General features: G+C 42.8%; 2 protein-coding genes and 2 long non-coding RNA genes across 4 annotated transcripts in view; 3 read left to right on the forward strand and 1 right to left on the reverse strand.

Moving 5' to 3' along the window:
• LOC135296766 (uncharacterized) overlaps nt 1-2253 on the reverse strand; it is a 13551-nt gene extending 11298 nt beyond the window's left edge. Inside the window, exon 1 of the long non-coding RNA XR_010358771.1 lies at nt 1505-2253. This is a non-coding gene — a long non-coding RNA (uncharacterized LOC135296766). The remainder of the gene's footprint in view (nt 1-1504) is intronic.
• Nucleotides 2254-2724: 471 nt separating this feature from the next.
• Nucleotides 2725-5661, forward strand: CITED2 (Cbp/p300 interacting transactivator with Glu/Asp rich carboxy-terminal domain 2). The gene is made up of 2 exons (XM_064413511.1): nt 2725-3021; nt 3660-5661. Exon 2 carries the CDS (start codon nt 3667-3669, stop codon nt 4387-4389), a length of 723 nt encoding a protein of 240 aa, XP_064269581.1. The 5' UTR covers nt 2725-3021; nt 3660-3666; the 3' UTR covers nt 4390-5661.
• Nucleotides 5662-8116: 2455 nt separating this feature from the next.
• On the forward strand, nt 8117-9312 carry LOC135296765 (uncharacterized). Its single transcript, XR_010358770.1, has 2 exons — nt 8117-8211; nt 8480-9312. It is a non-coding gene; the product is annotated as an uncharacterized LOC135296765 (long non-coding RNA).
• A 13510-nt stretch (nt 9313-22822) lies between these two features.
• Nucleotides 22823-58113, forward strand: TXLNB (taxilin beta). Its single transcript, XM_064413512.1, has 10 exons — nt 22823-23170; nt 27950-28366; nt 30266-30357; nt 34150-34320; nt 39870-40064; nt 41615-41734; nt 46676-46750; nt 51598-51690; nt 52817-52912; nt 54009-58113. The coding sequence occupies exons 2-10, from the start codon at nt 27964-27966 to the stop codon at nt 54813-54815; spliced, it is 2052 nt and encodes a 683-aa protein (XP_064269582.1). The 5' UTR covers nt 22823-23170; nt 27950-27963; the 3' UTR covers nt 54816-58113.
• Nucleotides 58114-65217: the final 7104 nt, after the last annotated feature.

Below are 65217 nucleotides of genomic sequence, written 5' to 3' on the forward strand. Positions count from 1 at the left end.
GCAAGCCAGCCTTCCAATCCAAAATGTTAACATTCAACCAAGGATCCACTTTTGTCTTTATTTCCCATTGTCGTGTTTGATATTTCTCAGTGATTTGTCCTAGTTGAGCCCTTCAGTCACATTCTGCTTTCAACTCTACTCCGATTCTTCACTTGAGAAGCAACTCTGTGAATCCTGCTGGTTTCATTCCCACCCCTGGCCATCTCCAGCTCTCTCCTGACAGGCAGTGCCCTGCTTTCTTGCTGTCTGACTGAAGAACCAACTCATATGCAAAAGACTTTGAAGAGTACGAGTGAGAAGATTTCTTTAAATAGCCATGGCTTAGATCAGGAGTAGCAAAGAAATAAGATTCAGGGTTTCCTGAGAGCTCAGTGGTGATGGGCTCATGCTTTGTCCTGCATTCCCTTAGCTGCCAGTCACAAGCCTTCCAGCCAATTCCTGGAAAGCAACCAACTGACTGTGTTCCCACTTTGCAATGGCCATAAACAATGACAGACTTGCCTTGGTCTGGCACCGCTCTGCTAAGCCTTATCTGGATCCCACTGCAGCCCCTGATGGAGAAAGCACCATTCCACCTAATTCTTTGTATGTGGACTGTAAATACCTGAAGATATGTTTTGTATGAGTGAAGTGTCATGGAGGCTGTGACTTCCCTACTATTGTTTCTGGCAGTCTTGCACCAATTGCCCATAACTCACTTTGGCAAGCTGGCAGCTTCCAGCACCTGAAAGCTGAAAATAGGAAAGGGCATTTGCAGGGTAGCGATACGATGTGTGCTTGGCTTTAAAAAGGATCACAAATTTAAAGCAGCGGAGAGCAAAAAGGCATACCAGTATCACCATGGATATGTGACATTAAACAAACCACTTGTCATGATACACAGCTGACTACTTGCCAAATGGAACAGGATCTTCATATTATTCATTGTTTTGTCCTGCTAAACCTGCACACCAATGAGAAGATAAAAAACTCCAGAAAGGTATGTCACTTTTCTGACCATCTCTGGCTGTGCTGGAGATCCTTGTTGAGTGGCAATTCACCCATCCATCTACTGACATGCATTTGAAGACCAAAACGTGAAATCATGGCAGGCAACTTACTTAACTGCTGCAGGAAAGGGAGCTCCAGGATAAGGTAACTTCCTTGAAGTAACTAATACTTTTAAAGCTTCCAGTCCTCCCAGCACTTTGATTTCACCCCTTTTGTTCCTCACAGCTGAGACATCAGCCAGGTATTTTCCTGGTATCCCATGTCTACCCAACCACTGCCACCTGCCCATATGGCTTTGCCAAGGGATTTGTACCAGCCACACACAGACACTCATCCATCACACCTCAGTGCATTCAGGAGCCCAGTTCTGCCTTGTCCCTCCTTGAGATGGAGACAGGGCTACACATCCTTTAGGTTTTATAAGTCACTGCAGCCAAGTAAGAACCTGGCCCACACAAAAGGGGTCAAGACACTGCCACATGGAGAGCCTCTTGAAGCATCCCATTTGCCTCACCTGTGCCTCCCCAGGGAGGCCCTCTTGCACTTTGCTGCATCCTTGCAAAGCACGTGGAGGAGCAGAAACTCCATCTTAGTACTCTATGTGATGGCCGTCTTGACCTCATATTCACAATTCTTTGTGCCAGGGGAGTGTCCTGCCTATTACTGTCCTCTCTGTGTGCCCGTAGACGGCTCCAAGAAGAAAAACAAACACGGAAGCAGAAAGCCAGGCAAAAGCACTGTGGAAAAGTGGGCCACCATCCAGCATTTCCCTGTGGCACGCCTCCCCCAGCCCCCCAGCTCTTCCCTGCTACTTGAAGGACAGCATGGCTGCCCTTCAGAAAGGAGCTGGTGGATCTGGAGCAAAAGGCAGGAGAGACGGCCTCGGGGGTGGGGGGGCAGCTTGGGTACGCGTGGCCCTTGCCGGGGCTGTGCAGCGAGGCATGGCTCTGCCGGGCAGGGGGAGCGACAGGGGACGTGCCCAGCCAGGGCGATTGCCAGTGCAAAGCGTGTGCCCACCCGAAGCCCGCATGTTCTGGGGTTTTTTGCCATTTCAATGGAAACAATCGTAAATAACTGTAATAAACTCCACAACACCGGCCAAGGGCAAGAGTGGGTGGGCACTCGCCCTGCACAGCCCGGGTGGCAGCGGGCAGAAAACAGGAGATGGGGGGATGTGGGAAGTTGGGAGCGTGCCGGTATCCCCACATACACCTCCCGCATACGGCTCCCGTGTTTGTGGAAAAAGGTGGATTTCGGATCTCGGCTCCGGGGGAGGGGCCGGCCCCATGGACTCCCACGCGGGTTCTGGGGCCTCACGCCGGCGGATCCGGGCACCTGCACCACGGCGGTGCCGCAGGACGGACCTCGCCCAGCCCGGGCAGCGCTGCCGGAGAGCTCAGTCCCACGCGTGTCGGTGGCCGGCTGCAGCGACACGACCGGACGGGGCGCGGGGGGCAGCGGCGATGCCCGGGCGCGGGGCCGGACGGGGCCGTGGGCGGCGGGAGAGCGGCGGCGGGGTGCGCGGGGTGCCGCTCCTGCCGCCCCGCCGCGGAGCCCCGCTTTGTTCCCGCGGGAGGCGCTGAGCGCGGGGTGCGCGGGTGCATTCCCGGCCCCTTCCCGCGTGTCCCCGAACACGCGTGAGCCCCGCTGCCTGCGCGCGCGCGCTGGGTGTTGGGTGCTCGGGGCTTTTTTTTTTTTTCCCTTTTCTTCCCCCCCCTTTTCCCTCCCCCCCCCCCCCGCCCCGCTTGCTCCAGGTTTTACTTCTGGTTGCCTGTAAGGGTTTTGCTCCTCCCTTCTGAAATCCTATATTAGCCGCGGCCAAAGCCGTGTAAGGAACACAGCTCATTGTTGGCAAGTGCCGATGCGCCTCGCGGAGGGGCGAGAACCAGCTCCGGGGCTGCGGCAGCGATCGCGGCGCCGGTCACGTCAGCGCCGGGGAGAGGGAGCCGGAGAAGCCCTCTCTATGCTGGGTGACTCTCGCTGACTGATTCCACCGCCACCTTTGAAGGAGAAGAAGAAAGAAGCCGGGAGGTGAGTGCGGCGGTTCTCGTGGCTGGTGCCGGGTGTCCCTTTTGTGTGCAACAGGAAAAACGTGACTGTATAAACACGCGAGGAAAGGTGTTTTCAGCTGCTTGGCTTCACGTCCTTATCTGTTCATTACCGTATTTTCACCAAAATAATTGGGACTTAATTCCAAAAGTTGCTGACAGCGGCTAGGTGGGACTTGCCAATTCTTTGCTTGTTCCGCTCAAGTTAGCGAGAGTGCCGTGGGAATCCGCTGCCTTCGAGGGCGAAGCCGGGGGGCTTGGGCGGCTCCAGAGAGTGCGGGGAGGCGGCGGCGGTGGCCGAATGCGACGCTGCCCGCCGATAGGTATGCGCGACTTGGAGTGGGAATGCGTGCTGCCCGCCGGATTAGCGGAGGGGACCGGGATTTTCGTTCCGCGGGCTGTCCTTTTTGTTTTTTCCCTTTTGTACTCCATGGTGGAGCCAGTGTAGATTTTGGGGAGATTTTTTTAATTATTATTCCCTCCACCGCGAAGGAGAGAGGACTGCAGGACCAGCGAAGTAATTTCTACCAGGGCCAGGCAGATGCAGCTGGTCCGGGAGAGGGCGGCTGGATGTCCGAGGAGGGTGTATTTTCCTAATATATTCACCCGCTAACTTTCCAGGTGAGCCATGGCAGACCACATGATGGCCATGAACCACGGGCGATTCCCCGACGGATCCGGCGGGCTCCACCACCACCCTGCGCATCGGATGGGCATGGGGCAGTTTCCCACCCCCCATCACCACCACCAGCAGCAGCAGCCGCCGCAGCAGCACGCCTTCAGCGCCCTGATGGGCGACCATATACATTACGGAGCTGGGAGTATGAACGCGAGCAGCGGGGTGAGGCACGCCATGGGGCCGGGCAGCGTGAGCGGAGGGCACCCGGCCGGCAGCATGCCGCCCCCCGCCCGCTTCAGCGGCTCCCAGTTCATGGCCCCCCCCGTCGCCAGCCCGGGAGGACAGCTGAGCGCCAGCATGCAGCTCCAGAAGCTGAACAACCAGTACTTCAGCCACCACCCGTACCCCCACAGCCACTACATGCCGGACTTGCACCCCGGTAGCCACCAGCTGAACGGCGGCAGCCAGCAGCATTTCAGGGACTGCAACCCCAAGCACGGCGGCGGCGGCGGCAGCGGCTTGCCGCCCGCCGTCCCCCACGTCCCCGCGGCAATGCTGCCGCCCAATGTCATAGACACGGACTTCATCGACGAGGAGGTCCTCATGTCCTTAGTCATCGAAATGGGGCTGGATCGCATCAAGGAGCTTCCCGAGCTGTGGTTGGGACAGAACGAGTTTGACTTCATGACAGACTTCGTTTGCAAACAGCAGCCCAGCAGGGTGAGCTGCTGATTCATTTAAAACAAACAAAGGACTTTTATCGGTGCGAATGAAAACATTCCCCTAGACACGGTGTCTCACTTTTCAGGGCTTGAAAAGGTGAGAATCTGGAAAGCAGAGTCAACTATGCGCTTGTATAATTTTTTTTTTTTAATCGCTGCCACTTTTTTTTCTTTTTTTGTAGCTTTGTCACTCACCTCCCCTCCTGTAGTAATAATATCTAGCAAACTCTGCCTTTTTATGTTGGTTGCCCCCCTCCCGAGCCCCCTCTCTTAATTTCCTCACAGTAACATGCCCAGAATTCCCACAGTGCCGGACTGTTAGATATTAATCTTGGCAAATTGCTTAATCTTGTGGATTTTGTAAACTATGATTTCCAGTGACTTGAACTGCATTCAAATTCTGAGTGAACAGGGAAAAAATTGCATTAGTTGGTTGCATGAACTTTGAAGGGCAGATACTACTGCACAAAAGCTGCCATCTTGCTTAATTTTTAACTATGCATTGCAGTGCAGACTAATTTTTTTTTTTTTTTTCTGAATACGCTAAACTGGAAGCTTAACAGATGTGGGCCAAACCTTTCCAGATCAGGAAAAGTAATACTGTTACTTAAAAAGTCTGCTACCCATTCCCCCTCCCCCATATGTACAGACAATAATATGGTGTGGATGGAATGTTGACTAGTGGCAAACATTTCAGATTTTTTTTTTTTTTTAATTTTGTTTCTGTCTTCAGCGTTTTGACACTGTGCTAATATAGTTTATTCAGTACATGAAAAGATACTACTGTGTTGAAAGCTTTTCAGGAAATTTTGACAGTATTTTTGTACAAAACATTTTTTTGAGAAAATATTGTTAATTTATTCTATTTTAATTTGCCAATGTCAATAAAAAGTTAAGAAATGCTTTAGTTTTTCTAGAAGTCATTTACCAGTATTTTTCTTCAAAACTCTTCCCCACTGTCCCTGGTAAGTAGAACATAACATCTATCTGTACAACCGTGTTGGTGTGCAAAAAGACATTCCAAGATAGAAAGTACACTACACCCATATATATGTCATGGTGAACTCGATAGGTGAGCAGGATTTGAACATACTTACAGCATTACATTGCTCATGCGTTACATTGTAATATGCCTGTCAGTGTGGTTTTCTGAAAAATAAAGTTGCCGAGGGCGCAACTTTTTTTGTGACTTGCCAACATACTTGCTTTAAATGTAGTTGTCCAGAGTTATGATGCATAAAGTATTTATTATATTTATCTATTAAACTTGTAATTTTATAAATCTGCTTTCATTTATATAGTAGACTTTGTTCTTTTGTATATTCATTATCTCACCTGGAAGAGCTATGTAAAAAGAGTCTGTAATGTGGGAAGGGAGGGTGGTGGGTGTCACCCTCAGCCTCTCTTACCTCACAGGGTAACACAGGATATTGCTGCATCAATCCAGATCTGCGTGACTCTGGAACCAGTTTCATTTCATTTCCAGTGATTTAGGAGAAGTGGAATATATCACTGAAGTACTCCGCACCGGGACATCTCTGACCCCCCTCCCCCAGAAACTGCTACCAACTGAAGCCACTGACACAAATCCATACAGATCAACTTAAAATATTTTGGAGAAAAATGCCCATTATTTTAAGGCTGCCAGTCAGTGCCAACTGTTGCTGCCTTCTGCCCTCTCTCAGCCTTTGGCAAAGCTCCTGCACAAGTTATTAGTTTGGTGAGGGCTGTGGGATCAGGACCCTAATAATACATGTAATCCTGTTTAGCCATGCTTCCCAAGTTTGATAGAGGAGCACTACCACTGAGCCTTCTCTTTGCTTACTTTTTAATCCTTGTCTTCTGAATTAGGAAGAAAAACAGCATGGTGGATGTAGTTAAATTTTAAACCTGGTCACGTAAACAGGAGGATATCACCACACAATGGGAGTGTAAATAGCAGTGTTTTGAATCAAGCTGGGAAATTAAAGTGATTACTATTTCTAAGATTGCCCCAGCTGGTGAGAAAAGTGATACTTGTCCTTCTTTGCCTTACAGACACAAAGCAGCTAACACGTTTATGGACAAAAAAAAAAGTAAATATTAAAGTATTAGCAAAGGTAAAAAGAAGGAAGTGTATGCTTCTGGGAAAAACTGAGATGACAAAAACGCACTCTGCAGGCAGTGACAGTCCATTCCTAGAAAACTCAATACCAAGAATTTAAAATAAGCAGCCTTCTGGTCTCAGCCAGTGATTGCTAATGTTTTGTGACAGTAAATTTTACATCAAATGACAGTAAATCATAACTTACCAACTCACCAATAACGTAAAAGAGTGTTTAGAAGAATACAGCTGCAGTTTTAAGAGCCATTGCCCAATTTGCCACTATATAAATCCTTTTTCCATTTTAAAGCTGTTTGATCTGCGCACATTTCATTGCCCTCTTCTGCAGGAGTTAGGGAGGGTGATTTTTCTGATTCTAATCAACTTCTTGTAAAACAGACTATCAAATTATGTGCATACCAAATTGCATAGATGTTTAAAGCCTCAATGATCTTCTAAAACCAAAGGGAATACTCTCACTTTAATGATAGGCACTTTTCCTTCATAAAGTTGGTTAAACAACAGATTCTTCACAGTTGAGGCATCACTACTTAAGTCTGTCAACATTAAATCCTTCCACGCAAGACTTTCCAAGAGTGTGCAGTTCCATGGGCATGCTGGTAGAGTCTATTTGTGCACAACTCCGTGTAAAACTGAGAGCTGCTGCCTCTGAGTAACAGCAGCTATGGAGAGCACTGGCTTTGGGCAAGGCATCCTAAGGGGTTATATGATTTCTTAAAAGTAGACCCTGGGGAAATTTGCCAAACAATCATATTGTCTGCCTTGTCCCTTAATTTTTAATGAAGAGTCAGATCCCAGTGGATACCACAAGTGTGTATTTTTTTTATTCATTATATCATCTACTGAGCAATATTGGGGGCCTGACCCTCATCTTGCCGACATGAACCCCTTGGCAATGCTTCCACTGGCTCCCGTGGCTGAGGCAGTAACAGGCTGTCAAGTAGATTCTCTCTGTCCTCCACACTACTTCCAAATAGACTAAAGTAATTTATAATTGGAACCCAGCGATTAGTGAAGGATGCACAGTGACCCAGTTCTGCAGCTCCTCACGAAGGACACTGCATCCCGCTAAGTTGCTGTCAGTACAGGAAACTTGACCTCTGTACGTTGGCTGTTTTTCAAGAACTTCCAACATGGTACATGAGATCTGCTCCTCTTTAAGCCACGGCCATAAATAGACGCACTGCTTTATTTGGACGGGAGACCAGCTCTAAGCCGGCCCGCCACGCAGCGCGCGCTCGGTGGGAAATTAGGCACAGATTGACGCCCTCCTCGTCCTTGTTCCCCGGGAGTCAACAATTCACGGGTGGGCGCTGGGCTGGAGGCCGCAGCAGGGGCAGCTGCCCGAAGGGCTGAGGCAGGAGCCCCGGCCCGGCCCGGCCCGGCCCCTCAGCCACCTGCGCGGGGCGGCCGCGGCGCCAGCGCGCCCCCCGGCGGCGGCCGCGCGCTCCGCCGCCGGCCCGCTGAGGGCGGGGGGCCCAGAGCCGGCCCGGGCCGGGAACCTCCGTCCTCGCCGCGGCCAGGGGCCGTGCGGAGCCAGGGGCCCGCAGCCAGGCGTGCCGGGGCACAGGAGGGGCCTGGCTCCCAGCCGGGGCAGCCGGCCGAGTGCTCGCCACTGCCCTGCCCGAGGGACCCCTGGAGAGCCGTGGGGGGAGAGCCGTGCCCGCCGAAGGAGACCCTCCCCAGCACCCGGCCCGAGGCGGGTGCGGGCCCTCCCGAAATGGCTCGGTGCGGATTTGGAACAGAGGCACACAAACCTGGTGCAAACATTCCTGTTGGTCTCAGGTTTTATTAAAAAAAAAAAAAAAGAAAAAAAAAAAGAAAATATTTTAAAATTTAAAAAAAAACACCAGAAAAGTTATATAAACACGGATTATCCCCTGCTTATCTTGTCTTGCTAGGGGGATTGGAAAATTCCAACATCTGGATTTGCGGAGTTCCTTTCATTTGTTTCATTTTTTAGTCACTCTTTTTTTTTTTTTTTTTTTTTCCCCAGGGAGATGTTTTCCGCACTCAGTTGGATACAAAGCCCTGTGGATCGCTGGTGTCCAGCCAAAGGATTGTGTCTGTGGAGCCCCACAGAAGCAGTTTATCAGGGCATAGGTGACTTCTGCATCAACATCTGGCTGTAGGAGTCATCCTATTCCAACCTTGTTCCTGCCCTCTTCCTCCTGCCCTCTGCCTCTGTTTCCTCCTGACTGCGTGGCACACCAGGGCTTAACGTGTGAGCTGGTACCCAAGGGGACAATACACCCTTGTATCAGAAACCCCAGCAAAATCCTGGGTCACAAGCACTGAGCGGAGGGAAATGAAGTCAGAAAAAGCAGTTTTTGTCCCTGACCCTACAGCTGTGCCTCTTGAAGCCTTCATTTCTTCAAAAATACTTTGAGTTTACTGCAGACAGGAATAAGAAACGCCAATGTTATGGATCTTGGCTACGCAAACCGACCTTAGCCAGATCCATTTCTGTATCATCACTCATAGGGATAGCAGTGTGAACAAGGACTAGGTAACATTGACAGGAGCTGTTTAAATGAGAAGACAAAGTATTTTTTAAATAGTCTGGCAGATATATTTGTCAGATAACAGTGCATGTGCAATAAAACTCAGATGAGGAATCAGAGGAATTTGGAACCCAAGGCAGCAGCATTTTCTCAGGATTTCATGTATTCTAAGTGCATCATTTTGTCAGTAAAGAGGAGGTGTTTTACATAGTTTATGAAAATATATTTACACATTTCAATATGGTGTCACTATTGTGCTCACACGCAAGATAAAGCTGAGTCTCAGTAACTGCAACAATAAAGAGATACATCAAGTGACTGAACAGATGAGCTGCTGTTATGGTGGGTTCTCTGTTATTCTCTTTGCCTCATTTTAGAAAAAAATTGCAACACCAGGTTTTTAATAGAGTTGGTTCAGTCCCTCTCCATCTGCCGTGCCTTTCCCCCTCTTAAAAAATTACACAGGGCCAATTTGATCACAGGCCTGAAACAGATTTTGAAATACTCATTTACCATATTAAAACCAAGCAAAACATTTTCCACCTTATCAGGCTTCGTGAAATGCTAAGCACTTTTCACACCTTTTTCTTTCACTGGGCCATTTTGTTATCTCTCTCTAATTGGAGTGTTCATTTGGCAACATATTGCCTATTTTATAAGCAGTAAAGTAAAATAAAAGAAACTTTCAGAATTGTCAAGTTCCTAAAACTGTGGCTGAAGTTATTTGTGCTAGTACACAGCATTTCTTAAGCTCAAAAACTAATTATTCAGCAGATGCTCATTTCAATAAGATGCTGAGGGCTGTTTTGACCAAGAGTTCCTAAGAATTGCCCTGTGAGTTTTCTGCTGCAGGATGCTTTGGTAGCACTTGTGCACTGTGCAGGAGATGGGGACATTTCTGAAAGTATATAAAATGTCTTATCTGCTGCTATTCAAACACAAGTAACACAGAGTATTTCAGATTTCACTCTCTCTCTCTGCCAGGATACGTATTTAAAGGCTTGATACTCAAAATCTTTTCTATTTACTTCAAGTTACATTATTTGGTCTAATAAGTGATATTATCTCTGTCTACAAACCTCAAACAGTTATATGCCCTCCATCAACTTTATATGAAGTAGAGTATGTATTTGAAGACAGAAATGAATTCCTAGGATTTCCCAGTGATGGGGAAAGACACCAAGCTTCTTCACATGTCTGCTTTGTGCAGAAACTAAATACTTATATTTTAGGTTCCTTATAGGATTATAAGGGTTATATAGTTATATTCTGGGTTGCTTATCAGCAGGCTGCACTAAGGCTAGTGTGTGATCCAACAAAGAGATGAAGGGCAATGTTCAAATACAGGTATGAGGATGAATACAAAGTGTCTCTAAGTAGCAGGCAGAAAAAAATTAGTGACCATCACACAGAAAGTTTTAGAGAAAAGGTCTGAAGACCAGTGAAGACTTGAACTGGTGCCTATTAGTGGAGTGGTCAGGACAGGTTGGTTTTACTCATCATGTCTGATAGGGCATAACACTGTGTGCCAGAAAAGTGGAAAATTCGAGAAAACATGAGGTATTGACATGTTAACCTTCTTCACAAACCATTATTTACAAGGAAATCCTGAATTTTCTTAGGTGAACATAAGTGAGCAAAGCTGCTGCTGGATGGAGCCAATGAAGCCTGCAGTTTTGAGCACCAGCTTCTCTGCTCTTGAGGGTGAGCACAGGATGCATGTCCCTGCTCCTGGACTGCAAGTAGGGAGCAGTCCTATTCCTATCAGTTGTCTCATTCCCATCATTTGTCACACTGGAAACTATTGTAGCCAAAGGATGGGCTTAATGCTGCTTCTAAAAACTACCTTCTCTGTTCTTAAATCCCGTGTAATACACTATCTCAGCTTTGTCTGGTGGGACTCTTTCAGTGGCCAGGAAGCACCACAGGCCCTGTGCTTCCTCATGTCCTCACTCCGGTTTAATCAGGGCAAGTGTAACCATTGAAAGTGCTTAGGGCAGCAGCGTGTTTGCTTTGGGATGCACGGTCAGCCAGTGCGGTGCCTTATTGCAGCAGTGCCCTGGGATGGCGGGGTGGTGACAACTGGTCTGTCACAAGTCACCTTGTGGCTTTGCCCTACAAGGGAAAGAGCAACCTCTGACAGGCATCTTGCCCCGCCCCTGGCTCCGCAGAGAGGGACCTGCTGCAGGGCAGCCCGCCATCCCATCGCGTCGCTTCTTGGTCTCCGTCTGAGCTGTCGTCTTCTGAGACCTTGCCTGACATTTTTAATTAAGCGTTTTACGTGAAAGATGCCAATGCACAGATGATCAGACAGATTTTTTACAAGGAGCTGTTTAAATTGTTGATGCTTACTTGGAGGTGCTTCGTTTCAATTCACAGTTTCTGTATTGAAGCAGAGCAGTAGTCATTTACCACGACAGATAAAGCCTCGCTGTCAGAGCGCTGCGGAGAGGCTGCAGTACTGGTAGCTTGTAGCTAGGTGTAGCTGAAGCCCTGCCTTTCTTATTGATTAAAGTATTTAAAATAGCAGTCTTTTAATTTGATTTATCGTATACATTTTAACTGAATGAATGTAGTCAGAATGAGTCGTGATGGATGCTTATGGAGTAGAGCCTTTATCTAGTGCAAGAATTGCTTCTTGGCAATTCCACAATGCCTTCACAAAAATTAGATTAATGCACACAGTGACTCTAGTGGACAGATTCCTTTAGTCCAAACCCCCTAGTCCAGGTGTCTTTTTGACATGGTTTTACACGTAAATATTGCAAGCAATTAAGTCCTTTATTAAAGGACTGTGTTGTTTTCCCCCAAACTGTTACCAAGGTGTGTGTTTAAAGGGCAAGATTGGTTCCACAGGAATCAGTGAAGCAGAGCACTTCTAAATTCCAAAGCTGAGCTCTCAGTATTTTTGCCTGAGGAAGGAATGGAGACTACTTTTCTTCCTTGCCTCTCTTTCAGATCTCCCCAGCTCTTACTGTACATAACAACTTAGCCTTGAATGGCATTCTCAAAATTGTGACTGTAGATAAGGCGAAGTTCAGGAGTTACATTCTATTCTCCTTCTTTTGTTGGTTTGGTTTTTGGTGGTTTTTTGTTGTTGTTGTTGTTTTGTTTTGTTTGTTTGGGGGTTTTTATTGGTTTTGGTTGGTTTTTTTTTTTTTTTTTGGTTGGTTGGTTGGTTTTTGGGTTTTTTTTGTTTTTTAATGGGGTTTTTTGTTTGTAGTTAATTTTGGTTTTCAGTTTTTGGGTTTTTATGCCTAGCTTTCAAAAGACAGTGGTCTTGAATTGTAAAGATTAACAGGATTTAACTTCATTATTCACCTGTGATTTTTTTTTTCCAGACATGCTTTATAACCAAAATCTAGATCAGTGATCTTTGGGTCCAGTTCTGACCTAGGTAACTGCTTGGTCAGTGAAGTCCAAGTCAAAAATTAAGGCCTGACTGATGGCTTATCCAGTATAGAGCCATAGTTTAGGGATCCTTTTTGGAGAGCAGGTAGAACTTTATGCCAAAACTGCATAACATATTCTGAGTCTAATGCAGTAACTTCAGGCCCCCCCCCAAAGTCACCCCACCAGAATCAGTGGGCCTAAAAGTGCTCAGAACACATTCATTTTAGGAGGACGATATGTTGCTTGGTTAGGTTATACCATAGTGGTGTAATTTAGTCTTGGGTTTTTTCAGTCCTTCTTGAGAGTCTGGAGTGGTGTTGTTGGAGACACTGCTGGATCAAGTTGAAGTGTTGCATGAGTACAGCACTGCAGCTGCAGACATGAACTATCCTCTCTAACTCCAGCATCTCACGTAACAGTGGAAATTTCAGATTGGATTACGTCAGAATTTGCAATCACTGTGATGACTGAGAGTCTATCTGATGTTCTCATTAACATAATTCAAATATAGTGTCACATATTTGAGTATAATCTTAAAGTGTTGTTTGGGTCAAGAATGGATTAGAGTACATTCTGACCCATATTTTGCTCTGGCATTAACTTACTGGGGTTTATTACTGTTGAAATCATTCTGATAACTACTGTGACCTTCTGATTAGCTTTTCCCCCTCAGCCTAAAGTGAAATAACTTGAAAATGTCTTCTTTCTTAGTTTTGAGGGTTTTGTATCACCCTGGTAGCAGGTGGTCTTTAACTACTGAGAAGGAAAGGAAAATAGATGGAAATGTGATTGACTAACATTTTCCTAAATTTTTTTTTTCCTCCCCCACAAAAATGAGCAGCTACAAAGTGCTCGTCTGTGGCTTTGGTCAGCCTCTTTCATTGTGAGGAAATTGCATGTTGCTTTTTAAGGAAGCTTAAGTACATTCATGAATCACTTTCATGTATGCACATCTACGGGTTATAGACACTTCTGTTTTCTGATTGTTCTGCTAAAAAATTAAAGACATAGGTGTATATCATATATAACATCAAAACCAACTCACACTGCCAGTGAAGCATCCATTGTTATCAGGGAGATTTTGTACTTTCTTTTAGAAAGGCAAGTTGCCAGCTTACTCCTGCTTGTGCCAAGAGTTACCAGATTCATGACTCTTCAGTGCTTGTTGCCTGAGGTGGGTGATCATGCTGAAATGCTGAAAGACTTTCTTCTTCCACTTTGTTGATTAAGGGTTATATGGAAGATTGATGACCTGTGGGTATCCTTGACACTTGACAGTCTACAAAGGAACTGGGTCATGGAACAGGACTTTGAAATTGATACAGCCTCACAAAAACCCAGCTAGTTAAATGTTAGTTGGTGACATAAGAGGAAAGAGAATACAGAGAAAGCCAGACTCAAAAGAACTGTATTTTCTCCTTGCTTGGTTGTTGGGCTGGCACGTAGGAGATTTCTGGGGGCCTTACTCACTGGTGTGCCCTCCAAAAGCTTTTCCTCTTTTTGACTGGCAAATAAGTGAGAAAGAATAGGACTAAAGACTAGTTTTATTTTTTTTTTCTATTTTGTGGTTGGTAAAACAGTCCACAGTCATATGAATTGTAACTATCCTTCTTGCCTGCTCTGCTAGCTGATCTAGAGAGAAAAGATAATGGCACAGAAGCCAACACAGAGAAGCCTGGAGGTGCAACCAGACAGTAGGAGCCTGCTGCACCAGGAAAGCACAATCATATAACAGAATGCTGGCTCTGGATGATTTACTCACTGTCTATCTTACAAGACAGGGAAGATAGATGAAAGATCAAATGATGGGGGGAAGAAAAACAAACTGAGAAAAGGTAATATTTATTAGTCATTACAATAATGATATTACAGTCCTGTGATTTTATTTGCGTTCTCCTGTGTGGGTTGTCATAGTTACAACCTCTGAAATTTCTCCGAGATCTCACAGATTTTTTTTTTTAATTTAATGAAAATCAGAATTATTCATTTCCCTGGTCATGTGGACTACAGTTCCTTTGTAGGGAATAGATTTGATTGGTTAACATTTAGGACCTGCAGTCCTATATTTACCTAAGAGCCCTCCTTTGTTAAAAGCAATGTGGGTTTTAGACCATCTTTACTCAAGCTTTCTGGACAGGTTGCATGAATTTTTCAACCTATGTAAACCCTTTGCAGAAAGTGAAGGCATATAAAGCACACAAAGACACAGAACATTTTTGTGAGGTGGACTTCCCTTTCACTCTAAGTATGCAACTCTGGTCCTCCTCTATTAAGCAAGCATGCCACAATTAAAGTAGAAAAGAATCTGAGCACATCTTGTTCCCATCTGCATGACCTTGGGTAAGTCCTTATTTATTGTGCATTAGCATGTAACACTTTATGTCCCAGTTTACCCTTTCAAATAATGAGTGCAATGTGCTTTTTGCAGTTCACTGCTGCTTGATGTTGAAGTTACTTAATAGGTCATATTACAATCTTGCATGCAAGTTACTACACAACTGGAAAACACTGGAAGCCACAGAAGCAAACAGTAATTAGTGATATATCTTGCAATGCTCTAGAAACACAGACAATATTACAGATTGCCTGATGATGAGTTCCAAAGTGAGCTGGAATTGTTATCTCTGATTCCAGATGGGGGGCTAAATAGTTAATTTTCTTCCCTTAGTTCAGCAATTCCCCATACTCCAAATAGTTTGAGAGTCTCAAATTACATAACTGCTCTGAGGCTATTGAAAAGCACTGAGATCTGACCCATCCTCTCCTTTAGCGTGCTGTTAGAGGAAAAACACTGTTTAAATTCATAGTAATAGAGTTTTGGAGACACATCTGAAGATACCTAAGGCTAAATATTATGTATGTATCTCTCCGTATATTCCTATTCAAGTCCAGGATCTAAATTAGAGGCCAAATTGCCTTTCCCAATAAATATAACTTGCATAGGCTTTTTATGTACACAGAATGAAGATTTACTATATCCTAACAAGTTGGGGACGTAGGTGCCACCTCCTGTATTTGTCTTTCAGCTTAGTAAAATATGAAGCTAACTCTCACCTGATCTTTTCTTTATTCATCCTTTCATCTCTTGGGTTCTCTTTTCTTCTTTATTAATTTGGTCCCACAAATGTTATGTTTAATAAGGTGCTTCTGCATAGCTAGAAAACTCTTATAAAAAATCCAGTTGACACCATTTCACTCTTCTGGTCTTCCAGTGCCAATATACATCTTGCATCCTTTTGAGTTCTCCATGTAGTGATTCTCCTTTCATGCATGCCTTAAAATAGGTCATTGGTGTTTACATCAGCAGCAGTTTTAGACATCACAGGGTAGTGCTGCCAGTTCTGCTGATCACAAGGATCATTCCTTCTGAACTAATAGTTCATTGTCCACCCTGTCATTATCCTATAAAATAAGATCCTCATTAGGACTTATTTCGCCATCACTGTCTCTTATTTTCCCTGCTTCTTTCTACAGACCCTTTATCTTTCACCACAAATGTTCGCCTGATTTCCAAGCATCATTTATCTCAGTCTGTGTCATTTTCCTTGTGTCAAGCCCTAATCTTTCCTCCAGTATTCCTAGACAGGTTAGTCATAACCTCAGTGTTCTTCAGCCCCCTGCCCCCTCAGTTTCCTTATGATTATCAGCAGAATTTGGACCTTTCCCGAGAAAGATGCTTGGCTCCAATTATGAGATGCTCTCCTGCCCATGTACAGCTCATACAGCTGAGAGATTCATGCCTACAATTTCTAATTTGCTTTATTCTCTCTGCTGCTCACAAGCAGGTGCTGTTTGGGAAATCAATGACAGCTCCACATGCAAAGCAGTTGCAGGACTGAGCCTTTAATGAGTCTTTCCCATTCCTAATTTTTATAAGCCAGTTCTAGCAGCAATCTAAAATACATGATACATACTGATAATGAAACTGATGCAAGTGAACATTACTAGCAAATGGAAGGATTTAGGAAAGGGAGGAAAAGACAAAGGCAAGTACCTTTTACAAAATAATTCAGTCCACATTATCATGCCAGAATAAATAATTTCTTCTCTATAACTCACCTTTGACCAACATACAACTGGCATTTAAAAGACTTCCAAATTACATTTGAAATGTGATTTACAGCATGATCACATCTGAATTGGGCCCAGAGATTTCCCCTGGCAGGCTTAGAAAATGTCTGGGGTTGATGATTGACTTGGCCCAACTCTGTTTCCATTGTGTTGATAGAAGATGATTTCAAGCTGGAGGAGTATCATTTTAAAATGAAATTACATTACAAAAATAGATTGTTTCAGGATTCACTACCGTTTTGAAGTTTCATGCCAGATTTGTGCTCACTTATAATGGTGTAAATCAGCAGTAACTTTACTGCAGTACCAGAATAACTAGAAACAGCTAATACTGCTCTTTCCCTTCCCAATAAATTACCTTTATATATGGAGAAGAGTTATTTTCAAACTGCTGATATGCATTCAGGTGTGACTGCATGCCTCACCTGAGGGTTTTCTTTGCCTTTTGTGTGATTTTTCAAGTGGAGCTATTCTCGACTCTGCCAAATTCTCCAAGTAGCACATAGCATAATGTATTTATGTAGAGTCTGTCTCTTGGGCAAGCTGAAGCGATGGAAATTGCCTGGAGAAAATTGAAACCCTGATAATTGATTTTGCTAGCTCTTAAAGTTTCAAAAGACTTGAATCTTCCAAGAATAAATCAAAAACTGTTCAGTAGCAGACCATGGGGATTCCCTCCAGATTCTTAGAGTAGTTTCCTTGCTACACTGCAGAAATTATATTCTTAGTGATGTAGATTAAGAATTAAATTATTTGCTTAAAATAGTTAAGTCTGTTGCCCATTGGGGTTTTCTGTGTCAGCTAATTTGGCTGTGTTATTAAGTGCCATTGGTAGCCAGGATCTTTGAGCTCTGGAAGAAAAAATGTGGCAAACATTAGGTATAGGACAAACTCTTCAGGCCATAAAATCTTATTAGAAGGCAAATCACAACCTTCCAACCTTTTTGAGATTGATGTGGAGCTAGGAAATCTGTAGAAAATTGATACAGTGTGGAATGCAAATATATTATTCCCCCTCCCCTCCTTTTTTTTCACATTAACACAGGACTTACCAGGGGAGAAATGATTCCCAAGAGACTGCCATGGAAAATGTCCTATTGGTCCTGGTGTTTACAACCTTTCTATCCAAGTATATTAAACCCAGTGGAGATTGGTCTTGACAAACTTTTCATTGAAAAATCATAGGATTCTCCCTATACTGATTTAGTTGTCGGTGCCTGTCTTGTTTTCGAAAGAGGTATCTGCTAAGGAAGGCAGGAGCCTCCCCTGGAATGGAATATGTAAACCCCCTCCTTCCAAATTGCTATAAATATTAAATTAAGAGGCTCTCAGGCAAAAATATGGGAGCAGGAATAACAGTTCTTTATTAGGGAAGAAAATAAAATTATAAAATAAACAATGCAGTAAACTAAAACAACACTGACAGAGTCAGAACACAACCTGACGCCCTGTTGGTCAGGGTGTTTGTAGCAGTCCAATTGGAATTGTGGCTGCAATCCTCTTGGAGTGCCAGGTGTGGTTCTGTTGAGCAGGGATGCTGTAGAAAGGGTGTAGTCTTCCTCTGAAATCCAGTGGAAGAGGCAGCTGTTCCTCTGGGAAATCCAGTGGAGAAGCCATGCTGGTGTTCCAGAATCTCCAGATTATACCTGGGTAGAATGCTTGGCTTTTCCCTCTGGGTGGAGCATCTCACAATGGGATGCTATAGTTCTTATCAGTCATGCAGTGACATTCAACAGCCCATTATCAGCAGATGTCTTCCCAGAGGGAGGAGTGGTTGTGGAAGAGGTAAGGAAAACTGTCCACTTAATAAAGGACAACTGCCATACAGATGGCAAATAGAATACAATTTGCTTGGCAATCCAGGACAGTGCCAATGGCAGAAAACCACCACCAGATTCAGCAGCCTTCTGACTTCTAGACCACTCTTCACATGTCACTGTGCTTCTGTGTCTCAAGATCCATTATGAGGGCTCTTTCTAAATTTGAATTATATGCTTTATGTTTATAGGCATTTCTAAATTCTTCATCAACGCTATACTTTCATTATGTATTTTACATACCTGCTTGTTACTGTATATTATCATGTTATAAGTATATTATTAGGTAATGACATAAGTATATTATGGTCATATTTAAACATCACAGAATCGTAGAATGGTTCAGGTTGGAAGGGACCATCTAGTTCCAACCTCCCTGGCACAGGCAGGGATACCTTCCACTAGACTAGGTTGCTGAAAACCCCATCCAGACTGGCCTTGAACACTTCCAGGAATGGGGCATTTACAACTTCTCTGGGCAACCTGTTCCAATGCCTCACCAACCTCACAGTAAAGAATTTCTTCCTCGTATCTTATTTAAATCTACCATCTCTCAGTTCAAAGTAATTGCCCCTTGTCCTATTAATATCTGTCCATGAAAAAAGTCACTCTTTCTCATTTATAAGTTCCCTTTAAGTAGTGGAAGGTTGCTATAAGGTTTCCCCAGATCTTCCCTTCTCCAAACTGAACAATCCCAATTCTCTTAATATTTTTTCATAGGAGAGGTCCTCCCACTTTTTTGTGGTCCTGCTCTGGACTTGCTTCAACAGATCCACACCTTTTTTGTGCTGTGCTGGGCAGGTAGGGTCTCACAAGGACAAAATAGAGGAGAATCACCTTCCTTGACCTGCTGGCCATTCTGCTTTTGATGCAGTCCGGGACGTCTTTGGTCTTCTAATGATGTTTATAATATAATTGACTGAAATAGTGGTGTTACAGCAAGTGGTTCTGTCCCTGCACACTATAATTTGAGAAAACTCTCTCTGTCAAAAAATAAACCAAAAACTGTTCAGGAGGAAAGCCATGAAAAACTCATTCAGATTCTTAGAGAAGTTCCTGCACAAGAATAAAAAATGATACTCTCACTGATACAGAACTGGCACTGAAGTAGCAGACCATGGCAATCCACTGACGTCTGCATCCCTGTGTGTGACAGGACTGGGAATGCTAGTCTCCAAATTTCCTTCTGCTTCTGGCTAGCAGGGTCATGGAGGAGAGCAGCTACAAGTTGTAGAGGGGTGTAGACAGCCCTTTCCTTGCCAGACCTCTGCAGCCTCTTTGCCTTCTGCCAAAAGACCAGCCTGCAGGACAAATCAGTCAGTATGGCTTCCAAGGGATATTAGGTCTTCTGCAGAAACTAAGTGTTCATTTAGGTGGTAGAACAACAAAGGCTTGCCATTGTTTGTGGTGAAAAAGAAACCCTCAAAACTTTTTCAATTGGTTTTATCCAATGCAGTATTGCCTTCAGTGTCAGCATTTTTTAAAACCCTTGGGCATTTGAGAGAGAGACTCTAAACATGAACCATCAGTCTTTCACCTCAACTATCCCATGGGACACAGAAAGAACACACAAAACTCCCAGAAGCAACATTAGCGCAGGAGGGAGTGAGGAGAGGAGGGAGCAGGTGAGAGCTCAATGTTGCAGCTGTAGAAAATGGCCTAGGCAAAGGGAGAAGGTATGTCAGAGGAAGATAGGAAGGAAACCCAAAAGCTTCAATAGCGTTGACTTAATGATGAACTTGTCCTTCCATTTGGTAAGGCTTAACACATTCACTATTTTCTAGAGCAAATGACAAATGCAGGTAGAATTATTTTTCCTCTCCTGGGAAGTCTATCATTCAGTAGATTTATGTTGATGACGATTACATTTAATCCAGAAATAGATTGGTTTTTTGTGATATTCCCTATGACCTCCATGGAAATGCCACTGTGCAACAAAGAGAGCCTAGGGTTATTCATATGCAATCCAGCTCATAGCTGAACGCATCTGTAAAATAAACTCAGTTTTGTTCCTGCAAATTCTCAAGGAGTCATCTAGCTTTAATATGAGGAAGGTACATTTCTCCTCTTTTTCATGTATTAGGGAATGATTTCTTTCTCTTCCCCAAAACAGGGACATGAAATGCCTGAAACATTGCAAGAGATGAGACTTCAGACACTGTGCAGGCTCCACAGAAAGCAGTTTCAGCTCTCCTGAGCTAGCCGGATGTAACCATCCCAGCATGCATAGTCCAAATGCCAGTCAGTTGGTTGTCCTCAGCATGTAAATTTCATGGCAGTTTCAACACACTCTACATTTCTCTGTCTGAGTTTCCCTTTCCATTTCTAAGACAGTTATTTCAATTCACAGCCCAAAATCCAGCAGATCCCTTTTAATCTTCTGAAACAAAACCCAAATACTTCCCACAAACTTAGTAATACTGATTTTATCTATGCCTTTCTATTTCCTGACTCTACCACAGACTGCTTTATTTAGGAACATTGCATATTTAGGAACAACTCAGAATATGTGGCTTTGTGTTACTTGTAGCTGACTTTTATAATGATGACCCCCAACTCACTTCCCATTATCAGTGCACTCTGATGTCTCAGGGACATGACCAAGTTCCCAGTGCCCAGTTAATCCCATCATTTCATTTGAGCTGTGATAAGGGTTCCCATGCATGCTGTGAGGCTGTTGCAAAAATGAGCTGACACGTGATAGCTTTAACGCCAGTGAAAGAGAGCAAAGCTGAACCTGTCTTGCCTTGTGTTTGCCAAGGAGTGAGAATATGCCAGAGTAAGTTTCTGCAGCTCAGCTGTTACTTAGCTCCTTGGTAGCTCACCTGTGCATTTTGATCTCAGAGCTGATTTTATTTCAAAAGAAAAATGAACAGGGACTGGAACAGGAGAATTCCTCAGTCAAATCAGGAGGAGCACAAAGAGCCCATACAAACACTCTTATCTTCACTGGTATTCTGATCTCTTACACTACCCTGTCACAAATATCGCCAGAGTTTTATCTTCTCTCAAAACATATCCAGCCAGTTTCCAACCCTCTCCAAAAGATTTTCTACAGAAGCCCTTGACCTTGCAAGCTCACTCCTTTTTGTTACCCCTAAATCAGTAACTTCCTTGGGAATACTACCAAGCTACCACCATTGTCTGAAGAAAATTGGAAGAATTGATTCTCCCTGAAGCCACAGTGTCCATGCATCCCCAGATTATAGGAGCTGCCTTCTCCAAGCAGAGAAATAAGACTAATGATAAACCACCTCAAGTGTGCCCTTTTTGCCCCAACATTTCCACAAATATAGCAAGACCTTTAGTCCTCTCCAGTAAAACTCTGAGATGCTGCTAACATACAGACTATTTTTGAGCTGGAAGTTCTTGATACTGAGCTGCCCAGCACTTCTTTCTCTGGCATCCCTTTTAAATCAGGCACAAAGCATTTCTGGTTTTTCTGTTGCCATGGATTGTCTGACTGCTCCAAATCATTATAGTATACATTTGGTTTCGCCACCATTTGTTCTGAGCCTCTTTGTTTTTCACTGGAGACCAGTGAAAGTGCCATTTCTCTTCTCATAACCCTGGCTGCCACTTCCAGTGCCAGCCTATCATTTCTCCATTGTTTGCATATCTGTGCATTAAACTGACCTACATCTCCTTCTAGGGAGTGGGTAGCAGATGGTGCTTAGGTGATATGGCATCTCAAGATGGTGCTTGAGTGGCTTGTGGATCACAGAGGTGGGAAGTGCTGGTTGCTGCGAAAGCAGCATGCAGCTGAGCTCCCTGGGAAGTACTCTCCTTGCTTGTATCACCAATTTTGGGTCAACGTGAGCCAGCATGGTCACATGCAGAAAGTAGGTCAGGCAAGTTATCTTGGCTACAATATTTGTTTGGGAGCTGCTGGGATCAGGGGCAGCTACACCAGTCACCTCTTTTAGCATCACTGCCTTAATGGAAAAGTTGATCAATTCAACAGAGGATCACCATGGTGGCTGGCACTGGAGCACTTTTCCTGTCAGGAGGTATTGGATGTTCAGCCTGGAAAAGGGACAGCTTTGGAGGAGATTATCAAGAAGATAGAGACAGTCTTTATAGGAGTGTAAAGCAGGAAGACATAATAGGCACAAGCTGGAGCAAGGGAAGTTAAGGCTAGGTAGAAAGAGAAACTTTTTCAGTGCCATGACAGACAAGCCAGATAACAGGCTTCACAGGGAGGTCATGCAATCTCCATCCATGGAAGTTTTAAAGACCAGTTTAAAGCCCTGAGAGACCTAGTCTGAGATCACAGCTGAGCTTCCTTCAAGCAAGGTCTTAAACTAAAGACGTCCTGTGGTCTCTTCCAGCCAGTGAGTCTATGATTAAGAATCTGTCTGTTTTTAACAAATCCTGCCCAAATCTCAGGCTGCAAAGGGCAGTCACAGCTGGGAGTTCACGTTATGGAAATCCATCTGAGTCTTTGTGGCAGAAATAGAAAAATTCAACCAAGTTTGACCAATCCATTGTCAATACAGACAAATTTCACACAGCATAATGCCTCAAGTCATTGAGGGATTAAGACTTAAATTTGAAAGGTAGCAGCTGTGTAAGTATGCTTCCTTTCTTTTCTCTTTCTGAGGGCCCAAGTCTCTAATGTCTCGTGCTATCTCTGTCAGAGCAGGGAATAGCCAACATAGCTGGCTCATGCTGCCAGCCAGCAGGCAGCTTCCCCTGCGCCTATCAGAGACAGTCCCTGCACAGTGCGCGCTCAGTCCCTGCACTATTTGCTCCTCCTGTGTCACTCTGTCCTTCCCGCCTCACTTGGTCTTCCTGTCTCTCCTTCCTCAGTGGCAGGATTGCAGAACCTGTTGCTGGCGTGCCCTTGTCTGAGCTTTCTGCCTGGCTTTTTTCCTCTGCTCGGATCTTCTCTTTGCTCCGGTAAGTCTGATGAACAGCTTCCTTGCTGACACTGCTTTGTGACATGGCACAAGAGCTTTAATGTGAGTACTTCCTTTTGGGAGTGTCAACCTGCATTTTCTAGGAACAGCCCTAGGAAAGTCTGGGCACCATGTCACATCTGAGGAAAACAGGGTAATCCAAGGTTGTTAGTGAAAGTAAGGAATTCTTGTATCAAGAATAATCAGAAAAATTTAAGATTACTTTGGTAGCACTTGTTGAATTGAGACTGGGGGCCATGTGTGGTCTGCTACAACAATGGTCAAGGTTCAGGAGCAATATGAGACGTAAGGCAGGAGGCTTCAGAAAGCCTCCAAGTCTTGGAAAACTGCCATGAAACCTCCAAACTTTTGTTCAGTTTTGTACCAGAAAATTGCACATTAATCATAAAGCTATTCAAATGCTGTGAGTAGCTGATATAGCTGGGTTTATCTCTGCTTTCTAAGGTAACACATAGGGCACCATCTATCTAGACTGTAAGAAGGTACTTGTATTTTTCTGGAGGGTGGTCAGAGTTACGGTAGCAGGAGCAATTCCAGAGTTTAATGTTTGCTGCTTTGATGTGTCACTGCAGACCAATCTGGTCTTATATAAAGATTAAAAATCAGATTTTATCAGCATGTGTTGGCTGGTGCAAATATATGTAAAGCTTTGTTTTAGAGAAATGTGTGTGCATGTGAACTTTGAGCATAAAGTGCTAAATACCATCACCCATTTTAGAAGGGCTTAAAATAGCTCCTGGCTGCAGAGCAGGTGCCATGTGTCCTTCTGCTGAATACATGGGGATGCAAAAGCTAAATATAGACCGGTCTGTAAACCCTCTAGAAGTTCAAGCTGCAAGAAGGAAATCAGGAAGCAAATCCCATCAGAAGGAAGGGGAAGCACACTGTTTATAAAAGATAAACAAAACTCTGTAACCCTTTCCAAGGCAGCCTGCAAGCTAAGAAGAAGATGTTTAATTTGTGTTTTGGTCATGCCAGGAGGGTGCCTGGGCAGCAGTGCCAGCTCCCAGCAGTGTGAGAGGTGGGCTGGCACACCCCAGCACAGGAACAGTTTTCCCAGCAGCAGTGGGATGGCTATTGCAGCTCTGCTAAATGAGTCATTGGCCCTTGCTTACTGACCTTTTACATTGGAAATACTGGCTGTTGTCAAAGCACAGTGAAGGAAAATTGTGTTGTAAATGTGAAATATTGAGGGATATAATTGCAGACAAACAAACTCAGCATGTAACCAGACTGATCTGAGGCACACACCTTTTGCTGTTGCCTCTGGCTGCAGCTGTGGCTGTGCTGTGTGCTCAGCTATGCTGAAAGCTGCATTTCTGTCCTGAGTCTTCCCAAGTTCTTGACAGAGGAAAGAGAATGGAGAAAAGTCTTTCTCACAGTGGGGAGGCAGCAGCACCCTCTGGCTCTTGGGGGTGTTCCCCACTGAAGGAGAGGAGGACCACAGTGACTATTTGCAGGCAGCAACCACAGGTGTCAAGTTTCCATCCAAAACACCAGGGCCAAGAAAGGTGCTGATCTCACAGCTGTGGAACAGGTCCAGGATTTGGGAATGCAGGAGAAAAAGAGTAAACAAGATGCAATGCTCAGACTCCGACTGGGCAGTCCTCTCTCTCACTTGCCATCAAACAGGATAAGGCTGTGTTGGAAATTCAGATGCCTGGAGGCAACAGTAATACTAGTAGGAGTTGCAAAACTGAAGAGGTGGCCAGTCTAAAATTGGGCAAGTCTGAAAAACCGAGGAATTCCTCTTCTGGACTCTGTCACCTAATTTTTAGGCATCACTGTGTTTAAGATAGAGTATAATGTAAACATTTTGTGTCTTGCTGAAATTGGCACCAAAAGTCTTTTATGGCTTCATAAGGGAGAATTCCTTGTGTACATCAAGGTTAAGCAGGATGGAGTACAAGGGAGAACTGGGGCCAACTGCACTAAAAACTCCCAGCATCAAAGGCTGTAAACAGGCAACTCTCAGATGCTGTGACTCCCTCAACATGAACTGCAGTGCTGTGGAAGCTGTTGTTCAAAACAAGGTACAGAAGTCTTCACAGGCATTTTGTTTGTGCTGGGAAGCAGCTATCAGACCTCTGGTTTAGTCTGAAGAAGAGCAAAATAAAACATTAGGATATTTATTTGTGTGTGTAAATACAACTGCTAGTATGACCCAGTGGGTGGGCACCTTTGGGTTAGAAGTTCATTTCTGTGTATTTCTGTGGTTCCTGCTCACCATTCTGGGCTGGTGGACAGAAACTCAGCAGTTGTGAATTGCCATGGTTTCAGACTGATTATAACTAATCCCTTTCTAGCCAGGAATGTATGTTAGCAAAGATTTCCTGCAAGGCCTCCTTGTACACATCTTATGTCCTTGATTCAATAATCTAGTTTCTTTTTCATTTACCCATGTTTTTCTCTTGTTACTGAGGCACATCATGCACAGATCAATTGCCACTGTGGATTTAAAGCCTGCAGTATTTGGAGACATGCTTTGTGATTCACATAAGAGGAAACCTTTAGCCAGAGAATGCTACCACATGAGTGATGAAGTTGGGAGGCAGCCAAGGGAGAGAGTCGGGGTACAGAGAGAACATCAGCTTGAGCCTTCTTACGAAGAGGGGAAGATAGAAAATAAATTCATATTTGGAAATGGAGCATTTTGCAGTCCTGATCTCCCTTTGTGATAAACATATTACAAAAATAGCTATTTTGAATTCGGATATACTTTCTGAGAGTTTTATTCAGCCTAAACAAGAGCTGGTAGTCCTGGGTTTTCTAGCTGATTGATTGCCAACTGGCAATTAACTCAAATTAATGATTGCAACAGTAAACACTAGCCTGAACATATCAGAGATAAACACATATTTTGTGGAGTGTCTAGCTTAGCCTTTACAATACTCTTACTGACCTTGAATCAGTTGGAAGTCAATTAACTCTAGTTTAAAAAGATCACAAACAGGAGGCTAGCATTTGTACTATCTGGAATTATTTACTTAAATTGCACATACAGGGTTTAATTTTTCAATGTCAATTAAACTCGATATGATATCAAATCATATATAATTTTACAATCATTTTGCAGTGATATGATGACTATGCCACAAGGAGTGAGGAAAGAATGGGACGCGATTGTGTGACAGGTCTGTGCGACCAGGTCCAGATGAATTCCTGAGCCATTTCTGCTGGCAAGTTGTATCTATGGGTGGGCTGCAGGGGCATATATTTATAACTAATAGTTTTCAAGCCCCTCCTGAGCCTACTCAAAGCTTTCAATTATTTGCTTGAGAGATGATAACTCATTTGACCATCTTATCTGCAAACTTCATCATATAGCCAGAAAATCAAATCTTCAAAAATGTTGCTTATTGATGGCCATCACTGCACTTCCAAACATCACTTTGACTGGGGAGAATTTAAGAACACTGAGTTATTTATTACAGTAAATGACATCTCTCTTATCATATAATGCCCTTGGTCATGTTATTTACAGTTTTGGAAACTGTACTATAGAAAACATATGTTGCAGCCTGTTTGAAAAGGGAACAAAATGCTTCCCAGTTAACTCCATGTTTTCAAAATATTTCAAAAAATAAGAAAGCAACCACTTCAGATGCTGGAAAGAACCAATCAAGTAAGCTTCTTCCCGTCTTCCCCACTAGCACCTTTATAAATCTTGTTGTTAAAGAGAGGAACAAAATGTCAGTCTGGAAAAGAGAGAGAAAGGACTCATGGCTGGAAAGAGTACAGAATCTGCAATCAAGCAGTAGTGGGGGTTAGTTGCAGATCAAGGTCCAGATGTGCACCCCACACTTCTGCATTGTTTCATGAGGGCAACACCTCTCCCTCTAAGAGGGAAGGGGCCTTCTCTACTCTGAGTTTTCCTGTCGCCCAGGATGCTCTTGCTGACAACCTCATTACCAGGTCCTGGGTAAGCCAGAGCAGGAGCACAGATATGTTGGGGGCTCTGTAGATGCCCGGCTGAGCACAGCTGTGCAAAAACCTGAGAAAACAATCGCTTCCCTTTGCAAACTGGGAATAAATTAGCTGAAATTCGCCCCACAATACACCATGGACTATCAAACTGTTATGTGTGGTTGGGTTTATTTCATTGTGATTTATTCTGCAGTTTGTACTTTGTCAAAGAATCTGTCAGCAGCATGCAGCAAGTACAAGAGAAGGGTGGTTTATAGCTGTTAATCTTATTCTTTGCTGTTATTGTGACGGTACCAAAGCACGTCTCTTGTAGATCAAGCACCATGCTGGGCTTTCCAAGGGCACAGTGCAATTTTCAGTGCACCAGTTTCATTTAAAATATTTTTTGTGATTATTGACTTAAGATGTGTCAACAGGAGAGAAAGAGGAAATGAAACTAACACGGCTCTGAAGTGAAGCTGCCCAAGAAAAGTAAACATGTGGCAAATATTTTATTCAAGGAGGAAATTATACTAATAAGTGACTGGGGTGTCACTTCATGTGTCATTGCTGGCAGTGGGAATAAGAGGGTTTCATTTTCAGGTGTTAGATTTGGGTAGGCTTTCCTCTTGGAAAGTGTATAATTTGCCTTTCTCCTTGCAGGCAAATCACCTTGGTTATTTATCTAAGTGTGACATATTTGTCAAGCCAGAAACAATGGATAAGCTGCCATCCCAAATTTCACACAAAATCACTCACATCCTGGCCAAGCTTTGGGAACAACTTGATGGCTAATTCTTTATATGGCTAGTTCTATGCCTTTAAATTAACCCTCCATTTGTTTTTCTGTCAGGTGCTGCACTAAGCATGGAGAATGACCAGTCTACCACCTCACCTGGGCAGGACATCCAGGGGCAGAGTGGGGACAAACCCGCCCCTGGCCTGCCATCCCCTGCTCCAGTCCCCATGGAGCAGCCAAGTAGCTGGCCTGAAGCAGCCGTGTGTGACATCTCAGAGGAGCTGAGCCGGCAGCTGGAGGACATCATTAAAACCTACGGGTCTGCCACCAGCCTGATGGAGAAGGAAAGCACTGCTACAGGAACAGACAGACCTGAGAAAGGAGAGCCAGGCAGCTTGGAGGATGCAGAGTATGAAGATGGAAATGAAGAGAGTGAGAAAGAGAAGCTGGCTCCTGGGGATGCTTCCAAAGCAAAGGAGCCCAGTGGCAACAAGGAGCAAAAGCTGGAGAAGAAAATCCTGAAGGGACTAGGTAAATATTGACATACTCACGCAGCCCTTCTGCAAACACAAGTGAGAACTCCCTGGTCCTTGCTCTTTACCATATTAAGTTTCTGGTATGGATGATAGGGACCTCCAGCTACCACTGAAAATGACAGTGACCATTACAACTTTTCTATAACTGCTAATTATTTTTGGCACTACCCAACATGTAGCCTATATCAGATATTAGTTCTTAAAAAAAAATGTTGTATCCTACAACACTGATATACTACTGGGCCACCCACATTGGTTAGCCAAAGCTGTCAGTCCAATGACACACTCAAAGTCACTTAGAAGAAGAAAAACCTAGCCTTTCATCTGTACCTTAGTGAATATTTTCTTTTCCTGTCTCACTGGTCACAACAGTCATAATGGTGCTACTATGTGGCATGGGGACTTGCAGAATAAATTTACTGTCATGCCTAGGTTATTTTTCATTTAGTAAACCCCTGGACTCATTATATAATATATATGAAATAAGCCAATACATTTGTTCTCTAACACCTCAGCCCTGGCAGGACTGTCAGCTGAGCTAGAAAGAAGTCTTAGCAAGTTTTTGTATACATGTACTTTCTGCTGGGCAGCCACTAGAGAGCAATGTAGTTACATTCTAATCTAATATAGATGTAAATTATTTCCCTTCCTGCATTTAACTCCAGCCAATCTTTGAGCCTCTCCTTTGCATGAGAACCCAAACCCAAATGCAGACTAAACTTGTAAAGGAATCACTACAGCACATTCTTACAGACAAGGGACTAAACATAGGACATGGAATGGATTTTCTTCCTCAAAAATTCTTGAATGTCCAGAAGAAAATTCCTCAGTTTCTACTGCCTTGGCTTTGGTGCTGTTACTGGTACCTCAGCAAGCTCAGTGAAAACCTTACCAACACACAGTTCTCCATCTGCCCTTGTGACAGCTCACACCAGGATTTGATTTTAGCTCACTTCCACTTATTTATGCTGATGCTGTAGAGAGAATTTAGTGTGACATAAAGGATTTTCTCCAGAGGCTGTACTGCACTAGAATTAAAAACATAGAAAATGTCCAGCCCAAAGCCGAAAGCAGATTTTGTATTATAGTCTCAGGAGGGAGGAATATTTGGAAAAGCATGTCCAAGCCCCTGGGACCACAGGCAACCTTATCTCCAGGGATGTCAGGGATACTTTGTATTTGATGAACAAGCACTGCAGCTCATACCTGGGGCTGAAATGAAAACCAAGAGGTATCAGAGGAGAAGCAATACCTAAATGGCTGTCCAGTGATTTAGCTTTGCACACCCAGGGAGTTATTAGACTCTCTCTGGAATACAAGCTTTCTCCACCAAGTCAGGGAACTGATTTACACGAGCATCACGTAGCCCAGACCTGGCTGGCAGCACCTACCACTCTCTGATTGTTTACTTCCACACCATAGTCTCTACATCTGAATTAATATTCTTGATGTCTTGTGTGGGTCTATCAGCAAAGGAGCTGAATACACCAGACTTGATCCACGTTTACTTGCAAAGAGAGCTTTTCCTGAACTTTTGGTGTCCAGGGCCTTTCAGTCCTATTTCAGTCAAATGTGCCATGTGTCTGACCTAATCATCTTGCAAAGACATTGAATGAAAATCAGATTACACAGGACAAAATCATTTCACAGACAATGATTTTGTTAGAAAAAAGCCCATTACTGAGATCTGAAGTGGAGGAAAGTCCTAGCGTGTTTATTCTTATAAGGCAAAGAAAAACTCAGAAATTTACAGTAAAAATTATTCCTTTCTTTCCAAAATGCCTCATTTCACCCTGTGTTTTTACAGACCCATGCATCAAACAATCAATTTTATAACAGTACATCAACTACAAACTATCTCTAGCATCAAATCTCTGTTTCCTCTTTTTCTAAGGAAAAGAAGCCACCTTACTGATGCAAAGTTTGAATAAGCTGAATACTCCAGAAGAGAAGCTGGACCTGTTGTTTAAGAAGTATGCTGAGCTGGTGAGTAAAATGTTGGCTCTTTTCTGTACAAACTGCCTGCACAAGAAGGTATAAAAAAATACATGACATGCAGCATGGTCAAACCTCACATACCAGTAGTGTCTGTCCTGATAAGTGAATCCAAATACATGGACAGATAATTATGGGTAAAAAAGACAAAAAAAGTAAAAAGTGAGGAAAAAAAGATTTGGGACAGAAAGTTGATGAGGCAGAATATTTGTACTTAAAGGCAAATCTATCAAACTGACCCATAGTGGAGACTGGTGTCTAGGCTCCTGCCTTCACCTCCTGCCAGGAGTTTTGCATGTTTCTGTTGTAGGTATTGCTTTAAATTATGCATTGGTGATTTCATCAAAATGAAAATAATACAAGATTTAGTATAAAGCTTCCTGTATTAGGAAGCAGATAATAGACAACTGAGACTAATTGTAAGAGAAGCCACAGCACAATGAAATGAAGAGTCAAAGCCCCTACCACCATAATGTCACTCCTGTAACAATGCCACCTACCTGACTGTTCCTTCCACACTTAAGATGGGTTATTTTCAGATGAAGGGATATTTTCATTTGTAGTCAAAAGACTGTATGACCATAAGCTGTGGAAATCTTCCAAATGACAAGGCTGCAGCATTTTACGCTTTGTGGAGTGCTGAAAAATGTGCAAAGCAGAACATTGATTTTTAATTGGTTTTATGCACAGATGTGTCCATGTCTCTTCAGAGTGTGAAGTGAAATTTAGCTTTCCATGTAAAATCCTCTGATTTCATAAATTGGGTTCAAGCTGTTCATAGTTTATCTCATGCTTAAAGGGACTTCATGCTCACAGATTAACTGAAATGGCTCTTCTTTCTCTACAAAGTACTCTCCACTGCATTCAAATGGCATTGCAGCACTGTATAAAAGAGGGGCTGTATTGCCAGTAGCCCATGCAGGAGAAAGTGCTGAAACAAAAGTACTGAACACTTGTTTCTGACATACTGTGCAATGTCACTGAAATAAATCATTCCTTAAATACAACAAAAACCTTGTGGGAGACAGCCTTACCCTGCTCACTCCAAGCGGCTGAGGGGCATGTGGTGATTAATGGCTTGTCAGCAGTTGGCTGTAGCTGTGACCGCTCTCCCTGCTCCCTCTTGTCCATCCCCATCACACACTTCAGATCACATCTTGCTTTTGCTGAGTTGTTTTCCAGCCAGATCAGCTCCCTGCTCTGGTGAGCCGTGTGGTGACACGAACACTTGTTGCAGCACAGCTCAGGGGAAGGTGATGTGATGGAGCTGCGTGCTTGGCAGTGGCTTCCCCTCCATGGAACTGGGTGCTTGGCAGTGGCTTCCCCTGCTTCAAGTAGTGTTGGGGCAGGCTGTAGCTGAAGAGGCCACCCAGCAATGTTATGTCCCTGCCAGCCCGTGCTCTGGCACAGTCTGTACGACTGTGGGTACACTGCAGGCTGGAGCATGGGCTGGTGAAGGTAGAAGCTGTACCAGCAGGGATGGGGAAGTGGGATGGCACAGCCATTTGGGCACAAGCTCTGCCACACTAGTCGCCAGCAGAGAACATTTCATTCACTATCCAGCAAATAATCTGGTGTGTTGGGTTAGCAAAGCAGACTATGGTTTACAACAGATTTGCTTACAAACAGATGTTGCAGAATTGTTTATAACTGGATTATTTTCAGGTGTCCTGCAAGTCTCACAAGTGCTGGGTGCAAGAGCAATACGCTAAAAAATAAATATGAGCTCTGACATTGTCTGCAGTGCGATCAAGATAAAACTTTTTTCTTAAATTGACTGTTTATTTCTCTAGGACAGCTTTCAAAAATCAAAATTGCTCCTATTTGCAGTTAATTTTAGCTTCTATTTAAATGATTATTCTAAAAATTTATGATTTGGGACCCTTTCAGCATTCCTATTTATCAGTAAATTCCCCTTTTCATTGCAAAAGTAACACTGTGTCTTATATATTCCTGAGAAATTTGAGATATAAGTTTCTAGTGCAAGTAATATTAATGGAGGATAAAAAAGGCAAAAAATGCATGGAAGTCTTTTCATATCATGATTAAGACGAACTTTATTCTGAGCCCTCTATCTCAAGCACAGGTTGAGTGAATCATGAGATTTGGATAAATCATTATCCATTGAGCACAGGCTGTGCATGCAAAATGCAGAGCAAAAAGAAAGAACACTTTCTCTGTTTTTCAGCATAAAGGGGAAGGGGACAAAAACAAACTTATGAAGAAAAAAGATCTCAGCCTTAAGTACAGAAAATAATTTTTTTTTCCTACAGTACTAAAAAATTATTTCAGCTAGTGCAACTTGATTAGATACAAAAACCCATATTGTGATGTACAGGAGCAAAAGTAGACAATATACCTGTTAAAAGTTGGACATAAACTGTAAATATACTCCAAGTCGGTGAGAGCATTGTTTTGTGGTACACTTAGCTGTGATTTGATTAACAATGCATAGACCTCTCAACTGTAAGCATAAATTACTGAACATCTGCAGAAAACAGATGAAAATGTAAAACATTATGCTGTTGACTGTCTTGTTTGAGCTGCACATCATTCCCCAGTGCTCACGGACTTTCCCAGTCATACTGGGGTTAATTAGTACAAGTGGTAACATATTATTAGATAGTGTAGTCCTAACAGCAACTGTTATTATTAAGGTTTGCATGTTTAAGCTCATGTGCTACCATTTTTCGATCAGAAAACATCTGGGTTTCAGAAATACCTTGCAATGTATGCACATCTGTGATACAGTGAGGAGGGTTATTGTGTGTTGGAACAGAAGGTGAAATCATTAAAAGCTTCAGAGGTGAAAGACTTCTTTGACCTTATTGTTAGGGTGTTAATTTACAGTACAGGAATTTTTTTCGAAACATCCAGTGATGGACACGCATCAAAAGAAACAACAAGACTGTGCAGGGGTTACTATTATCAGTTGTGTTGCTGGTCCTCTTTGCCCCCTCTAAATACACTCCACTCCCTACCAGCCTTCTAGGGAAGGCAGGAGTCATGCACCCACAGAACAGCAGGCTCCCAAGGGAACATCAGGGACTGTCTGTGTTTCCTGCAGGAATTATACAGAGACAAAGAGCCCAAAAGAGGTTTGATGTGCCATGACCCACCCTCACTGATGACAGGACCTTCAGAAACACAATTGACAGATGCTCTCACATGGTCCTGTCAGCCAGAGGAATCTGGCACATGTCACTTTGGGAAACCCTTCTCTGAAGAGAATTCTCCTCCATCAGCAAAAAAGCCCCCACATGAACAGCGTTCCTGGTCTCCAGCACCTCTTCTGTTGTTTTGTCCAGCGGGTTCCCGGATATTTAGGAAACTGCTTCTTTTTCAGGAAAAATAAAATAGGATTAACAACTACTGTATCACCTCATGATCTGGAGAAATCTCACCACATAAAGCCCTACTCTCTAGTAGTAGACACTAGACTCCTCTAGTTCCAAATGTAGAAACAAAAATAAAAACCTCATAGATGTCCTTCAAAGAAATTCAAACCGAAGAAGGAAGAGCTAAAATGGTGATGTAAGAATGTTAAAAATTATGTTCACCCACAGTACAGCACACTTGGGACTGTTGCACCAAGCAGGCTTGGGAATCTCCAGGTTCTTCTCTCCTATCACATTAGAGATGATAAATAGAAAAGATTTCTTAAGAGGGTAAGAAAATGTGAAGTCTTTCCCCAAACCAAAAGAGCTCATTTTCTATTCTTTTCTATCCCTCTTTGTTTCATTTTAATCAATGTTTCCCTGTTTTAATCCCTGTTTTGCCCAGCTTGAAGAACATCGTGCTGAGCAGAAAAAGCTAAAGTATCTACAGAAGAGACAGGCCCAGGTCACCAAGGAGAAGGACCAGCTGCAGAGTGAGCACAGCCGAGCCATCCTTGCCCGCAGCAAGCTCGAGAGCCTGTGCCGGGAGCTCCAGAGGCACAACAAGAACCTCAAGGTGAGTGGGAGCCTCATCACAGCACCCAGAAGTGAGGGGACAGATGATGTTGACACCTTGCCATCTCCCTCTAGTACCAAATCAGAGGAATTTTTGCATCTGCACATGCAATATATAATAATTATATATACACTCTGATCTTGAGGTCCGTTTACACCAAGACCCCTTTATTTCTCATTTGAAAATATCCCAGCACTTTTGGACACTGGGTTTGCCCACACTAGCTCTAAGCCCTCCTTGCATTATTAGGGAGCTCACTGCAGAGTAGTGAGGCTAACAGACCACGTCCCTCAGAGTGCAGATCAAGTGCACATGCATGGACAGAACCACAGGAACACCAGCTTTGCTCCAGTGGACTCACAGGAGGCTGGTGGGTGTTTTGATGTAATTCAAGCACTTGCACTTTTTCAAGTGATGTGTGAGGGTCAGTCAATCAGGACATTTGCCTAAAGACACCAAATGTCAAGACAGAAAAAATGCCAACATTATTTGTGGAAGTTGTTTGGATTATGAGAATCAGTTAAAAGAGAAAATTTTCGGGAGTATCAAAATGCTGGGATCCATACACCATGTCTGCCAATTGCTTGGTGCATCACGCCACTTAAATGTGTAATTTATAATATGATTATGCTCCTTGGAAAAAAGTATGTTCAAGAAGAATATTTCTGTTGTGATCATCCTTTTTTTTCTGAGTGCTGAATGTTAGTGATAGTGTTGGTATTAGTATACAAAAGGCCTCTGCTTTGATCTATTCAAGCCCGTTCTTTACGGGGATATAGTTATGCATAGAATTACACATAGGAATTGTCAGCAGCAAGAATTCCACCTGATATAACCTCTATTACTGGTAATGCATTTTCATTCATTTCCACTGGCTCAGGAGTGGGCCTTCAGGGTCTTGCTCTGACTTTCATTGTGTGCTGTTAAGAATACAGCTGGGAGAGGGAATAGTCACACATACACTCAAACTAGTGTATGTCCTAGCAGAAGGATAAAAGCAGTTTAACACATAGGGAATCTAGAAGCAAATCTCTCAGTGCTCAGTTATAGTCATGCAGAACTGGTAGTGAAAATTAAATTTGTACCTGTCATTTGTATTAGACCTGAGCTATTCCTCAATATTGATCCACAGTGATTTACCAGGCCACCTGTGGATAAAATCTTTCAAAAGAAATACAAGCCAGATTTAAAGTGAATTAAGGATACAGTGTACAGTGCTTTGCATAGACTTAACTGATATTCCTAAGCAAATCATATCAGTGGAACAAATCAGTGAAGACTGGGGCAACTAATCCTATTTGGAAAACATTTGGAACAAATTTTGTTGATTTCCTCATACAGTTTCCCAGCTACGTTATGCTTATTAATCTTCCTAAGAAAGAGCATGATTTTTCCATTCTCTTTGAATATAAATACTTCCTTACACATTTCATCTTTACAATTAGGAAAGTCTCTTTTCAACATATTTTTACCTCTTGGACTACTTTACTTTGTGACTAAGTTCTCTAAATTAACCTATAAACTTCAGGATCAGTTCTTATTTTTATTGTGTATCCTTGCTAGCTGAGCCAGGGAATATGCCTGAGGTGATCTGGTATTAGGAAGAAATGTTCAAATTTTCATCACTTCTTTCTAAAAATTGGGAGACCTTTTAAGAAACCCAGAATACTATCTTTCCTCTGGTTCTCATGCTATCAGTGTAAAAAAAAAAAACAAAATTAAATAAGACAGTAAGACAAAATACACTTGCAGATTGCATGAGAAATAAAGGAAGAAACAAAGACATTCATTATCTTTATTCAGTTTTGTCTCTCTAAGAATTTTAGCATAGTTCTTGGAATATATGCCTTTATGCTTTAGCTCCTGGAAATCTGTGAATGTCCAGAAACTCATGTTCTATTTATATGAGTGCAATTTTCTTTCACTTGTGACTGTACTGAGAGGGCCCAAAACCAGAAAATCCATCAAATGGTATTTTTAAAATCTTCTGCTTAAATATTTTTATTTTGGTTTTGGCAGGACAGAGAGTCATAATTTTTTAGTACTTGGGATTAGCAGTTTGATTATGTTTCAAACGTGGAAAATAGAAGCTAGGAGATTGTGTCATTTCAATAGCAAAGGAGGAAGCTGGCCTGTCCAGATCAGAAACCCCCTCTGACTTACCATGTGGTACATTATATGCACATCATGTCATGTAAATGTCATCTTCACTCATCTGGTGTGTGGAATTCCCATTAACTGCAGAACTGTGCAGCCAAGTGGTGATGAATATGCAATGCAAAGCTGCATTGAAAATTCACAGGGCAGATCAGAGAAGAAAAATTTCTTTTTAGTGTTGGATACCAGTCTCAAATTCTCGCTTACATACAGTCCAGCTACTCTGATTATTTCCTTGCAGTTACACAGATGTTTAACTCTCCCTCCAAGAAAAGCAGAATAAAGGTTTGTGAAATAGTGGAATGTGTTCCCACTGCAATAAAGAGCAGCTCTGCTAAGAGAAACAGCAACTCATTTCTCTGCATGGAGTTCATGTTCTGCCAATTATCTGACAGTTTGGTAGCTACTTAGCATCTTGTAGTGACATGAACATCTCAGGTCCCTCGTCCTCCCTGCCACCAGGCATTAAGCAATGACTTTCATACAAATGAAAGTCATTGCTTAATGCTGTCACAAAAGTAAACAGCTTTAGTTATGGGCTCAGCTCCAAACTGGCTGAGACCGTGGTGCCTGGGAATGAAGAGCACGGCTCATTGAAAAAAGGATTCCTCGCTCATATCATCTTGGCTGATATGGCTTCAGCAGACCAATAGTCTTCTGGAACTGCCCCAGAGAGGCACGAGAACAACTCCAGTATCAATCATACTCTTCTGTTCACAAATGATCTCATATTCCTGTGCTAAATCCCAAACTGCAAAATATCCTGTCTTAATTTTAACAAGGTTTTACTCAAAGCAATCTTACATTCTTGGCAGCAAAACATGAGAGCAAAAGCAGTACTGCACTAGGACAAGAACATATATTTGAAAGGGTAAACAGGGAGTGCAAAGGTTCAGAAAGGGCAGAGAAAAGAGAACAAGAGTTTATGGCTGGGCTCTACTCAGTGTTGTAGCCACAATGTTGTCCTTCTGCTCAGCCAGTTCCCCTTAATCTGTGACTGGGATCTCGAGGATTTAACAAATGAGGGCCTCTGAAGAGCTCCCCAGGACACATACCAGCTCCCATCCCCAAGCAAATATCCTTCTCAAGTATATTTTTCTCCAAAGCAGAACAGATACAGAGAAATCCTACATCGTGCAAATAAATGCTGGCTGGCTCAGTGTCTTTAACCATGAATCTTTATATTGTGCTCTGTGCTCTGTATTGTATCATTTTTCTACCTTGGAAGAGCAGGAAATAAGATCTTCTGAGTAAGATGTATGCAGAGAGTTGGGTTTTTTACATTTGCATGATTGGTAGTCTCAGGATGTCTCGTTTCACTTTGTAACAGAACTGTTTGGTATGACATATGCACAATCCACCTTTCTTGGTTTATATTCATATGGACTTATTACTCCGGAGAGCTTTAATCACAGTAGTGACACATTATAAGGCTACCTGCATTATAACAATAAAATGTTTTTGAGGAAAGATGTTTTGAAGCCACAGCAAGACAACTTCAGACATGCAAGTTCAATTTCTCACTCTGACTTCTGGAAGTGAAGCACCTGCCCTCTTCTGCCTGCTCAGGGCTGCACCTATGTAATGGAGAACTAAAAGGCATGAGGAGTTTTTTAAACAGTGTATTAGAGATAAAATTGAATTCTGACTTAGTCTAAACTACCTAGGAATTCAAGTCAAATTTGGAAAAAGTTTCAAATAAAAATAAAAATGATGACATTGTTTGTAAACATGCCCTTTCAAAATAAAATTAAATGTTTCCTTTCGGGAATGCTAAAGCAATGGATCTAAGACGTCTTCTGAGCAGCATTTTTTAACTCTATTTTGGAAGGTCATTCTTCTGCTAAAAGAATTTAAACAAAAAATACCTACAAACAGCTCTATTGCTGGTTAAGCAAAATGTTTCAAAATCATTCTCACCAACTGAGAAAAGAAAAATTGGAGAGCTTCTCTTTCATCTTGATGCAAATTTTCTGTAAGTCCAATTTCCAAGCCAGATACTGAACGGAGACCAAAACCCCCAAGTCATTTGCCCAGTTCTACATGAAATTTTTCCTTCCTATTAGGAGAGAGAGTCCTTCTGGGTTCACACTTTGTATTACTCTTTATGAATACACACACAGGTTCTTGTGTGAACTGCAGAGCACAGCAGGGCTCTGTGCACCAGGGTATTATTAATTTCTGTGCACCAGGGTGTTATTAATGGCTTCATTGCTTTCCTCCCATCATCCAAGGTGTTGGCATCCCTATCGCTCCCCGGACAGTGAAAGGACAAACATGCCCTACCTTGAACAGCAGCTGTCCTAGATCAGGCTCGTGTTGTGCATGCAAAGCAGAAATTGGGTTGTTTGGTATTCACCTTTCTTTATGAGCAGGGCCCAAATCAACGCCTGCTGTGTCACATTCATGATACAAATTATACCTTATTAGAGTCAGCTAAGGCTTTATTCAAATATATTTATAGAAAATATCCATATGCAGTGTTACCAGAGATTTTTATGCAAATTACTATGATAGTTGAAACCTTATTAGAGTATGCCATTTGCATGCTGTGGAGTGAGTTTTTAACATGGTCCTGGCCTGATTTGTAACTACAGCAGATATGGTCTAGCAATTCTATATCAGGATTACCTTCCCCAGAAGGGCAGGCTGCCCTGGAAGAAAATGAGGAAGGAATAAAAATAGTCTGCATTACTGGATCCAAAGCAATGAATCCAGATCCTTTCTGCATTGTCTTTTATTTAAACAAATCTAAAACAGAAGTTCAATAATAGGGAAAAAATTAAATCTGGATGTCTGCTTTAATTCTGTAGGAAACAGCTTAAAAGCTTTCATTGAATTCACTAGCTAGTAAATTAGTGCAAATGTTTATGTCAGTTAAAAACTCAGGGAAGGAAATTGAGGAATTGGAAGGGACTCTTCAGCAAGTGATGGATTTCTCTTGAAAATTTAAATCCTAAGGGCCATGAATTTGATATGAAGATTCCTTGTTCCTTAAATTCAGTCAACGAGAATTTTGATAAAAGAGCTTTTGACTGTTTCCACTAAATATCTTTTTCCAAAGAAAAAGGTGTGATGCAGTATCATGAATCAAGTCATTCATGTATGTCTTCTCCTTCAGGCTTGCTTTGACCTGAAGCTCTGCTCTACATCCATCTTTATAAATGCAAATTCTTAGTTCCCTAAATTTTTTCAAGGCCACTGTGTAATTGGCTCTGTAAATTTAGAATCTTGCCTAATGCTGGAGCAGATGAAAGCAAGAAAATCTCCAAAGAGGAATGCAAACACGTATAATCCTTCAAAGGGAAGCCTTATGCTACTCTGAAACAGTATTTTTCTGGAACTGCTTATTATGCCTCTCACTTACTGTGTTCTCTCCCATTTAACAACAGGAGGAAACAATCCAGCGGGCACGGGAGGAAGATGAGAAGAGAAAAGAAATAACTAATCACTTCCAGGGCACACTGAGTGAAATCCAGGCTCAGATTGAGCAGCAGAGTGAGAGGAACATGAAGCTCTGCCAGGAGAACACGGAGCTGGCAGAGAAGCTGAAGAGCATCATTGACCAGTATGAGCTGCGGGAAGAGGTGAGCAGTGCCCTGGCTGCTGGCTGGGACGGGCAGCACACCCGGCAGTCCCAGGGCAAGCAGGAGGCACTGCCAGCAGCCTGGCCATCCTTCGGCTGTCTCACAGGGTAGCCCCCACCATGCTTTGCCCCCTGAGCAGCACCGTGCCTGCAGCAAGCCCTCTGCTCTCTGCAGTATGGAACTGTGATGGACAGCCACAGCAGCCTTGCCGCGGTGGGGAGAGGGGCTGAGGCACCCAAGCTGTGCCAGCTGACTGCTGAGCTGGCCCAACCCCATCATAGCTCCCCCAAATCCCTGGGGACCTCCCCCAGCATCCCTTTCCTCCTTCCCACAAAGTTCCCTCTGGGTACATCCCATCTCCCTTTCCTTTAGGCAGCCTGTTCTGCAGGTGACAACAAATATATTTTGTTCCCTCCAGAAGCAGGTTGCTGAGAAGGGCTCTGATGTAAACTATTTGACCCTTTCCCAAAAGCAGAAAATTAGGATGACAGACAAAGTAGACCCTTTGAGTTTAAATAGATTCTTTTTTTTTTTTTAATTTTGACACCAGAAAAAATCCTCCAGTAAAATCCCAAACTACCTTTTTTTTTATTATATGGCAAACATCAACAAATATCACAATGGGTCTTTTTATAGTTTCTAAATACATTTACTGTGAGCCTCAGTGCAATCAGACAATATTATCATACTGAATAAAACATAAGTTATCTATCTTTACAATCTGGAATGACTGATACAATACCTGCTTTTCCAAATCTGTTGAATCATGTATGAATTCCTATACTGAATTAAGGAAATGTACATTCCTTTCTTGTGGTGTCTATGAGAAGAAAATGTAAACCAGAGGGACACACACAGAATAATTGCTCCTATGCATTTTATCTAAGTGAATTAAGAGTGAAGAAGGCTATCAGCAACATTTATCTCCTGAAAGTCACCATGGAGGCAGACATTTTACAGGCTAGAGGAGGCCTCTGGTTTGTTTGGTCTTAGCTCCAGATCCCCACTCATGCCCTGTCACCCAGGCCCTCCATTACGCAGATTTGTCCAGACCAAAGGGGATGTGCAGGGCTTGTACTTACACAGAGGATGCCATGGCCTGTGCATGTGGTCCCAAGTAGGTGCAATGTGTCTACACCATCTTCCACACTGTGGCTTAGATCCATTAGCCATTTAACAGCTAAAAAAGTGTGTCCCTAGCATATTTATTATTGATGAGCAATTATTTGATCTTCAGTCATACTAGATTGTACTGATGACCGCATATATAGATCTTAGAACTGGCAAAGATACTAAGGCTTTTTTTTCCCTTCCAATAAATCAAAATTGATAATGTACACCAGCTTCCCTTCCCATGCTAATTCATTTTTATTGTTAACATTTTATTGTTTTCAGAACTGTAACTTTTTAGTAATTGCAATAGGAATGTCTTCTTGTTTTGCAATGATTTTGTCTTTTAAATGTTCCAGTAAATAGCTGTACATGTTCAAGCATGAACATCTATGTAGATAATTAAACCTGCACATTCAGCAGATTTTTTTTTTTTCCAGCACCTTGACAAAATATTTAAGCACAGAGAACTTCAACAGAAACTGGTGGATGCCAAGTTGGAACAGTCTCAGGAAATGATGAAGGAAGCCGAAGAGCGACACCAGAAAGAGAAGGAATATGTATGTACCTATCCTAATTTGTCTGTCTCTTATCTAGCTTTAGGCCAAAACAAGCCCTGCCTGCTATTTCACTAATATATTCAGGTCCAATCTGGTGTACAGTAGCAGAGAAGTTTTTTTGCCTACCGTCAGTGTTCAGTGCAAAGGAACAGCCTCTGAAAGACTGCTTTCATTGGCATTTACAGATTTAGAGGCATGGTGCAGAGCAGTGGGTTAGAGCCCAGACTGTTTCAGCTAACTCACTGTTACTGTGCAGTGGGTGCATCGTGATGTTGGGTCAGGTGATGCCATTGATTTTCAGTTGTCTCTGGTACTTGGTACTCCATCTCCCCACACAATGAATGCACACATCTAAGCCATCAGAGAGGAGCCCAAGAATGTGGGATTGAAGTGAAATGGCTGAAGGCTGCTATAACCCCAGTTTCCAGGCTCCTCAGGCATCCTGCCATGGATCCACTTCTGCCATGGAGGAATCCACAGGAGCCACTTGCTCTTACAAAGCCTCCACTTCACTGTTTCCCTCCCTGTACTGGTTTTCCAGTGCCTCTTTCAGGCAGGCAGGGTCTGGATCCATTTATCAGCTTTGTCTGCTCTTCCTCCCTTTCTGGAAGCGGGGACATCTCTAGCAGGGGGACAGGGAAAAGCAGGAGGGGTGTCTTCTGCAGGCACAGCTGGGATGGAAGGAGGACACTCCTCCATCTGTAGTCTCACACATTTTGTGACTCAATCAGACTAAAATAATTTTCTCAGACTGCCTGGTATTTTCACAGCTACAAAGGATCGGAGTTCAATGCAGGCACGTAGTCCCTCTTCTCCGTGGAGGCAGCAGCTCTCAGAGGGAGTGACAGGCTCTCATCAGCTGGAAGAAAGCTTTAGTTTTTACCAGTCCTCCAGCTAACTTGGGAGCAGCATGAGAGGTTTCTATCAAGAGAGGACATTTATCCCTTCCCCATATCTGGAAACAGATATATTAGCACAAGCATGGCTCTAACGGGTATCTTGAAATACTCAAAATAGATGAAAACATGGGGCTCTAAGTCTTGTAGTCTTACCAAAAGCAGCCCATAAGAGCATTTATCCTCTTTCTCTGCACTTATCTTGCAGCTGGAACACCCACTCCTGCTCTGTTTTACTCCCTGCTAAAGAGTGAGGGTGAAAACGAGCTGGGGCTTCTCTGTGCAAATCTGCACATCACTGCATGACAATTTGTAGTCCAGCTGACTTAATTCTCCTTCACTCTGGAACCTACATAAAGCCAAACCTCAAAATTTCATTAATGACCATTGATTCTTGGCAGATTTAAACTCCAGAAATCTCCAGATGTCAAAGAAATCACTTACAATGGCAAAGCAAATATGAGCTTACTTTACTAATGTCACTGGGAGTTCTGCTAATGAGTACCAGATTTCAAATACTGAGGGGAGAAAAAAAACTCAGAACAAAAGATATAAAAGACCAGGCATTGTCTCTGTGGAAAACGGGCATATACAGCCTTGTGTCAATAACCTTTCATGCTGCACCTCTCAGAACATGAATTTTGGGGCTGCTTGTCATCTCTGACTGTCCCTGTTTTAGCCAAAACATCTTTGTATGTATTATCCAGAAGTGGTATGCACAGATTTGGTATTTTCATTTCTTTTAAAGCACTGAAAGTCATCACTGTCTATAATTGGGAGCCCAAGATTTTCTTTTGGGCTTTGCTGTGTGTAAGAAATAACAGGTTTGAAAACAAGCCAAAAACCTTTACGCAGTGGGTGTATAATGGTACGCACAGTGTACAAGGAATACTTTTCCCATTGTCCAAATGAATGCTTAAAAATCCTGTCCTTGAGGTAGGCTGGTGATGTATGGCTAACATCACCTCCAAGCAAGGTAGATTTAGCTGCAGAAATTAAGGCCAAAAGCCATGCAATGAGTCAAGGCATAATTAGGCATGTCACGATTCGTCACAGGTAGCCCAGCACCCAGAGAGCTGGCCTACACTTGGCTCCCACCTCCATTCTATTGATGTGCTCTTAGTCCCACCCACCCAGCTATTGTGCTAGTGTCTGTGGGAGTAATGTATATACATGTATGTATGAAATCAAGGTGCTTTTGATGGAGTTCTCTCACTTAGCTATAACTCTCACCAGCTCAGTAATGTGCAAAGTTAGAACAGCTTTCAGAACCTTTCTCGCCATAGAATTTTCTCATCCCTGTGCATGACCTTTGCTGCAGAATTTTGCAAGTGTTTTTAAATGAAAATTATTGTATGCTTTCATTTATTTGATTACTCTTTGAAGGCTCACTTTGATGCCTTCCCATGCACTTCTTTGCATAGGGGAATCCTTGCCCCTATGCAAAACCTCTTTACCTCAGAAAATGAGAGACGATCTGGCTTGCAGAGCATGTACGCCTCAAAAGAAGGTCATCTCATTGCTTGCACAGTTCACTCTACATATGCAGCAAATAATGCAATTCCCTATTGAAGCAGCAGTGGTTCCTAATGTGTGGTTTCCACAAAGGGACAGCTTGACCTAAGGATGCAATTTGATCATCATCCCACAACTGGTCAGCACTACATAATTGGAATTTACAGAGCCTGACGGCAAAAAGGGAAGCTTAATTTTCACTAAGCTAGCCCCTGTGACTGTCTGGGCCTCCAGCAGCTACCATAGCTCTAATAATAGAGTGTAGCATCACCACCCCTCACTAAAGTGCTGCTCTGTAAACACCACATGCAATATTTATTCGTTTCTTGATACTTCAGCCTCCTTGTTACCACTTCATAGTCTATTAATAAATGTATCAGTTCTGATTCATTTTCTCCCAGCTTGGTGTTTGCAAATGACCTCAGGCTGCATAAGAACGTGTGCTAATTTGAGCAAGCCTCTCTGTGGCTTGCTTCCATTACAGAAGAGTTTATTAATGCTTGGATTTTGCTGACTGCAGAAGTTATGTGGGTCAATAAGAGAGAGGGATTTCATTAAGAGGCAAAAACAGCAACTTTTCTTTGCCTTCTCTGTCCATCTGTTGTGCTGTGGCCAAAGACATGGTGGAGGAGGTGGGACCTTTTTGTTATTCCAGTCACACTGGGTATGGAGGTAACCCTAGCTGAGATTAAAGCAATTCAGATATAAGTCCAGTCCTTAGAAGTAATGACTGGCCTAGGAACTGGGTAGCTCTGAAGGCTTTCAAAGCACTTTCATTAAATCATTCAAACCCTGTAAATTCTAAAAGATACTCTAAAAAAAGTAGGTATCAAAGAAAGGTGAAATTTAAAAATCAGATTTCATCCAGATTTTTTAAAAATTAGTTGGGGTTTTTTTGAGAAAATAAATGCAAAAACTGATGCTCATTTAACCTATGCTAACTCTTTTTACTGGCCATGGCATATCCTATTTGAAATTTTAATCAACAAGACCTGAATTAAAAAACTTGACTTATCTCCATGAAATCAAACATCAAATTAAATTCTCAAAATAAATATTAAGAAGCAGGTATAAAATTAGTACAACACATCATTTCTTCATAATTGAGCTGTAAATCATTCTTGTCTAGGAAATTTTAGATGGTAAAAATTCAGTGGGTGCAAATCAAAGGGCCGAATTGATGGAAGAAATATTTTTCTAGAGCCAATATACATATGTTGATATATACAGCAAATCTAATTCAGACAGGCTCTATGCCACAAATAGCTGGAGACCGTCAGCATTTTAAGGTTCATCCTCAGCTCTTTTACCAGGTGGTATTTGCATGGTTTACATGTGTTATTTCCAATAAAATGGTTAGAATAAACGTTTTTACTGGGGATCAAATATATTTTCTGCATGTGCTTCTACTTGCCTTTCACTTCCAGTATAAGATCCACTGACGTACGCAGTCCTTTTAATTATCAATATATTTTCAGAGCCCAGCTGTGCTATTTTAAATACAATTTACAGTACAATTAGAGTTCAATTTAATCCAACAGAGCAAAATCCTGTGGTAAAATAACTTCTTTGTGTCTCATTTCTCAAGCTATCATTAGCATTCTTTTTCTAAAATATATTTGGCCTGACTAATAAAACACTTTATAAATGTTTGGTAGACAACAGGGACATTTCTTTAACACCCTGGTAAATGTTTCCTGCTTTTAGATTAAACCAATTGCTAAAATATTGCTGTGTACTTTGGAAGTGCTGACTCAGAACTGTAGCCAGGAAAGGTCTCTGCAAACCTCATTCCTACAGCTCCTTCTTGACCAAACCATTCCTACATCCTTGACCAATCCTCCACCTGTTTTATCTGCAGCCTGCTCTTCAGAATGTGATTTTGCCAAACACCTTGGAGTAGGGAAGCACACCTAACCAGGAGAAATCAGGAAAGAAACTGCAGTCAAGCTCCTCCTGGACTGCCAACTTAACCTGAGACATTTATCACCCTGAGCTGGAATTCTCCACTTGCCAGTGCAAACAGAGCCCAAAGATAACAGACAGCAGTAAATGTATGACATTTGCTATTCACTGGGTTCCTGAAAACTCCCAGATTTTTTGATGCAGGTCTGACTGTGACCATCCCCACATGCTAACTCATGGTTGTTAATGTGAAAGGAAGTTTGCCATTCACTACAGAGCAGGAATTTGGCTGGAGCTGTGCTGAAATGAATGTGCCAGAAGGTATCATAACCATTTTCTAGAAGTCTGGTGAAGATGAGGTTAAATACCACACTTTTTATAGCCCTCTGTACTGCACACTTAATTCCAAGTAGGTTTTGAACTCCTATTCAAATATGCCTATGGAATGCAAATAGCCTGTCCCATGTCTCAGGATAAAACTAAATAGTCTGCCTTACTGCTCTAACTATATTCACCTGAAAGTTAGACCACTCCTTATCACAGTAACATGAGTAGCTGAAAGATGAGGATTTCCAACTGGTAATCTGGGGACCTAACAATTTTTTCTCTGTTGCCCAAAACACAGCTCCTGAACCAAGCTGCAGAATGGAAGCTCCAGGCCAAAATGTTAAAGGAGCAAGAGACTGTCCTACAGGCACAGGTGACGTAGCAGAGGTGATTGCATGGTGTGCCTTTGTTTGCCAGTTTTTAACCCATGAGGCACATCCCAGGTAAAGTACCCAAACTACTTTCTGTGTATTCCTTCTAGCCTCATTCTACATCCCATAGACTATTGCAAAGGAGGCAGGTTATTTTCAAGCCAACTGTAAGGTAATGCCCATACTGCAAATCATACTCTGACATGTGGGTTGTTTAGTTTAAAGAGAAAAGAAAAGGCCCTTTTTGCAAATTTTTGGTATTTAAAAGAGGTTTATAAAGATGGAGAGAGATTTTTTGCCAGGGTATGTGGTAGGACAAAGGGTAACAGGTTTAAAGGGAAAGAGGAGAGACTTCTTTTATGTATAAGGAAGAAATGCTTTGCTGTGAGGATGGTGAGACACTGGAAAAGGTTGCCCAGAGAAGCTGTAGATGCCCTGTGTCTGGTAGTGTTCAAAACTGGGTGGAGGGGGTTTGAAGCAACCTTGCACTGGAAAGTGCCCCTGCCTAAGGCAGAAGGATTGGACCACTTGATCTTTAAAGGTCCCTTCTGACCCTAATAATTCTAAAGTGCTGATTTATGAGTATCTACAGTGCTCAACCACAGAACAACACGTGTGCCTTGATTATTCACCATAACTACCCTTCAGGCAGGTTTCTTATACAGCAAAGCACTGCAGTACATACATATCAGGAAACAAGTGTACCAAACTGGAGCTGCTGTGCACAGATGCTTTTCTGAACTGGGCTGTAAAGGCAGCATTTTCATTAACTTTAACAGGAATTCTGTCTACTAAGGGCTTATAGAGAGGGGTCTCTAGGATTTCAGTGCTTAACTGTAATTTGAAACCTTCAATAAAATAAAATTACTTGCCAAAATCACGCCAGGAGTTAAACTGGAGTGAAAGGCAGTAAAACCAAGACATAGGCAGAATATACTATACTTTGGGAGCAATACAATAATCACCTTGAATAGCTGAGTGAGACCTTGAATCAATGAGTGAGAACAACAGATGACATCAAAAAGAGAGAGTATCAGTTGTTCCAGATTTTTCCTTGCAGATGGTCTAACTGATGACTGTTGAGCCATCAAGAAATTTCAGTGTTAAACTGATAACCTGGAAACATGCTAAGAGGGGTTTAGTTTTTTGTGTGTTTTTTCAGAGGCTGAGATAAGCCAGTGGCACACTGAGGAACATCATATAAACTGCTGCTGACAATGGTTTGACAGGTTCTGCAATGAAACCTCCAAGGCCTCCAACTGAGTCTGTCCTGACTGCAAACCTGCTCCCAGTTTTCTCAGAGTGGTTTTAATTAAACTTTTATGTTCAACCAGAAGAAAAAAAAAATGCAGGCAGACCTCCATAGCCAGCTTAATGAAGCTGGAGTTATTGATAAAAAACTAGAACATTTGAAACAGAAAGGTGTTTTTAGAAAACACAGTCAAGTCTGTAAAAGTATTGAGAATACGTGTGCTCCTCACAGACTTGTGCAGACAAAAATTAGGTAATTTGCTTCCTGAAATGAAATACGCTGTTAAGTGTGTTGCTCAAGTGTGAGAGCTCTGTCACTTACATACCAGTCTTCATTTGGAATTACTGAGAATAATAACATTATTTAAATTATTTTAAAAATTTTTATTATTTCCAGTATGGTAGCACCAAAGGACTTCCTCATGGACCAGATGCTGTAATGCAAGGTGTTGTGCAGAACAGAAAGAGCATAAAGAGCTCTTTGATACAAACAACACAAAGCAATAAATTGATATTATGTCCCATCCCTGGAAGTGTTCCAGGACAGGTTGGATGGGACTTTGAGTAACCTGGTCTAGTGGAAGGTGTCCCTGCCAGTCTTTGGGGTCCCTTCTAACACACTATGATTCTATGATTAACAGAGGAACAGCTGCATGGAAATTTATGAGATGATGTTGGGTCAGTGAAATAGGGAGAAGCCATAATAATATAACCTTCACAGTGAGATATCACTCTGTTTCAGAGAAGGTGATGAACATCCACTTCTTCCTTGAGCTGGAAGGAACTGGGGACATCATATTCATGCCAGCCAGTGTGTGGATGGCACAATGTGCCAGAGACAGCCAAATCCGGCACTCCAAATGATGACAGGGATTTGGCAACAGCTGAGGAGGCACACCCAAACTGTGGTGCTGCTTCCCAGGATGCTGCATGCTCTCCCCAGGCACGATGCTTAGGCAGACTATTTTAGCTTCACGCATTGAAACCAAATAAAAAGATAGAAGCCAGACAAGACCTTTAATGTTTGGTAGCCAGCACAGGGCAACCACTAAACCATGACAACCAAGAAGAGCATAACAAGGCCAGAGGAGTGTCCCCATTGTAGCACTCTCTCAGCATGGCAGTGCTGAGGAGCCCTCACTTCCCAAGGCCTTGCACTCATAGCAGTGCTGTCTCTGCTCTCTTTTCTCACACAGTCCTGCTGGATACAGCAAGGCAGTTCTTATCTCCCTGATCCTGGAGCACAAGTACATGCTCCCAGTGAGTGACATCTCCTACAGCCTGTTCCCAGCCACTGTGAAAACATTCATTTATTATTCAGTTTAAATTGCAGAAGCTATTCTTAGTGCTGTGGTGCTCCTTAGGGACTCAGCTGAGGTCAGAGCTTGCCCTGTTCAAATGTGAAATGTTTTTGACCTAATTAAACAATACGCAAAAATTGGAAGGGAAAGCAGAGACAGAATTGAGGTGAGAATTGAGGTGAGAATTTCTTAAAACAGATCTGGGCTAGGAGCCTCAGTTCTCTGACTCCCATCTCTGCTCCATCACCTGGCTTTGGGAAGGCATTTCTTCTTAGAGCTGTGACATCTCTTCCAAATGCCAATGTTCCACTGCTACACCTGGTAGCAGTGTCCCACCTAGGCTGTGGAACTTGGGCTGCTAAAACAAATCCCTCTGAGTTTTTACTTGTGCCTAGGTCACAGCTCTGACTACAGCCTTGTATAAATACAAACATGCAAGCTTCGTGTCAGCTAGCTCTGATACTGGCACCACGGAGTGCTCTGTATGGGTTTAACCTCCCGTGTCTTCACCCAGCTCTGTGCCCTCCTCTCAGCCTCCAAGGCCCTTACAGCCCAGGGAATGCCTGGCTGGAACCCTGCATTCGTGGCTGTGGCAAGAGGCACTGTAACAACTAGCTTGAACAAGCATGATACATAATATAACTGTACCTGATTTTAAAATCTGAATGAAACCCACCCCACTATTAGCAACATTTTCTGAATCTTCTTTTCCTCAGTAACCTCACAGTAGTATCAGGGGTGAGTTAGCTGGCACTACACTAAAGAAAAGCTCCTAGGTCATCCTTTATCCAGCTCCCTGCTGGTGTGAAGAGACACGGTAACCAGCTTCCACCCAGTATTCCACCCCTGGAATACTGCAGGCTGCTCTTGACCCTCCCAGTGCTCTGCAGCCACCCTGCCTCAGCCAGCACATGTGACACCATCACTTTTCCTAACAGCTGCCAGGCTGGACAGATGAAATGTCTGATAACTGAAACACTGCTGGGAATGTTCTGGCACCAGAAGGAACGGAACAAGCTGGAGCTGGTCTTCTTTTCCAAAGAGAAAAAAACCAACAAACAAACAAATAAAGAAACAGAAAAAGCCAACCAAACAAAACAACAACAATAAAAAAAAAAAACCATGCAGGAAAAGCTGAAAACAAGAAAATCTTACAGAAAATCTAACCTCCGATCTTTAGAACATTTGTTGGCCCAAAACCATCTGATGATTTTAGATACAAAAAAAAATTGTAATAATGACAAAATACAGCCACTGATAAACTTTCATATGGCTGCCAGGTATAAACTGATAGCAAGATATGGAGCCCTGGTGGTCTGAAATCTGGCACATTGCATCACAACTTTATTCTGCTCTGTTTCTCAGAGTGAAGTGAAACTGGCAAAAGAGGCTGGCTGGGGATGGCTTGCTCTGTCTTTGTTGGCCTTGCCTACATCTGCAGTCCAAAACAGAGCTGACAAGGTGCCCTCTCAGCTTGCTCAAGCTGTGGTGCAGGGACGCCTCCTGAAGGAATCCAGATGTGAAAGTGAAGGGTGGGCTTTGTTTACATGCCAGGTAACATAGAAAGTGAGCAGTGGCACTCCTCTTCAACGGGGGTATCCAGTGAAGCACATCAAGCACTGCCTGTGCAACCCCTGGCCACAGCCTGAGCCACCAGGTGGAAAGATGGAAGAAGGGAAACCATGACTGCAGGTGGTGTGGGGGATGCCTCTCCCCCAGCTCACTTGGACATCAAAAGCATCCTAGCCAGGGCAGCACCAAGGTCCCAGCCTGGCTGGAAGAGCACTCTGAGAAATCCACGAGGCAGGTGAACAGCCAGGCAGCCACACAGTATTGGCCTCCTCTGTCAGGGCTGAAACCCCCAGGTTAAAGCTGGGGTTTGGTAACATCTGCATGGTGAAGCAAGGCTTAGAGCTCAGGCACAGCTCTGCTCAGGCTGGCTCTCACCTGGAGTTAATCACACTGAATGGTCCTGCACAGCATCAGGACCAGTTCACGTTAGTTAGTCCTTGCCCATGGAGATGGGAAAGGGATCAAAGCAAGGGAAATGTGGCTCTTTCTATTCTTACTCAGTTTATCTTTCTGCAATGGAGAAATCATAATAGTTTGCAACCATAAAAAGTTGCAAAGACTTTCTGTTCCCTGATGTTTGTGCTTTCGTGGTCTCCACACAGAAACTAATTTCCATGTCCAAACACAATACTTATTTTATTATCTTCTACCAAAGTAGAAGTTCACCATCCTGGATGTTCTGAAATTAGTGAGGGTTTTTCTTTTCTCTCTCTCTGTTAATACAGATCACTCTCTACTCTGAAAGATTTGAAGAATTTCAGAAAACATTGGCCAAAAGCAATGAAGTGTTTGCCACATTCAAACAGGAGATGGAAAAAGTGAGTAGGAGCTCATGCCTGAACTCTGTAATTGACACTTTCCTTTTAGATTTTGATATTTCTCACTCTAATAATTCTACCTGAGATGGGACCATCTCTGCACATGTTGAAGAACAATTTCATCAACATTCAAATAAGATTTAGGACACACTCAGCCATGACTGACAGCAGGTTAGATTTCAGCTTTGCAAGCTGAACAGCAGAAAGGAGAGTAGAAAGCTTTCAATTTCAGCTAAAACTGAAAATGCCTGGAAGAATAAATATTTTATTTAAAATATAATGTGATGGTTGGGTACAGATCGCTGAGACATACCAGAGAGGGAGTCTGGAGCCACATTTATCAGACCATGTTCCCAGGAGTGCCCAGAAACTTCTGGATGACTGACACTGGTACAGAGACTTTGACATAGGCTACACATCTTTCTACTAGAGTGTGTAGGCACACCTGAAGCCCACCAACCCCTTTACACCATGTGGAAACAGTCCAAGAGACTGTTTCCTTGCAGCTGGGGTTCTTATTTCCTGTCATGAGTGGGAGTTAAAAACCAAACACATCTACATATTGTACCTGCTTTCGTAATAAACAATGCTCTGCTCTGCCACCAAGGCTCAAAATCCTCATGCCCTGAGCCAGGCAGCACCTAATAATTCTTCACAGAGAGTTCTGTCTGCAAAAAATCAACAGGAAAAATGGTGCTATTTAGCTAGTGGTGTGCTCTGGAGGTAGTATAGAGGGGTGACTAGTCCAGAGGAAATTTCCCTGGCCTTGAGGGCTCAGAAGAGCCCATCTTTAACTTCCTGGCAATCTAACACTGTAGTCTGGCAAAGAGACAAACAGATTCCACCAAAATCTTTGCCTTTTGTTTTTGTGGTAGTTTGTATGGAAGTTGGAAGTTGGCTAAAATCAACTGGTTCTACTGTTGGGACTACAGACTAGGGGCTGAAAGTTATATAGAAGCTATTTCAAATGAAATCCATCCCTTAACATTATTTATTACTTAGCACAGACACTACAGCCGGTAGCAGAGCTCTGAGTAGGGCCAAAGACTTGAATAAAGGGGCTGTCCTAATTTCATCTTTAGCATGAAATTTCGGTGTGATTCAGCTTTTCTTCCTGATTCTATAGATGACAAAGAAAATGAAGAAGTTAGAAAAGGATACTGCTACATGGAAATCCAGGTTTGAGAACTGTAACAGAGCATTACTGGACATGATTGAAGAGGTGAGCAGTCTTTCCCATCTCAAGATGCATCCTTTTCCCCACATAAAGCTTTAATTAGGAGATGAGATAATCCCAGAAGTCAGTGAAAAATTTCTTATTGAATCTAAGGGTCTTTCTTTCAAGCTACCTTGATAATTTGATGTCTTTAGAGAAAAAGACAATCCCAAGTGGTAGTGGTTTTAGATTGTGCAGACATTCACTACATCCATGAGAAACTGAATTATGTAACTCTGAATTTTAAGTGCTCTAAAAATGGGTGATTCTTAATGCTCTCCCATACAAGCAAATTGGCATTAGTTCACTTCATGCTACTTTCTGCATAAGAGCATCTACACAGGGAATTAATGTGTTCTAGCTAATGAACTTTAAAATCATGCCTTTCATTAACTTCCTGTGTAGTCAGACTCTAAGAGTCAAAAGCAAGTACTGTGTCTCACCATACTTTTAAATGTGCTGTCCCAGGGGCATTGCAAAGGAAGTTCATAAGCACATTGGAACTCATTCAAAGAAGATAAGAGGCTGCCTGAAGTTTCACTCCTAACATAAGCTGAACTTGGATCAGATCTTTCTGGTTAGCTTTGTAGCTCTGTGCTATTGCTATTTCTATTTTTATGGATTACTGTATCTCTTGTTTCTCACTGGGTGTAGAAAATGTTCCAATTCAGGATGCTCTTACAGAGCCCAGAAGCAAGATAAACAAAAAAAAAAAAAAAAAAAAAAAAGCAGCTTGTTTGCCTCCAAATTCACATCCACATCAACCAAAATTCTAAGCAGGCTTTTGGTTGCTTATCTGTATGGACATGCACTATGCTTTTCCATCTCTCCAGATCATCAGCAGGTATTCCTGCAAATATATTTGAATGAAATTTATCTGAATATGTATCCAGAATATTAATATACTGTAGTTACAGGGATGAATTTCCTCTTGAAGTTTTGGTCCAAAACACCATAGTTACTGAAGAGCAGTTGGTGAAAGCCAGCCACCTGGCAGCATCCTTTAAAGGCTGCTCAAATAATTTCCTAATTGCCAGTTCCACTCATGAATTGCATGCATCCAAACTGAGCCTGTACCTTTGCCTGATGTCTTTGACTACAGAAAGCCATGAGGTCCAAGGAATATGAGTGCTTCGTGTTGAAAATCCAGAGACTAGAGAACCTCTGCCGTGCTCTGCAGGAAGAGAGAAATGAATTGTACAAAAAAATAAAGCAAGCACAGTTCCCAGAAGAGGTGAATGGAAATGGCATCTTAGAAGAAGAAGAAGACGATGAAGAAGATGATACTAAAACAACTTCTTCCCCCTCTGAGCAGGCGAGCATAGAGCTGCATGAGAGTGACAAGAAGATGCTGAAGCAGCTGGCTGAAGCTTTCAGGGTGTCCCACAAGGCAGAGGACTTCCTCCCAAGCAACAGCAGCAATCCAGAGACCTGTGACACTCAAACATGTAACCCTGTCCTGGTGGCAGAACCTCCTGCTCCTCTCACTCCACATTCAGAGGCTGGGAAAAAATTTGAGCAGCCCAGCATGAGCACACCAACACCCACTGAACACACACCAGCACCCACTGAAAGTATGACAGCGCCCACTGAGAACGTGTCAAAGCCCACCAAAAGCACGCCCTCACTTCCAGACAGGGTGCCAACACCCACAGAAAGTGTGCCAATGCCTCCCCAGAGTGTGCCTGTACCCACTGGGAATGTGCCAATACCCACTGAAAGCATGCCAGCAGCCCCTGAAAATGTGCCAACCCCCTCACAAAGCACACCCATCTCCCTTGGGAATATGCCAGTACCCATTCAGGGTCCACCAAAAGCTGCAGAATGTGTGGATGACCTAGCAGAGAGATCTGTCCAGGGTCAGTCTGTGGAGCAAACAGGGGACACAGACATGGAAGCAGTGGATTGAAGACACCATGTCTCCAGGCTTGTCTTCTGCATACCAGAGCTCTGCTTTGTCCTCTAAATGGATACCTTTTTTTTTTTTTTAAGAAACAAAAGTTGATTCCTAAAACACACTCATGTATTTGTATGCAAATGCAATTCACTTCTCTTTGCTACCACTATCCAGTAATAATGGGTCTCCAAATTTTGCAGTCCTTCATCTGCTTGAAGTATAATATTTTCTTAATGACATGGAAATACAATGAATTCACAGGATCTTTTTTGCCAGGCATGATGATTCATCTCATTCAGGAAAATAATTTTAGTGTTGCACTTCCATGTTTCAAAAACCATTGCAATTCTCATGCATATATTTAAAGACTCATATTAATTCTATTTATTTTGACATTGCATAAAAGATGGCCTACTTGGACACACAGTGATTTTAATAAATGAGGTGAAAGGCATTTGTAATTACAAAGTAAAATAGTGAAACCATAAATGTGGTCAGCCATATCCAAGGAGCAGTGCAACAACCAAAGGTGAATTTTTGGGCAAGGAAATGACCACTCAGCACTGTAACCTAAACACCCACAAGCTTTCAGCCTTACCTTCCATTGGTCTTTTCTGCTCAGTGTTCTAGAACAGGTTTTGTTTTCAACAAAACTACAGGGAAAGGGAAAAGAGCTTTTCTAGATTGACATAAAATAACTGAAAACAACAGCAATTTTCAAATTGATGGCAATTCCTGAGGTAGGGGTCACAACTCTCTTTCTACATCCAACAGAAAACTGCTACATTATCCTACTATTTGGAATCACAAGGCTGACAGTGGGGATCATGCCTGTTTCCAGCTCACAAACGAGGTGAGAAGTTCAGAAGTTGGTTGCAGATCCCAGTTTCTAGGCAAGGAGCAAAAAGAAGAGTGAAAGGTACCAGGATGTATTCCAGAAGAATACAGAAGAATAGTCCTGGGATCATGGTTCTGGATGGTGCTGTCCATCCCAGTTACAGCCACATGAACCACAGCTTCCTCCTGGCACTGCTGCATGTGCTGATGCTCCCAGGAGAAGGATGAGGACTCACCTGTCACCCCATTCTGGAAGCAGAGCACAAGTCAATAAGCCAGAAGCAAAGAGGAACCAGGAAAGCAGGAATGCCTCTCACAGACACCTCCAGGGGCTGGCTACATTCCCATCCCCTTTCTTGTCTAACTGGCTCTTCCCATCTGCCTGCCAACAGCTATTGCTTAATAATGTAGCCACCTTTTCAAAACTGGTTTATGCTGGTGCCAAGAACAGAGATGAAGAAGGAAGGAGGCAAGGGAGGATATCTACCCAGACAGCTCTACTGTCTCAAGCAAGGAGAGTAAGCAAGCTTTTTGAAAGAAGGTTAAAATAATCCTGGGGGACATTCCTTGTTTCTCATCTCCTTCCTCTGAATTCCACCCAGGCTTTTCAGAGTCTTAGCTGGACAGCTTAAGAATTTGAAAAGGGCAATTAAACAAGATGTTTAGAGGTTGGAAAGGGAAATCTTACAATCAAAGAAACCCATGTTTATAGATAAATCCCAAGAAGACCCAAAGACAAAGCAACTTGTTCAAGCCAAAGTTGAAATACAGGTGAGCCAAGAGGAAAGATGTCATCTTTGACACACTGTGGGAAAGAGTGGCCACACAGTCCTTCCAGCATGTCACTCTCCAAAAATGGGGTTTAAATCTTTGCTTACTGCCAACATGGTCCTGATTAAATATGTCCATGAACTGCTTGGTTACAGAGCTGATCCTTGGGGTATACAGAGCAAAAACTGCAAAAGTGTTCGGATATGGCCCGTAGCTATCATGACTACAGTTTTCAATTGTGAATGCCTCACGTTAGATAACAAGACCTACAGGATTTATCTCATGTCTTTAATCATGTGAAAGTAGATAATTTGAGTCTTATTTATCTTAAGCTCCTTTTATAAACAGTGGAGAAGGAAAAGCATCTTTTGAGGACAAGTTATCCCATTATAAGACTGGCATCCAAGTCAGAAGGAATTACGTTCTCTCTGGAGATGATCTTTCCCTTCAGATACTAGAGCCAGCCTAAGACAACTAATTTAAATTTAATTTCTCTGTTGTTGGTATCTAAATTAGGCAACGTGAATTCCATCAAATATTCAGATTCAAAGCCCTAAGTGAATGGCCATCTCTAAAAACCAAGCCAGTTTTGTGCCTGTGAAAACATTATAACAAATCTGTATCTTAAGATAAAAAGTTATACTCACCTGATACACTTCTTTTAGTTTCCATTGACTTAAGTTGGTAGAAATATTGTTTCTGTTACAAGTTTTGTTTGTTATCAGGGTGACTTTTAAAATTAATGCAATTTGTATACTTGTTAATGTTTTGGGGGTTTTAATTCTTGATCTTGTTTGATTCTGTTGCCATTTTAGTAACCACCTGCATGAAACTGACTTCTTTAAATATGCCCTTCTTTTTCTTCAAATAGCCTTCAGTTGTTGATGTTTTCTTATACATTCATATATTTAATGCAATAATAATGAACTTGCAACTTTAGGTTGGTTCCATTTTACATAATCATTATGGTCACATCTTTAATTATGTAATTCATGTCTCATATCTTCCAACTTCAGCAGGCAGGGAGACAAGGATCCTGCAGATAAAAACTTCCTACAGAGTTATGATTTATTCTTACAGCATCATTCCTCATGAATAAATACACAGCCTTCTGGGAAAATTACTCCCACTCTATTCCACCTTCCTCATTTTTGCCCTTGAAATTCTAACACTGCAAAATTCTAACACTCACATACTTGCAGCTCCTATTACTATGAGTTTCTCTCACAGACCTGTTGCTTCTCTTCTTTTCTCAAGTACCAAGTGAATTTTACCCCAGCAGTTTCCTCCTCATTTTCAGTATGTATGCACACATACAATACTGAAAGCACAGAAGAGTGGCCTTCATAGATTTTAGTTTCAGGATTTGGCTTCATGTGTTTACAAGAGATGAGAATTGTAGGGAAAATTCTGGCTGATCCCAGGCTGCATAGAGTATTTAGAGTCAAACTATGGAGATGGTTCATGTGTAATCTCATGGCCTGTAGAGCTGTGGAAAGCTGGAGTGGAAAATCTGTAAAATATAACCAAGCATCTCTTTATCATCCACTGCATCAGACTGGAAGATTAAATCACCATCACAGATTTCTGTGTGCTAACCTAGATTGTCTCATTCTTCTTCAACATTAATTCCTGGCCTCCCTTGCTCTTTTTTTCCACTGGTACCCAATATAAAACTGACTATGCACAGTATCCTTGTGAAAAGCCTTTGGGATGGCAGTCTGCACAACAGCTCTGCTGCCCTTCCCCAGGTGCCTCTGCACTCAAGGCACAGAAACCCACACTTCTGTGGGTTTCAACACCCATTTGGAAGTAGTAAGGGACAGTGAGTTCTGTCTCCCCAGTGTTCATTGTTATCATCATTATTCTACTAATCTGGCACTCTCATCAGTCCTACTGTGTTCTGTGGTTGCCTCCTTTAGTCTTGCTTTTATTTCACACAGTTATTCCCTTACCTTCACAGGCACAGATTTGGGGTGAGAAGAGGTGGTGATGGTAGCTATTTCTTCCTTACTAAGAAGCAATAGCTTTTTTAAAATCAGCATCTGCTGACATTCATTTGGTTTCTGGAATTTTTGTTTTCTCAGGTTAGGTGGTCCAGGTGCCCTATGGCTGACGTGGGAAAGCTTCAGCCTGCACACTGCCAGCTAGTTCAGGTTCTGAAAAACAAAGTTGCAAGCTGAACACACCTCCAGGGTCACAGTCAATCCTACACAGAAATGAACCTTAAGTCCCAAGTGTCGAGTGCTGCTAGTCATCATGCTATCTCTTCCCATGTGTTTCCCACCAGTTTCCAGAGAAACAAAAATAAAATGCCATCTCTGGCAGAAGTGTGAGTTACATCTTGTCCCCCATGCCCCCATTCAAGGCATCACTCCCACTCAGATGCTGCACCCACTGCCCTCACCAGTGTGCCACTGCATGGCTGCATTTGAATTGGGTCACTCAAACAATACAGGTTAAAAATACACCACCACAATCACCAAGAAGAGCTAATTTTAACTCAGATCATTGCAGTAATCCCGCTGGGTTTTTGTTCTGATGGTATCTAGGGAAACATGACCTCAATTCTGGTCACCATAACTGCTAATTGAACTCCACCCATCCTTTGTTCATAAAGGAATCCACACATTTGGATGTTAATTCTGGGGTATAATGCTGTTCTCAGAGTTAATGGCAGCCTTTCCATTGACTATTTTAACAGACTTCACCTGGACCAAATACAGAATTTGGAAAGTTGTATTTTAAATCTCAGTCTGACCCCACATAAAAGACAGGGAAGACACGATATCCAACGCACGATCGTAATGACAGCTGCAGGTTTTGGAACTGTGTGTTACATCTTCTGCATAAAAAGAAAGCTCTCACACTTCCACACAGACACCCTGGTATCTCAAAGAGGAGAACAGGTCAAGTGCCAGCAGCAGGGTGATCACTCAAACTTCAAGGATCATGTCTCTGGTCCCAGTTGCTGTGGTAGAGGCTAATTGGCAAAATGACTCAGCAGTATGCATGTACTGAGTTTCTCTCTTCTCTTCTCTTCTCTTCTCTTCTCTTCTCTTCTCTTCTCTTCTCTTCTCTTCTCTTCTCTTCTCTTCTCTTCTCTTCTCTTCTCTCTTCCAAAATGTTATTAAATCAAAGTTTATAGACCACAGCATCCCAGAACACAAAACTCTGCTTGTGTTACACTGGAGGCTGAATGTAATGTCAAAAAAATGAAGCTTTTTCTTCACAGAAAGAAGAGAAACAGTGAAGTCCGTGACATTTTTACTAGCAGCCTCTATTTGTGGGCTGGTAATGCAGTGTTACCTCCTGAAATCCAAGGTCACATTTACATCAACTGAAGACAGTTTTAAGTTTGTGCTTCTAGACCATCACTAGACTGCCAGACCATTGCACAAACCCACACCTTTAACTGCTGCTATTCTGCACAGCTAGAAAGTCTGTTCAGAAAAGTCTTGATGACAGAAATAGCAGCTTGACACAATTGGAAAGAGATGGACCTGCCATCATGAAAGATGTCTTAGCCGCAGATCTCTGCACCTGCCTTGGTCAACCCATTTATCTCACCTGGCATTTTCTGCATCATTAAATACACCCATAACACTTTAGATGAAAATAACTGCAGTTTACAAGCATGGTTCACAACAGCATGGTATGTTCAGCTGTCTCCTCAGAAAGGTGTCATGGTTTAGCCCCAGCTGGCAATTAAATACCATGTAGCCGCCCTTTCACTACTCTCATCCCCACTGTGGGTTGGAGAGGAAAATCAGAAAAGGTAAAACCCATGGACTCATGGACTGAGATAAGAACAGTTTAACAACTGAGATAGAATAAAATACAACCATAACAATTATTATTATTAATATTATTATTATTATTATTATTATTGAGATGAAACAGGAGATAGCAAAGAGTGAGAGAGAAGTAAAACTGAAGATGAGTGATGCACAATTCAGTTGCTCATCATCCACTGACTGATGCCCAATTCAGTTGCTCACCATCCACTGACTGATGCCCAGCCTGTCCCTGAGCAGTGATCAGCAGTTCCTGGCCAGCTCCCCACAGTTTATATACTGCACATTTCACTCTGTGGTGTGAAATAACCCTTTGGACAGCTTGTGTCAGCTGTCCTGGCCATGTTCCCTGCCGGCTTCTTGTGCACCTGCTTGCTGATAGAGCACAGAAAACTGAGAATTCCTTGACTTAGAATAAGAACTAGAGAGCAAAAACTAAAGCATCATTGTATTATCAACATTATTTTCATACTGAATTCAAAACAGAGCACTGTACCAGCTACTAGGAAGAAAACCCTATTCCGGACAAAGCTAGGACAAAAGAATATTGAAGTTCCCTTTCTGTAAAAGCTCACAGTGACCTTGTGCCTGCAGAACAGCAGCTGACAACCCACCCACCACATCTTTAGTTTATTATGTTTGCTGTTATCTATTTCTGTGTCTCTGTTACACATATAACAATAAAGATTCTTAATGAAGCACAGCTTAAGCCACACTTAACAGTGAATTGACAAATACCACACTGACATCCTAATTATGTATTAATGTAACATATCAAGTGATGCAGGTGTTTTGTTACAGACCTGCAGAGCTGTAGTAAGATATTTTAGTGGTGTAAGCCTTGCAACATCACAGCTGCAGGGACACTGCTGCTCTCCTTGTCACCCTTCTAGACCAGAGAGGCCCTGGGTTTCATGCAGCACCCTGGAGGATCCCACAAGTACCAGTGGATAGCAGGGGGAGACACAGAATGCAGACATCAGGTGGTGGTACACCTGGAACTCCTGCAAATTTTGCACTATGATCTCTGCTCTTGAGACCCTGTGTCTCACACAAATTAATGACCTTTCTGCCTCATATTGCTGCTTGTAAGATGTGGGTAGTGAATGTGATTGTGAATTATTTTGAGTGCAAGTAACATTTGCTTTTCAATAAGACCAATTGCTTTCATCTAATTTAAGATGCCATTAAAAATTATAATCATGTAATATCATATTGGTAGGGAACTTTAGAGATCACCTCCCCCTCCTAATGGAAGCAGGATCCATTTTGAAACTACATCAGGTTGCTCAGATCTTGTCAGTTCTGAGCATTTCCAAGGATAGAGATTGCATGTCTCCAGACACTTGTTCCTGTATTTGATTTTTCTTCACAGTGATTTTTTTTCTTTCTGTCTAATCTTCCTTGGTGCAGCCGATGTCCTTTGCCTCTCTCCTTGCCATTATGCATCACTGTCTTCTCTACAGCATCCCATCATTAGTTCAAGATTCCCTCTGAGCCTTCTCCAGGATGGACAAAACCAGCCCTTGAGATGACACAGGACGTTCTCATTTCACAGCAAGAGAACCCACATACATGTTTAACTGCAGCAGTGCATTCCCTGCCTGTTCACACTGCTGCTATCCAAGTAAAGCAGCCATCACTTCCCATTCATCCACCAGTACCTCAGCATGAACTCCATCACAGTGGAAACTCTCACCTATTTTTGCAGCATGGCAGCTCATGGTAATAATTTTCTAACTCAGCCTGGTGAAAATGCCTCAGGCAGCTTTAGATTGTTATGAAAATGCTTGAGCAAATCAAATCGTTTTGAATTGGCTTTGCTCAGGGAATGACTTTGTAGGCAGCTGTGCCAGATGAGCAGAGAAAACATTGTTGGCCAACAGGTGGGTTCATCCAGGTCCATTGGGAATGCAAAATCCTCATCCTTCTGCGGCTGCAGCTCCCACCAGATGAGTGGCACAGCAACAGCTACTTGAGCACTAATTCCCATAGGCTCAGACTCCTGTGCTTGATAGAGTTTTTCTCCTGAGGTTTTGTCAAAACTTTCTGAGTCCTCAGCAGACAAGTAATTGTTAACAATAACATTTACACAGGTGTACGAACTTTCCACACACACTGTTCCTGCTTGCCAAGCAAAATGTTACAAAGGATCAAGAAGAAGAAAAATGCAGCAGCGCAAGAACTTAGTTAAAGCACACCCACACGTGCTATGTTCAAACAGAGAAAGCAAAACAAGCAAAAGTCTTTTCTAATCCTTAAAGGTTCAGAAGCTTAAGTCAGTTTTGTAAAGATATTTTGTCTTGTTGCACCAGCCTATTCCTGAGAAGCCACTCTAGACTAGAGTAGAATAGGACAGAATAGAACAGTTCAGTTGGAAGGGACCTACAATGGTCATCTAGCCTACCTGCCTGGCCACTTCAGGGATGACCAAAAACTGAAGCACTTTGTTGATGGCACTGTCCAAATGCCGCTTAGATACGGACAGTCTTGTGCCATCAAGCACTCCTCCAGGAAGCTTGTTCCTGTGTTTGACCACCCTCTTGCTAAAAAAAAAATGCTTTCTAATACCCAGTCTTTGTTGCATTTTTTAACCATTCCCACGTGTCCTATCACTGGATTTCAATGAGAAGAAATCAGCACCTCCCTCTCCATGTCCCCTCAGGCAGCTACAGAGAGCAACAAGGTCAAAATTCAGCCTCTTTTTCTCCAAACCAGACAAGCCCAAAGTCCTTCTCCACTCCTCAGAGAACATGCCTTCCAGCCCTTCCACCAGCTTTGTTGCCCTCTTCTGGATGCACTCAAGGACCTTCACATCCTCCTCAAATTGTGGGCCCCAGAACTGCTCACAGTGCCCAAGATGAGGCTGGTGATGCCATGTCTGATGCACCCCAGGATACAGTTTGCCCGCCTGGCTATCCGGGCACACACTGCTGCCCCACACTGAGCTGCTGCCCACCAACACCCCCACATCCCTCTCAGCACAGCTGTTCTCCACTCTCCCAATTTATACTTGTACCTGATGTTACTCTGTCCCAGGTGCAGAATCCGGCATTTGGATTTCTTGAATTTCATCCCATGAATCATTGCCCAGTACTCCAATCTATCTAGATCCCTCTGCAAGGCCTCTCCTCCTTCCAGAGTCATCAGCACCTCCCAGTTGACTACTGTCAGCAAACCTGCCAAGAGGACAATCAACTGCTGCATCCAGATCATTTTATATATACTAAACATGAACATATCCTACAGGGCATCTCCCAGAGGTTTTCCAACCACCAAAGTCTGAATAATATATGTGTGATAACACTTTAGAAGTCTGTTGGATGTGTACTTTTATTTTGAAAACTGCTGAAACAACTTAGCTAACAGTCATGGCTGATGAACTACGTAACTGCAAGGACTTGTGAGGAATCAGCTTGGTCCCAAAAGACAGGGGCAAGGTTAAGTCAATATGATGAAGCTCTCACATGGTCTGTGCCCTAGCACTACTGACTCCAGGACTCAAAAAAGCCTGTCTGAAATATCTTCCCCTGTGCTGCTGCAGTGTGCACCTGCAGCAGTCAGAGGGAGCAACACTACCACAAAGGAAAGCCAGACTTATTTTGGGGTCCTCACTGCCACACTACAGGTTTCCAAAGGTGTGATACGGACATTTCTGGATCCTGTGCATTTTCAAATTGACACGGTCAAGCCAGTGTAAGTTCCCACATGCACATTTATCGTGCCTTGGCAGCCATCAAAATAATCAGAAAAAAATGAAAGTTCACAGTTACACAGTATTTTTTCTGAAGATTATACACACATAGTTTAAAACTTGGCTTACTCTCTCTGGCTTACCTCACAAAACTACATTTCCACTACTCAGCAGCTGAGCACAGAGGGAAGAGAGGATTCAGCAGTAATCTGAACTAGAAAGTCCAGCTGCTTTACGTGTAGGTGTGTGTTTGTGCCGAGGTGGCAGCTGAGTGGTCATGGGACAACAGGGCAGCCTTGCTCCCAACCCAGGAGCAGAGCAGGGCTGGGCCCTCCAGCACTCCTCTCCTGCCAGCACATCTTCATCAGAGGCCAGACATGAAGCACATCAAAATCCACACAAATTACAGAACTCCAATAAGGCAAACACTGCAGAGAGTGCTAGCATGCAGACACCATCCTCAGCAAAAGCTGACTGCAACCCACAAACTCCCCTCCCATGGTGTCCTTGCATTAGGCTGTGACCACTGCTGTGGGTGGTGACTCCCACCAGCTCTGGTGACCTTAATAACAAGACAGAGACCAGAGGAAGCTCTTCGTATTTGAACAAGGTTTCTCACCAGCTAAACTTTATATTGCAAGTAAACTAAATGAGTCATCAAACAGCTTGACTGAAGCACTCTTAGTCTTCACCAAAGTGCTAATTCCACCTCTCCCCCAGTTTGTTGAGTCAGAATGCCTCTCCCTCCAGCCCTGCTCTGCTGTACACAATCCAGAGAGGAACTGCAATGTTAATTCTCCCATCACCTCTTCCATGCCTTCAGCGAAATGTCCTCACCTACTGTTTGAGTCAGATTTCTGATTCTTTTCTTCCTGTGAAAGGGATTTAGCAGATAAACCCTCATTAATACTATAATTCTTATTAAGAATTCCTGGCTAATGAGAGATCTGCCAAACACATGACCAGGCTAATTTGTACAGTGCTTGTTCTCAGCAATACTGAAGTTCTGGTGTCCATCAATTATCCAAAGCACTAGCACAAATCTGGCATAAACAGGCACAACCCATTTTCACAGACTTCAGGAGACAGAGGACACCTGCATGCAATCCTGTCTTGGCTTCCTAGATCTGCTGCAAGCTACTCATTTCTCACATTTTCCAGCCACAAACAGGCAGCTGCTGAAACCTACTTCTATTAGGATCTTCCCACAGAGCAGAGAGGTGGGTGGGCAATCCTGCTCCGCCTGCTGCGGAGCTGGGCCGCCCCCTCTCCATGAGCACTAAGCAGTCACACACACCATGGTAGTGACAGTGTG

This window comes from Passer domesticus, chromosome 3, assembly GCF_036417665.1.
Source record: "Passer domesticus isolate bPasDom1 chromosome 3, bPasDom1.hap1, whole genome shotgun sequence".
In the NCBI taxonomy this organism is placed as follows: Eukaryota; Metazoa; Chordata; class Aves; order Passeriformes; family Passeridae; genus Passer; species Passer domesticus.

What these genes read in the sequence shown, in the direction of transcription:
- TXLNB (XM_064413512.1), top strand. Translation starts at nt 27,964, where the DNA reads ATGGAGAATGACCAGTCTACCACCTCACCTGGGCAGGACATCCAGGGG. An exon ending in ACCAGAAAGAGAAGGAATAT is followed by an intron (nt 41,735 to 46,675) that starts GTATGTACCTAT and finishes CCCAAAACACAG; the next exon opens with CTCCTGAACCAAGCTGCAGA. An exon ending in TACTGGACATGATTGAAGAG is followed by an intron (nt 52,913 to 54,008) that starts GTGAGCAGTCTT and finishes CTTTGACTACAG; the next exon opens with AAAGCCATGAGGTCCAAGGA.
- CITED2 (XM_064413511.1), top strand. Translation starts at nt 3,667, where the DNA reads ATGGCAGACCACATGATGGCCATGAACCACGGGCGATTCCCCGACGGA.